The sequence below is a fragment of the Corythoichthys intestinalis genome, chromosome 5 (assembly GCF_030265065.1).
Source record: "Corythoichthys intestinalis isolate RoL2023-P3 chromosome 5, ASM3026506v1, whole genome shotgun sequence".
Classification (NCBI taxonomy): Eukaryota; Metazoa; Chordata; class Actinopteri; order Syngnathiformes; family Syngnathidae; genus Corythoichthys; species Corythoichthys intestinalis.
Window position 1 is genome coordinate 31769100 of NC_080399.1, and position 72089 is coordinate 31841188.

The 72089-nt window shown below is 39.3% G+C and overlaps 1 protein-coding gene and 1 long non-coding RNA gene across 3 annotated transcripts; one reads left to right on the top strand and one right to left on the bottom strand.

The window, feature by feature from the left end:
* Positions 1–6903: 6903 nt before the first annotated feature.
* On the bottom strand, positions 6904–49642 carry LOC130915733 (uncharacterized). Of its 2 annotated transcripts, none has more exons than XR_009063130.1 (3): positions 49460–49642; positions 12027–12137; positions 6904–7854 (listed from the first exon to the last, which is right to left on the bottom strand). It is a non-coding gene; the product is annotated as an uncharacterized LOC130915733 (long non-coding RNA). The 2 variants fall into 2 exon arrangements; XR_009063131.1 differs by lacking the exon at positions 49460–49642 and adding an exon at positions 29944–30021.
* c5h15orf61 (chromosome 5 C15orf61 homolog) lies at positions 49039–50056 on the top strand. The gene is made up of 2 exons (XM_057835743.1): positions 49039–49695; positions 49776–50056. The coding sequence occupies exons 1-2, from the start codon at positions 49353–49355 to the stop codon at positions 49901–49903; spliced, it is 471 nt and encodes a 156-aa protein (XP_057691726.1). The 5' UTR covers positions 49039–49352; the 3' UTR covers positions 49904–50056.
* The last annotated feature ends 22033 nt before the right edge of the window (positions 50057–72089 follow it).

The following is a 72089-nucleotide window of genomic DNA, read 5'->3' on the forward strand; positions in this document are numbered from 1 at the left end:
ATAACTAAATTATTGAACTGTTGAACTATTTGCGCACATACAGTGCCTTGCAAAAGTATTCGGCCCCCTTGAACCTTGCAACCTTTCGCCACATTTCAGGCTTCAAACATAAAGATATAAAATTTTAATTTTTTGTCAAGAATCAACAACAAGTGGGACACAATTGTGAAGTGGAACAAAATTTAGTGGATAATTTAAACTTTTTTAACAAATAAAAAACTGAAAAGTGGGGCGTGCAATATTATTCGGCCCCCTTGCGTTAATACTTTGTAGCGCCACCTTTTGCTCCAATTACAGCTGCAAGTCGCTTGGGGTATGTTTCTATCAGTTTTGCACATCGAGAGACTGACATTCTTGCCCATTCTTCCTTGCAAAACAGCTCGAGCTCAGTGAGGATGGATGGAGAGTGTTTGTGAACAGCAGTCTTCAGCTCTTTCCACAGATTCTCGATTGGATTCAGGTCTGGACTTTGACTTGGCCATAAATCTCCGTCCCAGTCTCAGGTCTTGTGCAGATACCAACAGGTTTTCTTCCAGAATGTTCCTGTATTTGGCTGCATCCATCTTCCCGTCAATTTCAACCATCTTCCCTGTCCCTGCTGAAGAAAAGCAGGCCCAAACCATGATGCTGCCCCCACCATGTTTGACAGTGGGGATGGTGTGTTCAGGGTGATGAGCTGTGTTGCTTTTACGCCAAACATATCGTTTTGCATTGTGGCCAAAAAGTTCAATTTTGGTTTCATCTGACCAGAGCACCTTCTTCCACATGTTTGGTGTGTCTCCCAGGTGGCTTGTGGCAAACTTTAAACGAGACTTTTTATGGATATCTTTGAGAAATGGCTTTCTTCTTGCCACTCTTCCATAAAGGCCAGATTTTTGCAGCGTACTACTGATTGTTGTCCTATGGACAGACTCTCCCACCTCAGCTGTAGATCTCTGCAGTTCATCCAGAGTGATCATGGGCCTCTTGGCTGCATCTCTGATCAGTTTTCTCCTTGTTTGAGAAGAAAGTTTGGAAGGACGGCCGGGTCTTGGTAGATTTGCAGTGGTCTGATGCTCCTTCCATTTCAATATGATGGCTTGCACAGTGCTCCTTGAGATGTTTAAAGCTTGGGAAATCTTTTCGTATCCAAATCCGGCTTTAAACTTCTCCACAACAGTATCTCGGACCTGCCTGGTGTGTTCCTTGGTTTTCATAATGCTCTCTGCACTTTAAACAGAACCCTGAGACTATCACAGAGCAGGTGCATTTATACGGAGACTTGATTACACACAGGTGGATTCTATTTATCATCATCGGTCATTTAGGATAACATTGGATCATTCAGAGATCCTCACTGAACTTCTGGAGTGAGTTTGCTGCACTGAAAGTAAAGGGGCTGAATAATATTGCACGCCCCACTTTTCAGTTTTTTATTTGTTAAAAAAGTTTAAATTATCCAATAAATGTTGTTCCACTTCACGATTGTGTCCCACTTGTTGTTGATTCTTGACAAAAAAAATCAAATTTCATATCTTTATGTTTGAAGCCTGAAATGTGGCGAAAGGTTGCAAGATTCAAGGGGGCCGAATACTTTTGCAAGGCACTGTAACAACGGGGAAGGTTCTCAGATGCTCCCGGTTGAATGAGGTGGCTCCCAGTAGTCTGATGAGTCTGGATCACGATCCGTCTCACTTTTTTCATCATCTTCATTATCTTAATCGTTGGTTTCAAACTCAGGCTAAGGAGTAACGCAACGTGAGCTCCGCAGAACGCGTTATGGCAGTCACCGTCTGTCTCATCAAGATAGATTTTTTTTATCCTTTTTTGACGATGGTTTCGTTTTCTTTTCAAGACACTCCTCCAGTGTCGTTTGCCTTTTTTTCCCCGATCGTTCTCCACATTTTTCTCCAATTCTCACGCGTCTTTACAAGATCCCTCCAACTTCCGTTTCCTGACTATTTTTCTTCACTTCCTTTCTTGGCTCGAGATGAGTTCTTACCAAATGCGCTACTGACCTCCAGTGGCCAGTTTTATTGATTTAAAATGGGTTTTGAGCTTTGTGCATTATATTTTAGATAGATCGGAACCTATAGATGCCTCTTGTCAAAAAAAAACACAAAAGATGTATAAATACGTTTTTGGGACACAAAAGCAATTAAAAATAGAACGTATTTATACGTTTTTGGGAGCAAATGAGTTGAAAAGTAAAAAAAAAGTTCAATGTATTTTTTGTGTGTTTATTTATTTTTCATTGGAAAGCAATACATATAAGACTTTTTTCCCCTTTTCCCCCCTAAAGTATAATTCTTTATCAAATGCTTCATTGAGTGACTCCTATCAAATCAACTCATGCTGCTTAGAACAGCACAAAACACAACACAATGAGTTGCCATAGCGACTAGAGCAGACATGTCCAAAGTCCGGCCTGTGGACAGATGTCATCTGGCCCCCAGCCTCTGTCATAAAATCAATAACGGCTGAAATTATACTCATTTCATTTCACACTGTTCGGTTTTTTTGTTGTTGTTTTCATGTCTACATTCTCATTTTATCGTCACATCCTTGCGTTACATTCCATTTTTATTACGTAAAATGACGCTTTTTTTTTTTTTAATTATCTACGCCAGGGGTCAGCAACCCTGGTCCTCAAGCGCCACTATCCAGCTTGTTTTCCATGTCTCCCTCCTTTAACACACCTGAATCAAATAATCATGATCGTTATCAGGCTCCTGCAGAGGTTGCTGATGAGCTGATCATTTGATTCAGGTGTGTCAAAGGAGGGAGACATGGAAAACAAGCTGAATAGTGGCACTCGAGGACAGGGGTTGCTGACTCCTGATCTACGCAATTCACACTGTCTGTAGGTCTGTTATACTTCCTCATACCATGTGCCAGTCATCCTTCCACTGAGCAAACAAATTTCTCCTCCCATTTAGGTAGAGGGATAGCAGTTGAAAGAATGGAATAAAGGCTTACTCACCGAACCACTTAGGTTCGATCGAACCTCAGTTAAGAACCACTGCCTGTGGCCTCGCAAGCTTGTCATAATGGCTACGCTGTCCATTCCACGGAGGTACGGGCGAAGGAAATGAATGGTATATCCTGTTGTGTGCAAGCGTCGGTGGAGGCTTAGGGCCCAAATACACCAGATGCATGATCGTTGCTGTTCCGGTCCGACTCCGGTAAAAAATAGCGCCGGAGCCAATCCGTTCCCATTATATCCTATTGTTCAATTTATACCGGCCGCGTCAGTACTCCGGATTGACTGCGGACCATCTCCAGCATGCCGCAGCCTGCCGGATGGTATAGGCTATTTTCTATTTTTGCCGGACACGCATCCGATAAAATGGGCGGAGCTGGGCCTGGACATAACAGCCCAGTTGCTTATTCACGGTTTACACCGGCAAACATTTATTATCTTATTTCATTCGTTTATTTCAGGCCATTATTCCTTGTCAAGACAACAAATATATACAGCTCATATAATCAAGTAACAAAAAAGAGCAGCAAATATTGACGAAGAACGTTTAATCATGGAGGTGGAAAGTCACAAAGTGATATACGATGCAGCTGATCGTTATTATAAGGACAGCATTAAAAGCGAAGCAATGATATCAAACACATGACGTGCTGACAACTTTGAGCGAAAAAAAAAAAGCAGCGTATCTGGAAGTGGTCCCACTGCAGAAATTCTCGTGCCCGGCGCACACACAATGTCGGTTTGTATACAGAGTCGAGGGGGAAAAGTACGAAAGAGAATAAAGAGAAACCCACAAGTTTCAACCTGGTGGTCTATTCAAGATGTTTCTCTTTCTTTCCTACATTTTACTTGACTTTTCATAGAAAAACCAACAGTTTGCGCTGGGCACAGGAATCTACAGTGTTGAGACACCAATTCCAAGTACGCTGTTTTTTAGTTCGTGTAGTATATAATTCGCTATCCATTTTACTGTATAAATATTACAGATGATTTAACATTTTGTATTACAGTTCTATGAGATGTTATGTGCCATAAATTTTAAATGTGCACAAAGATATAAACCCACCGACACAACCAAGGGCATAATAGGGCCCCACCCCCCTTCCCCCCACACACGGAGCCCTGATCTCAACATGATGCAGTCAATCTGGAATTATGAGACAGACATAACTAAAATATCAATATGCAAAGAAAAAATGTGCTCTCTCTCTGCTTCTCTGATGAGTATAGACTCTGTGTGTTTTTCGTTGTTTTGAATGGCACGTTATAGCGCGCGATCACGCGAGCGCTCAAGAGGGAACGGAGTTGGCGGACCGCAGCCGTGCGCAGCCGGTATGATTTGCCTGTTTTTGACGTACTGCGTGGCACTCAGTCAACACTGAACCGGACCGGAACCGGAACAATAATGCATCTGTGTATTTGGGCCCTTAGGCGGGTGACCACCATTGGTGGATGAAGTATTCACTTTTTTTTTTTTTTAAATACTTAAATAAAAGTACAGATACAAGGGCGCAAAATACGTAAAAGTACAAGTATCTAAGAAAAAAATTACTCAAGTACAAAAGCACTTGCTTTAGAATTTAGTTTACAAGTAAAAGTACTTTCTCCCGATGCAAAAATGTAATATATAAGATCTGAGCCAATATAAATTCATTGACTGCTCCATTTTATTTCAAACTGTGCAGAAATGGGAAAAAAAGACAAAATTGACTGCACTGTAAGCAGAAGCTTAACAAGCTCAAAATTTAGCTTAATGGCGGATTGCAAGCAACTATCAGATGCATACTAGAGTATTAATCGGGAGTGGATTTTCACTCCCGTTCCTTCCTGCTCCCAGAGAAAAACTAGCATTCCATCGCAATCCCGGGATTGAGTGAAAAAGTAAATCCCATCAAATCCCACACCTGTAAAATTACTCCCTATACCGTCCCGCTCGCTGTCAAAGTTATTACCACTACGATTACAGTGTTTAATAATTTGAAGTCAAATTGAGAACACTCGTCCTCGAATCACTACTACAAGACCAACGCATTTTTTTTACACACCACTTATTTGTAGTGGTACCGTCACGTTTCACTCACAAGAAGTTTTTTAATAACCTGGACATTAACCGATGGGTCATTATTTCCGAGTGTCATGTGTAGTTCTCTCTTCGGGTTCTCACCTCCACATTCGCAATGTTGAGTCCACACAAATATATTAGGCAGAAGTACCTCAAAGCTTTGGAAACTTGGGATATAGAAACGTGTAGTTCTTATAACGTGCCACCGCAAGTCGAGACAGTTTTGGTCCATGAAAATAAAACTACAAAAATGGACGTTTCGGTCCTCCAAGTTTTTGAAATAATTATCTATTTAGTTGTTCTACCCAATTATTATTCCTGTCCCGTGACCCACAGAATTTCCCGAAATGATTAATGCTCTAGTCCACTGCATACCCCCACCTGCTGTACAAGAGTGTGCAGCACCCACCCATCTGAAGGTGCGCTGCTCGCTGTTGGTCACTATCTTGTTCACCTGCCTTATCTTGCTGGTACTTGTGTTGCTGCAATCTAGTTCTCAGTTACGGTACAGTTTCAGAGAGCTTATCGATTGCGCAAGAGGCATGAAAACAAAACTATCAATGAGGAAAAAAAAAAAAACATGTAACACAGGCGAGAATTTGAAAAGTAGTGGCGTAATACTGCAGATATGTGCTGTAAAATGTAGTGAAGTTAAAAGCACCACTTCATATTTGTACCCAAATTAAGTACAGATACACTAAACAGTTACATTCCACCACTGGTGACCATGGCCGGGTGAGGTATGAAGTGGCCGCACGTCGGGTGCATCCAAAACAATGCTAATGGCAGACACAGACCGTGTGCTGCCAGAGAGAACCCGGATGGTGCCCTCAGAACATGTCGTCGAAGTGAATCCAGATGGTGGCCGCAGGGCGTGCATGCCGGAGAAGGCCAGTCGGTCGCCCGCAAGACATATGTCACTCGCACAATATGGACGTCGGGTCTGCATCCTCTGTAGCAGCCTGGAGGGTATGTGCAGCACAGTGAACATCTTGTAGCTGGGGGAACTTGATCAGCTTCCTCCACAAAATTTATTTGACAAGGTAACTTCAAACATTTCTTAGCTATGACCATAAAGTACCTCGGCTCTTCCATGGTGATCTCTCTCATGTGGTGCAGCGCTACAATGAATTGCATGTTGGTGCGCGTACGGACATTCTGCTGCCGTTGCTGCTTAATCCTGCTATTGGGCTAATTGTTGAGGTACTGTTTTGGGCCAAGAGTTTGAAGGAGTTGGGCTGACCAACCTAGAAAAACTATTCATCCGCTGCGTGTTGACATTTTCAACAGGGGTCACCAATGTGGCAGGATTGGAGAAAATTGAAGAAAACACAGTGTTGGGTAGAAGCATGTCTTACTTCTTGACTGCTAATCAGAGAGAATGCCTCAGACCCACAAAATGAAAGAAAACTAATTCAACCCGTTTCCACCTCCCTGGTGAGAGGCCTCCCTATAGTGTTAGTGTTGACCAGAATATTCTACTATTGGTGATATATATGTAAAAACATGATGACGGGTCTCACATAAACATGATAAACTGCATGGTTTACTAAATCCGGACCTTGGTGCCACTTTTCCTGTCGTGTTTTCCATGTCTCCCTTCTCCAACACACCTGAATCAAAATAATCAGGATCATTATCAGGCTTCTGGAGAGGTTGCTGATGACAAAATCATTTGATTGAGGTGTGTTAGGGGAGAGAGACGTGGAAAGCACGACAGGAAAAGTGGCACCGAGGTCCGGATTTAGTGAACCCTGCGATAAAGAATCAAGTCTTTGTTGCTTTTTTGATAAACACTTGGGCCTTCTTACCTAATGTAATTTAATGTTGATCATGATTGTTCATGCAAAGCTAAGTATTCTTTTCTATGTTCTCTAATGCCAGTCACACAAATATCATACCCTTTCTGCTTGTATGAGGATCCTTCTAAATTTCCACAAAAGAGCAAGTTAAGAACTATAAATTTAGGTTAAAGTAATGTGATTCTAGGTTAATGTACTATTCATCTATAGAGGATGTAGAGGTATTGAGAATTGATGTACGTATAGAATAAAGAGCTCCATATTTCTAGGTTATTCACGTTAGAAAGGTTCACATTGATCTCCTTTGTGTTAATATTAATTGCTCATATAACCCATTCCTCAGGGCACTTTACCTTGTGAAACCATGAAGATGGATTGACAATCAGTTTCATTCACTCATATTTATGGCACTCCTTCATTCAGCAGGATAGACTACATGCTGGCGTGAAGAGTGATGGTATCCCTCCACACTCAAAGGTCTCGCTCACAGAGCAATGGTGACACAAAGGTTACTTGGCTGCCCCTGTCACAACAAACATATCTTTGCAAAGGTCAGCCTTCCTTTTAGATATAGTTTATACACTTTCCACAGTGTTTTCATGTTCCGTGAATCCTCACCTAACGTGACGTGACAAGAAGAGGCTGACTGTCGTTGTGATATTGTACAGATGGACGAGTTGGCTGAAGAAAGCAGCAGATTGCAGCACATCAGCATTCTTGTAAAGAAACAGGCGCTTGATTGCTGTGTTATGGGCTGGTGCTCTACAGCTGTCTCAGGGCGGACACCCGTACCTGCTCTCGCATGCCAATAAGACAGCCGTAGCTTCCCCAACTGCTAATCACTGGCTACTTGCCTACTTCCTTCTTCTGAAAGTCAGACTAGCTTTGCAATAGAATGAGCTTTTCTCTTTCACCAACCCCCCCACCTCCCCATTTTCACAGCCCAGTAGGAGACAGATGTGTGCCTTTAAGCGGAGCATCTCTCAGCACCTGGCCTCTTCTTGTGGTCTGTCAAAGAGCTCAGTGGTCTGCAGAGAACAAGGATTGGTAGGTGGGAAATGGACATCAGGCGGCATTAGGAAAATTTGCACAAACTTATGTTTTACAAGTGATGACACTTCAGAATCAAGGTGAGAATAACAGTTGGAGCAGAAGAGGTACATTGACTATATGACTTACTTTGGGGTACTGTAATAATTATAACGTGTCTTTCTTAAATGTCAATCAGGAATATAATCAAACCTCAGAAAGTGTTTAAATGTTGCATGCAAAAGGAATACACCAAAATCAAATATTTTGTATGCAGATTTACTTGTTCAAGATTTAGATGGAACTGGAAAACACAGACAAGACTGAAAAAGCAGTTTGTGATCTTGCAACCCTCTTTAAAATAAACTGCTGTATTTTAAGCCAAAAAAACTGTTGTGTTCGAAAGAACGATATGTCCATATGTTGCCATAGCAGATTCATGGCACATTAAGCCCCCGAACTATTTTTATTTTGTCCGTTTTACCCTCAAAACCCCCGTTTACAGACTTTGCGCAACCGCTTTTGTTTCAACCCAGCCATAAAACGTTGGTAATTAATTATATTTATTATTCAAAATGTCTGTCATTTTTAGCTTAGAATCATTAATTGATGTCTATTATTTCGTTTCCAAAAAAAAAAAAAAAATTATTCACTCTCATATTTTAAACTTTCAAAGAAATGATGTCACAATGAAAAAAATGGTGTCTGTAAAAAAGTCACGGATATCTACCTCATAACTATCACTTAATTGTATTTTTTTTTCATTACTATCGCATTTTCTCCGATATGTTAGATGATAAATAATCGATCCAAACAAAGAAAAATGCAAAAACAACATTTAAAAGGGTAAATATATGAAAAAGAACATCTCGACCACTCCTTGATGTTTGCGATTCCTGCTTCGCGACCCTTGTTATATTACCATGTTTCACCCATAAGATCCCCCCAAAAATCCATCTGTGGCCATTCACAGCTGTGTCTTGACTAGGGATGGGAATCGAAATCCGATTCCAATTCGGAACCGGTTCCGAGTGTTTCGAGGCCTCGACATCACAATGAAAAAGCCTTAACGATCCCTTTAACGATCCCTAAAGACGCATATTGCGTCGTGACATGTCTTGTTGTCCAGACGCATCAAACTAGTGTGGCGCCAAGAACCACTCGCTTCAAAGTTTGGCTACACTTCACCAGGAAAAAGGGTGAAAATGAAAGGTTACGATAGTTTAGCACGAGCATTGCCGCCGTAAACATAACAATGACAGCACGTAGGTTCGAACGCTCGAGAGTGTGTCTTCACTTCACGAGAAGAAATTACAACAAAGCGACTTGCAGTCATTGCGAGATGGAAATAACTGCATCGGGAGGGAATAGACTGCACTGTCCTCACCGAGATGCTAAGGCTCAGTCCAGGATATACAGCTAGCTAAACTCCCATATGACGATGCAGAAGACGTTGGTATAATAATTTGCTGACTTTATTCAACCCTCACTTGAAACGAAAAATAGAAATGAAACAAATCAATTTCGTCCCCAATAACAAACAGGTTTGCATCAACGTAAATCAGCGATGATTAGCTGCTAACACAGTAATAACAAAAAGTTAGCATGCATTCGCTAGCATTAGCACATCGTTGAAACCACTACACAACTGGATTTAAGTGTCCGATCGCGAGTGGAAACACACAACAACAACACAGAAGATGATACATACAGGCGTTGGCTCTGTAGATGTTTTACAAACATTAACAAAGAACGTAGGCTCGTGGCAGTGTTTCCCTTTCTCACTAACTCGCTTGGATGCGGCATTTCTTCTTCGCGTGTAAGCGCGCTCTTCTTCACGTGAGCGCGCTCTTCTTCGCGTGAGGAAGCGCAAGGGCGCCACCACTTGAGCGTGAAAGCGCCATAAAAACTAAAAGGCATGCATTTCAATATACTGGTAAATAAAAACAGGGGTCCCAAAACTACGGCCCGCGGCTCCATATTTGGTCCGGCCCCCTGAACAATTCCAGAGAGCATTTGGAATTTTTTTTTGTTTTTTTCTCCCTCAGTAGTGTTATTTATTTCCTGGCCTTTTTCAGTGAATAACTCAGAGAGGGTTATTTGGTTATTATCTATTTAATTAATAGTGCTATTATTATTTATTATTATTATATTATATTATTATTTTTATTTTATTTACTTTTGTTCCGTGAAGAATCCACAGAGGGTTATTTGATTGTGGCTTTCTGAAAAACAATATTTTTTTTACATTTACGCACTCCTGCAATCGTCACACTTTTTCTGTTACAAACTGACCCCGGCCTCTCATCAGAGAAGGGAAAAGTTATTTGGCCCTCACAGGAAAAAGTTTGGGGACATTGCCAAAGGCAGAACAACGACCTATATGCCAAAATATACCAATGTTTTTTATTTTTATTAGAAAAATGTTTCAGTAAAATGTTACACATTCTTGTGCATTTGCCACTTATTGCCACAGTTAACATTGAGGCTTTGGGCCTCTTTTGACCTCGTTGTGAGTTTGTAAGGTTGTGACTTCTGATTAAACAAACTTGATGCCAATCAAAATGTTTGTTCTTCTTTTCCCCGAAATTAGAATCGATAAGAGAATCGATAAAGAATCGAATCGTTAAGCAATATCGATAATGGAATCGGAATCGTAAAAATCGTATCAATTCCCATCCCTAGTCTTGACACTCAGTGATACATGCTACATGGAGTTTATGGATCGAAACAAGGTAAGTACGCGATAATATCTCGTTAAAGTCATGGCGTCTTTCTGCTCTCACGTGCTCTCACCTCCAGATAGGGTTTCGCTGTTTAATTTTTTTTTTTTTTTTTTTTAATGCCCACCTGTTCAAAAATTTTCTTCCCCCAGAAAATTGAGATTTTAAGCTTCCAATGATGTATCACACATACATATCGGACAATTTTGAAAGTTGGCCAAATTGGGGGTCTCAGAGCGGAACTTCAAGTCACTTGAGTGTTTTCCGCCCTACATTTCGTAATATTTATTGTGCCCAATTTAGGAAAAGCAATTAGTATTTTGTATAAAACTCATCAATGAACATGTCAACTGCATGCAGTAGCTTTATAAAATCAGGAGGGGTGAAAAAAAAAAAAAACCCTGCAGAATCAGGCGTTGTGATATACTGTAGAAATGCAGCTCGTTACTGAAGTTCCAGCCCACTTTCTGGTTGGTACCCAACCACTTAACCCGCCTCTTCCTTCATGTAGAGTCACATTTTCCCAGTCAGTATAGATCTATGTCTTTGCATTCATCATGGTTGAACATATTCAAGAGTACTGACAGTTCATTAATTACCACCTCCAAGTTCATTTAGTTTTAACACTGCTCTGTGTGCTACATGCACAAAACGTATGTTCTCTCTCTTTAAACATTCAACGCCCGTTAATTAAACTTGCTAATCTTTCCCCGGCAGTGGCATCATGTACCTCACTGATTGGATTAATTGTGTAAAGATGTTTCTGCAGTAAACCATCAAATTAATGAAGGTGTTTTCTTTATGCTTGGTTTGCTTGGGTTAGCCCAAAGAGAGATTGGCAATGCGTTTGAGCAATGCAGCAATGTGATGATTTGAGTGTGTGATTACTCTGTGACTTCATGCCCAGCATCTGGCAACCAACTGGAAACATAGCCAGTCTTCCGAGTGAACCATTATCCGCATCCGTTCATTAGGCCGTTTCCTCTTAAATTCACACACGCAGTCACAAACTCTCTATCCAGCAATGTCTTGTCTCTGCGACCATTGACAAAGTCATTCAAATGATTCTCTGCAGGAAGATGACTGTGCCCAGATTAGGGAAATGAAAAGCCATTACATGAAATATTTGCAACTGGCACAAAGGTGTCGTTTTCCTGCTGTGATAATATCTAGTAAAGTAATGACAAAAATGGTATTTTCTTTCAACGCAGCACAAACTATGATCCATTCCTGTTTCAATTGAACCCCTGCACTCACATTTAGACTGTAATCAGGCATGCGTATTGTAAATCATTTTGGGAGCGTGTAAAATTATTGGGCCTAATTACTAGCAGATGGAGTGCTTTATGTGCACTCGGGGTGGCTACAGAGGGTGCTGTGTGAACAAGGATAATTAGAAAGTTGAACCCCATTGTTGTTAATTAGCATGAATCCAATCATTTAATTACCTTGATTCAGTTGAGGATTGTAGCTCAGGCAGAAATCCAGAGTGCGCTCCTGGAGGTGTTGCTGGATGGAGCCAAGCGGTGGCTGGACATGATGCAACAGGTTCTCCCCTGCTGAAATATGAACCCAAATTAATCATCAGACTACACCTCTGTATGATTAGACTTAACGACCCAAACCCCAAGGTCTATTAGTGAACTCGGCGGGGGGTAGTTGTACTGAGATACAAATTCAGAGTAAATGCAATTAGAGAAGATAGGAAACTGTGGTGTTGACATATTTTGTGGCCTTGTTCTGACAGGGACCTCCCAAGAGCCATATGCTTGAGTTTAAGGCAATTTGACATCCTGCGGAACATACCCGTGGATGGATTCTGATAAAACAGGTAGGGGGTGGTCACAGTCATACCTTTACATGCACCCTAATCTTGAAATGTGGAAAATATCAGCCCTCTCTTGACCCATTTTACGCATGAAATAAGATTTTGAGGAACGCACTGTACTGGAGGAAAAACACCCAACCAAGTTGACAAGATGTCAATCATTGCCATGCATCCGCAGGCACATTTTGTCTTTCAAAAATGACCCTATCTGAAATGAGGTTTGAAAAAATTCAGTCGTTCCCTAATAAAATCCCGATTATTTATTTTTTATATATGTATAACAAAACTTAAAATAGCGATAAAATTCTCAGATTTTATGCTAGATCACCAAAAAAAAAAAAAAAACCCAAAAGCAGAGAAAGTCGCCTATATTTTCAGGATCAATAGCAATATTTAAAGAGCATATGACAGGAGAAAAAAAGTCTTAAATAGCATTATTATGTGAATTAGAATCATATTTTGAGACGATTCGACTATATACAACAATTTAGCCAAGCGCAGATGACGAGAAATGAGTCTTTTAATCAGCCGGTTAGCCACGCCTACCATTATTGGGGTTTTTCGTCCCTAACAGCTGGATGACGTCAGCGGGAGACTGGGCTCATCGGTTTTACTATTCAGCCCATTGAGGGGGAATTATTCAGAACGAAGAAAACGCGACAAAGAGAGCCCCAAAATGTCGTTGTTTCATTCTCTCTACTTCAATATTTTTACAGGATATTCTTTTTATCCAACTATTTTTCCCCAATAGCTAAATAAATGGCTTGAGAAGGACCACTCAGCCCGTCGAGGGGGAACTATTCACAACAAGGAAAACTCGACGAAGAGAGCTGCAAAATGTCATTGTTTCTGTCTCCTTACTTCAATATTTTTACAGGATATTGTTTTTACCCAAGTATTTTCCCCAATTGCTAAATAAATGGCATGGTCATGACAAATAACAGTCTTGTGCTAAATGGAATATGAAACAATAAAAATGCACTTATTCAGGACGACATGGCAAAATTACTCCATAATGGTCATAACTGTTGACTTCACCTTTACTGTCGCACCTCCCGAATGATATTTTATGACACCCAAATCGGACATATGTCATTTCCCTTCCCCAGCTTCAGAGAATGTAAACAAACCAAGAGGCGTGACAGCTAGCCGACATGCTAACCCGAACCGAGTGATGTTTTTAAAGTCTTCGAAGCGGAAAATCACACTTAACTAGCCCAGATTATTTGACATGATGACTGGGTTGTCGATTGTCTTCGCCGGAGAGCAATTTACAGCTCGTTCCCCGGAGGAGGGTGGCTGCAGTTGCTGTGCATCTAACGTGCAGCTAATGTGCATGAGGAGAACTTTTTATATGCCTATCAATGATCAAACATAAGTAGTCCTTAATTTAAAGAACATTTGTAGTGTTTACTTTGTAATCGCTGTATTCGCCGCTATTTTAAACTCAAAGTTGCAATTTCTGATCGGTCGGAAAATTTGACAGAACACCGGGCACATGGGTACAATAAGCTGAATATAGTGCTCTCCCGGCGGGTGGATATGCGACAAGCCGCCGGCCCCAGAACACCGGTGTTGTGCCGAAAAATAGCCGCCCCGCATGCATGTCAGCCACAAAATGCAAGCCACCTACATATTAAAATGATCCCAGTATTTGAGATAATACAAAAGACAATGTTTACTCACTTCCTCGTAAGTCCCATGGTCCCACAGTAGTAGGGCTTGTTTTGGCCAATATCCACCGGTGAATGGGAACCTTTTGAAACCCCCAAAACGCCTCTCCCTCGTACAGCAATATTTTTCTGCAGCCGTTTGGCTGGCGTGATGCGAAAAATAAACGTATTAATCCGCAAAATCAGCTGAATCCTTAGTCCTCATACACAACAGTACGGCTGTATAGTGAAGAGGACGCCTTCATCCGTACACGTCACAGCGCCCTCCTCCTAAATGCAAGACCGAAGCCAGAAGTCACTCATTTTCATGGCGCGGGATTAAAAAAACTAAATAAATATAGCAATCGCTTCCACACACATCCAAGCAGTCCATATCAATCAGGAGCATAAAATACCACGTGTATTATGAAATAAACATGCTTTTTTGTGTCACATGCACTTTAACATCGCCAAACTCAGCTGTAAAATGCACACACATCACAGATAAGATGTTCTCACAGTAAAGGATGCTTAAATGTCAGGGTCAAATAAATAAGACATAACATTCTTAGGACATGCCCCTCAGCAAAATCACATTACTGAACTGCCATTGCAACGTTACGTGCTGATTTTACTCTTGAGACAAAAATGGAACCGGTAGACTGGGCACTGAGTTCTATGGATAGAATATTCTCTACGATGCGGCCTACATCGGCCCAACGCCCATGTCCAGCCACCACCTTCACGTCTGGTTATGTGGAGGATGCCTAGGGTAAATGGAGGCCGCTATGCCTAACGTCCCTCCAGATAGAAGACGCCGAGGACCTGTACATCTTCGGCTCGCTGATGGCTCTTGACTTCCTATTGCTACTTGGTGCTCTCTGGGTTCGTCGCTTCTCGATGAGGATGAAGAAGAAACTCCATGAGATACTGGAGGTTGCTCGTCGCAACGGCGACAAATTGGCACTGTTAATGAAGGAGCAAGCAACGCTAAGTGACGCCGCTGCACGACTGGCCACTAAAATCGATGCGGAGCTGCGTGATCATGAGAGACTCGCTTGGTCAAACTGGGCTAGGGATGATGATGACTAATGTCCTAAACCGGGCAAGGGATGATGACGAGAAATCTCCTACAGGGGATACTACACATGCGAGCCTCCAAAGCACCCCAGGCCTTCCCTCCCTTCACCTACTTGGACATGAACTGAAAAAATACACTCAAATTACTATATGCGAAATTTCCATAGCAATCAATGACTTTTGAACGAAATGTGTTAGACTATGACTGGACTGATACATAACATGCAGCTTGTGCGACCCGGGTGGAAGGGGGTCGGGTTTCCGATAAGCTTCTGCTTTTCCCGTCTTCCTTGTCTTGTCTGTCTTCATCTTGTCTTTCCTTCGGGTAAACAAATTCACACTCTGATAATGTCCATACTCTGAAACTGTTAATGATTTCTTGAGGATTTTTTGTTTATGATGATCCTTTTTTGATGATTTCTTTTATGATGATCTGATGATGATGATGATGACAATGACAATAAATTCAACATACAATATAAGCAAATGGCCAGAAATGGAAAAAGAAGATTGGCGCGCTCATGCATGAACAACTTTCGCTTCCAGTTGTAGTCACTTTTGGGACGATTTCATGCTCTCAGACGCTTTCCATTGATTAGACTTGTAGCCTGTTTTGTGTGTTCGCAACTCGCCAGGCTGAAAGAGCCATAACATTGCAGTTAGTCTGGGAAGCTACTCGTGCCTTCCTTGATTTCACTATCCAAACAAGAACATTTCAGCAAATATGTTCGACAGTTTAAGAAAGCTTCCGGTGGAAAACCAAATATTTTATGCTGTTTTGGGCTTTTTGTGGGCGATGTATCTATGGGAGGCCTACCTTGCATATAGACAGGTTGTCTCTGAAACACCTGCGGACCATAACATTCATCCTACTGAAGGCGATGACCTTCCAGATGAAATCCCTCCAAATGTGGCACCAGCTCTTACAGAGGTCTTGAAGGATTCTGCCGAACACTGTCCAGAATTCCAAAAAGATGTTCTTGAAAACAAGATGCTTGCAGTCTTACCGGTCCAGAGCCGAAAGTCAACTATTTGCAACGCACTCAGACAGACAGAGAATGAGACATATAATGAGAAAAGGAATACAAATCAACAGGCACTCCAGATGGAGTCAGCCCACCAGTCCAACAGCTTAAGGGAGGAAGTGAGGAGGTTTTCTCAGTTCTGCTATGACAGCAACTCTATGGCGTCCCCTCAACGGAGCTTGCAAACATCCTCAGCTCTTGGGGGAAAAACACAACAGAAACCGATACGCAACAAGAAAAAGGAATGTAACAAGGCTGAGTCAAGCCTAATAGATTCTTCACAAGGGATGGCCAGAGCAGATTCTAGTGTTGGGGAGATAAAGCTTGGATCTTGTTAGACCATGTCCCATACAGAAGACCAGGAATAAGAACATACTAACAGGCATTTCAAAGCTAAGTCTCAGCCTAAAATCGCATCACGTATTCCCAAAATGGTTAAATCCAGAGTTGGCAGCCATCAAACATTCAGAAACAACGGAGAATTGTAGTCATTTTTTTCTCCTACCTCTGATGATCATTTCATAGGTCAGAACATTTTTGCCTCAAAACCCAACGAGAATGCCTTACCCGCAGAAGAATGCTTAGGAGAAAAAAGGAAATCCGGAAAGAAAAGTCAAGGGAGAACCTTGATTGCCAGTATGATTTCAATGTTGCCACCTCATGACACAGAGAATGTAAGGTCCAACAATGAGGAAACAGCCAATTTTGGACCTGTAGAGTCAGAGGAACCAAGCCCTCCTAATGGTGGAAGTGAACCACAGATGAACCCTAAGATTTCAGCAAAATCTGGAGGACATTCTAAGTCACGGCACAGACGCACATATGTTATCTCTAAGGCTCATGTCAAACAAAATGCAGAACCGTTGTTGAAAGATAAAGATTCCATCCAGGCTGTAGAAGAATCCTCTGATTGTTCTCTAAGAAATGTCATGGCACCACCAAGATCCTACAAGCGTTCTTTGGTAGCCAGCCAGGATCCAGGAAGCCTTCTAGTGGACCTCTATTGTAGTGTTAACCAAGACAACATGCCTACGTTGCAGCAATTTCCGGGTGCAGATGATGAGTGTCAGAAGCCGAAAAAAGCGAGGCAGGAATTCTCAAGCAGATCTAGACAGAGTAAAGCTGAACACTGTAAAATCTCTGGTGTTAATGCTATGGACAAGAAGAACAAACCACTGCATGGCAATGCTGTTTCTCCTGAACATGAAGAGGTTTGCTTTCTGAATCCCACAGACTCCCATTTATGAGATGAGTTTTCATTTTTGAATGATCCTGATGTCCAACACAATGAAGATGGCAAATTTAATTCAAAATCGAGGTTGAATAAAAATTCTAAAAGGTACCCAAAGACGTCCAGTTTGCCTTCAACAGACAATGGCACCAGTAACCTGGAACAGATTTGGGACATTTCCAATTCGTTAACGCAGGCCCAGCCGCAGTGGTTGAACCGCTCGCTTGCTGACACAGAGCCAGGCTGTTTAACCTGTACTCCCAAGTAACGCACTTGGAGGGGCTTACAAGACAAGACTGCTTTGGTCACACCTGCATCCTCTCCAGCAGAAAGAGTCTTAACATCGCTAGACAACACCATTGCCACACTCGATCAAGAGAACCAAGGGAGGAGCAGGAGGCAGAGAGGTGTGGTCAATTACAAGGAGCCATCCCTGATAAGCAAAATACGGCAAGGTGACAAATTCACAGACACAAAGTTCCTGAATCCGCCAGTCTTTAAAGACAACAAGAGAAAGAGGAAGAAGTAGTCTCAAGCGTCCATTTGCTGACTTAATTTGTACTAGGGCTGTCAAAATTATCGCGTTAACGGGCGCTAATTAATTTTTTCAAAGTAATCACGTTAAAATATTGTGTAATTATTGACATCAACAATGGCGAGCTACTAGTTTATTTTTTGACTGAAAATTTTACAAATTTCATTAAAATTAAAACATTAAGAGGGGTTTTAATACAAAATTTCTATAACTTGTACTAACATTAATATTTTAAGAACTACAAGTCTTTCTATCCATGAATCGCTTTAACAGAATGTTAATGTTAATGCCATCTTGTTGATTTATTGTTATAATAAACAAATACAATACCTATGTACAGTATGTTGAATGTATATATCCGTCTTGTGTCACATCTTTCCATTCCAACAATAATTTACAGAAAAATATGACATATTTTATAGTTGGTTTGAATTGAAATGAATTATGATTAATTAATTTTTAAGCTGTGATTAACTCGATTAAAAATTTAAATCGTTTGACAGCCCTAATTTGTACTTTTTTTTTTATGTCGCCGTCTTTAATGCACTTTTACTAAGTTTAATAAACATGTTTTACTAGTTTATGTCACAAAAAATAAATAAGTAAATAACATACAATATAAGTGTTTGCCCGAAATAGCAACTTTTTTTTTTTTAATTTAGGGAAATTTTGACATAAGTTTTCAACAGCTAACAAATCACTCATTTTTTACAACAGAAAATTAATACTTGAGGAAAGCATGTAGATTAATCTTAATTTTACCCAACAAAAGCAAAATTAACATTTTTCTATACACAATCACAACTTATTTAGGGTTGAATTCCGATGTCACTATTGCGTTAGTCTTCCCGACTTTCTAGCCCTTGTTGTATTTAAATTGAAATGTTACAGAAAATAATTTTGATTTATTTATTGAAGGTAATAGTTATCTTTCTCGCAGACACCATATAACTGTCTACATTAGTCTAACACATTCATTATAGTAAAGCATTTAACCATAGTTTGAGGGACGTCAGTCCATCCCCTTTGACACAGTAAAGTGGATCACCTTATCAGCCCTCGCCTGATAAGCGAAGGAAAGGACGTCAACAACTCTTCGATGGGGTCAGAGCGCTCTCGCCCTACCAAGACAACAACTTTTTGCATCACTCCAGCCAAATGGCAGCAGGCTTTTGTAGCTGCACCAGGGAGAGGTGTGTGAGCCTTTTTGGGTTTCAGAAAGTTTCCGTTCACCCCGAGATTGGCCAAGACTAGTGTGCGACAACTGTGGGACCATTGGACTTACGAGGAAGTGAGTAAACGTTGTGTTTTGTATTATGTCAAACAATGGGATCATGGCACACGTTTTAATACGGAGGTGGCTTGCATTTTGTGGCTGACAATGCTCCTTGTCCACTGAGAATGCCACTTGGCCGACGACTGGCAACTTGTCACCCAACCCCCCGGCCGGAGACAGCTGTACTCGGCTTATTGCACTCCTCATGTGCCCGGTGTGCTGTCAAATTTACAACCCCATCAGAAATTGCAAGTTTGTGTCAAAAATGGCCGCGAATACAGCGATTGCACGGTAAACACTACAAACTTTCTTAAAATCAAGGACTATTTTCTTACGTTTGATCATGTAGAAATGTTCTCCTCAGACACATCCTGCCATGTTAGCTGCACAACAACGGCAGCTGCTCTCGTACGACTCTCTCATTGTTTACGTCTTCGCCGTGTGGTAAAGCATTATTTTACGGCATATTCATGTTGACCATGTGGCAGCTACGCACTCCTCCGATGTCGGCCGGTTTGTCCGGCGGTCATTGTCCAGCTGCTTCCCCGCAAACGAGCCCTCTGCCTGCAGCAGGTGAATGACGAGCTCTAACTTGCTCGCCGTCGGGCGGGTTGCCGATCGGCGAAGACAATCGACAACCCTGCCGCTGTGTGATTTGATCCGGGCTAGTTTTGTGTGATTTTTCGCTTTGAAGACTTTGAAATCAAATCAAATCAAATTTATTTATATAGCCCTTTACAAAACCCGAAAGGTCCCCAAAGTGCTTTACAACAAAGACAAACATGGCTCATAGTAATTAAAAGGCAGGAAAGTATTTACAATAACATTAAGAAAAAAAAGAAAAGAAACAAAACAACGCATCATGATAAAAGTCAAACAAAATAAAACAATAAAACAGATATAATCCGGAAACATTAAAAACCCTTAAGAAATAAAACCAGGGTACATTAATCTGGCGGAAAGGCGAGTCTAAAAAAGTGTGTCTTTAACCGGGATTTAAAAAGGCCTAAATGCGTTGTGGTGCGGATTTCAGGGGGAAGACTATCCCACAACCTGGGGGCAGCAACCGCAAAAGATCGGTCTCCCCACTGTTTGAGTTTGGACTTCGAAACGTGCAAATGAAGTCGGCCAGTAGAACGAAGAGTCCTGCCAGAATTACGGATGGTTAAAATTTCAAGGCATCCGGATTTGTGTGTCAAATCTATCATGCGAATTGACTGTTTTGCTGTGACGACTGGCAAAAGGAAAACTAAAAGGAATTGATGGATTCATCATGGGGTTGCATAAGCTTGAAACTTTTAATCAAATAATAGAAGAGTGTTGTATGTATATTCTGCGACAGGTTTCAAAATTAATAATTATGATTTTAAATACTATGTTTATTAAGACAAATGTTCCCACAGTTATTAGATACATCAATGAAACAAATAATACCCGAAGAAGTAAAATTTAAATGTAGTTTTATTTATTTAATTTAAGGTATTGTTGGGTATTTAGAAGCACGGGACAAGAGAAAAATATCATATTATGGTGTACTCTGGACTTTTGTGGTAATTTTATAATTATTTTCAAGTTTTTTTTTTGTTTTGCCTATTTTATTTAGATTTGGTCTCAGCGTGTTGTAGTATCTTGAATGTGAATTATTTAAAATGTGAACAGTGGACTGTAAAATGGCCTTAATTTCTGAAATGAACCATGTATTACAAGGGCATATGTAGGTTTGCATAGGGACGGTAGGGACAAAACACTACCAACTTTTCAGGTTGCTCAAATTGTCCCCACCAACTTTTAAGCAACCTTATTTGTGTTATATAATGACTTCAGTTATATACCGTAGGTCATTTAGACTGTCTTCCCAATATGTTTTAAATGTTGTAATTGACCCCACCATTACTACTTTTTAAAAATTTTGTTCAGACTTACATGTACCTCTTTTCACTTGCCGAATGCGCCGGTCCATTTTTTCCCTCCTAAACGCACATTTGATTGGCTGATTAATTGCGCCACCCCCCAACCACCACGCATTAGATATTAGAGATATTAGAAGTTGTTTTTTTTCCCCAGCCAGCAGCAGCCACTGTAAGAAATGTAAAAATACGTCAATGTTGTGGAAGTGGGGACCACACCAATAATTTTGCTACTGAAAGTCTGACCTGCATCTGCATTAGCAAAACATTAAACTGTGCGAACTTGCTAATCTGCAAAACTCGAGTAGGAAGCTGCTTAGAGAGAAGTGTATGTGTTTTCTACTGTTAACGTTAGATTAACTGTGAGAAATGTAGTGAACCGAGGTTTACCCCCTTCTCCCCAATTATACTTTTTATTTAATTGATGTGGTCTTAAAGCAGCTTACAGAGGAGCTTTCATTTTTGTTGTTGAGTTTGGCTGCGCCTGTGGACAAAAGCAATCGTATTTTACCTGAAGGACAGCTCCATTTGTGTTTATTTTTGTTATTCCCTGACAAAGTTTTTTCAGTTATATTTGATTTCTTTATTTAGACAATGCTGAGGGGTCTTCAGACAAATGTTTATTTTTTTGAATTCCTGGATAGTTAAGAGATGATTAGTAAACTTGTATTTATTGTGTATGTCAGTATAATTTAAGTTATGCTCAAATAATGCAATTTAAATTTGCTCATAAAATCCGGACATGTTTTCTGGAAGTTTTCAAAATGTTTCTTTAATAGTTTTAGAAAACAAAATTTTAATTGAACCGTGTAGGCTGAACCAATACACATAAAAGTTAGTATAAGTCAATACAGATTTATTTTGCACTGATCATTATGAATGTCCCGTCCACAGCAAAAAGTGTACCTGCAGGTTATGCCATATTGCCCCTACCACAATGTTGAGACCAAACCTACGCCCTTGATGTATTATATTTTAAACAGGACCGTACTGCACCTGGCGATGTTCTGAAAATCTGTAGTTTGTGAATTCCCCTGTAGGAGGTGCTCGAGGAGATGGAAACCAAATCAAAGCGCTCCACATGGAATTTTTCCTTTTACTGCTTTTGAAATGAACATGTTTTGTTTTGGGGTAAACACATCAGAGTGATATAGTTTGATTTAATTATGATATGTTTAATGGTTTACATCCCGCTTTCTTTGTTTTGATTAACTCCATTTAACTGCAACAAATTCTAGAAGTTGTGTATTGTTTTTTATGGCCTCAATCTGATAAAACTGCTGCATTAGCATTTTACATCCTGTCTTTCTATGCATTTATGGCACCCATTTGCAATACGGCGGAGTAGTATTCTTCATTTATTTCTATTGATCTACCCGCTGTTTTGTTGTTACACTGCACCAGACGTGTTGCTGAGATGAATCACTGCTACCTATGGCTGCTAGCACAATTCTGCCACTGACAGAAGGGATAATTCCTTGTGGATCAAATAAATACAGATGTGGAGTAATTAGTTGTATTCCCAAGGAGCTCATTGCTAGCACACATTAAAGAAGTGAAGGATAGGATGGGCTTCCCATCGGCAGCTTTTATCAATTCAACCTGCTGGAAAACAAGAGTGGTCAAACGCCTGCTGGCTATTACAATAATAGATCTGTTGTGTGTGTATACAGTGATAAATCAGGTCAAGAAACAACCCTGGCAAAGAAACTTTGTAGCTGCGGTAATCTTTCTTTCCGAACAGGTAAATTAAAAGCCCACATTATTTGAACATGCCACTGACGGTGACGTACACCCAATATATTTGAACTAAAAGGCTTGAAAATGAATACTTTAGTCGTGTTTTGGTGCCATTCTAGGCGATAGACATCCAATTCATTTTGAATGAGAGAGGCAGGCGGCAAATGATTGATTGGGCGTCTATCGTCGTCAACGGTAGGGAATGAGCAAAACGCTTGTTTTAGAGAGAAACAAGAAATAAGATGATAACATGGAAGTTTTTCAAAGCTGCAATCAAAATTAAGCATAAGAAAATACCGGACTATAAAGCACACAAGGTTATAAAGTGACCCATCAATGAACGAGGATATTTTCATACTTCAGGCGCACCTGACCATTGCATTACTGCATTTGTCATTTGTTCTTTCTTGTTTAACATTATTATTATTGTTTTATGCATTATGGTAGTTTGTTTATTATTATTATTATTATTTTTTTTTTTTATTCATATGATGAATGAACAATGAATGTGTGTCCGTAGCATATCCATGAAGTAGTATAATACAGTATTCTCCTACAAAAGAGGTTCAAAGTCAATTTTGGGTAAGAAATTAAAAATTTTAAGTGTGCCGTATATACTGAAAAATACAGTATAAGGCAAGTTTCAGATCCATGCATTTGTGCCTAAATGAATGATTTTAAGTATGACATTGTTTTATAGAAGACACACAAATGAATGAATGAATGAAGCTTTTTTATTTTGAGCATGCACAAGGAAACAGAAATACAGTATAACTCACAATAATTATTTGCGCTCGAAAGGGAGTAGGAAGAAAAAAAACTTATTTAACCCCACCCTCATCTCATCGTCCAGCATATTTCGTGGGTTACTCTTGTCCTTCGACTTTAAATTCACACAAGGAAGAGATTGAGAGAAACTAAAAACAAGAAAACAAACAAAAAACTAAACCAATACACAACCAACTAGACCAACAAATAGTTGGCTCATTAATAATAATTTTCATTATACACACACACCAATTCTGCAAGAACAGCAACACAAATTTTCAGTAAATGTCATTCTATTGTGACAAGACCATATCTTTAAACAACAATTGAATTTTTGGGGATATTTTGACAGTACTTGTCAAATTTTAATCCACAGTTTCAATCCACATACAGAGACAAAAATAGTAGATTAGATGGCAGTAATTCATTACGATATATGCTATAAACAACATTATAGATATATATATAATATTTGACAATATCTTCCATTTTAAATAGTTTGGAGTGAGCAAATAGATGATGAGTGTGATCAAGAAATCCAACTTTATATATAATCCGAACCGCTCGTTTCTGCAATGTGACTAATGGATTCATGCCAGATTTATAACTGTTTCCCCATACTTCAATACAATTTGTAAGATATGGGAGCATCAGCAGGGGTGAAAGTGGTTAGAATTTCTTGCCGGAACTCACCGACGTGAAGGTCGCCACGGAGCCAGAAATTGTATGTATGTATGTATGTATGTATTTATTTTAGGGCTGTCAAACGATTAAAATTTTTAATCGAGTTAATTACAGCTTAAAAATTAATTAATCGTTATTAATCGCAATTAATCGCAATTCAAACCATCTATAAAATATGCCATTTTTCTGTAAATTATATATATATTCTGTAAAATAAATTGTTGGAATGGAAAGATAAGACACAAGATGGATATATACAGTGGGGAGAACAAGTACACTGTACATTCAACATACGGTACATAAGGACTGTAGTGGGCATTTCACTCTACTGTCATTTAAATCTGTTTATGCTGTCCTCACTCCGAAGTGTCTACTTTTTCCAAAGCTAGACAGCTAGTGAACGACGCCTTAATAATCAGACTTCTTCCTTTTTCATCTGATTTATTAATAAAATAGCCTCAAACCATTGTCCTCTTTAGACCGTCATAAAACTACAAAAATAAAAGTACACAAGCATTGCATTAGCAACAACGTTAGCTTAGCACGCTATACAGGTTCACTAAACATAAACAAAAAGCGTCTCATACAAAAAATAGAACATTTCGCTTACTAACATAATATGTACATTCTTTACAACAACCATACTTACGGACAAATCTTGTCCAAGGATCATATAAGCGCAACATTACAACGTAGGCGTCAGCCCGAGACGTCATGCAGCCATACTGAACTGGCAAGAAAAAAATAAACCATGTCGCAAAGCGACCACAAGAGTTCGCTGTTAGACAGCACAAAAAGCCTTGCTGTAAACTTACCAAAAGGCAGAACACTGTCTGAGCGGGACATGTGCGTTAATTGCGTCAAATATTTTAACGTTATTAATTTAAAAAATGAATTACCGCGTGTTAACGCGATAATTTTGACAGCCCTCATTTATTTATTTATTTTGGGGTAGAGCTACTGAAATGCAAAGAAAACTCTTTTTGGTCAGTTATTTCTATAACATATACAAAAACTGATTTTCATTCAAAATTATATTTTTTCAATGATTTGCAAAATAAAAGTTAACGAAAACAACTATAACCCCAGCCTCCATCTCCTAATTTTTATATTCCCTCATTTCCTCACATACTAAATGCCAAATCTCAATTTGAACTACTTAAGAACATAAGATGTATATTAAAATTGAAGATAATGTAAACATTTAATTTTGTTGTGTTTTTTTAATAATAAAGATATAAGTAACATACATTCAGAAAAATAAGTACAAATGACTATGGAATATATTTTGAAGATCGCGCAAAAATGGACTTTTTTAAATCAAAAGGAAAGGAATAAGTAGCCTAACATAAATGAACGAATATAAGTCCAAAGCGCATATTAACAGATTTGATCCATTTTCTGTTGCATTGGCCTTTTTTTTTTTTTTTTTTTGCTGTTTCAGAAAACATGCACATTTGAACCAATCAGAGCTAACTATCTCTGGTGATTACATGTTAGTATGTCAGCCAATTGAACCGATAAATGTGTGCAGGCGTTTTGCTTTGCTGCATGCATTCGCACATTAACGTGACTCGTCATCGTCAAACTCAGATAACTGCAGCAGCTGGGGAAGCCTCCATGCCGTCCATGGAATAAAATAGATTATAAATATCGGTGGAAACGGTTTGCGCTACACAAGCACTTTATTATGCTTGTTGTTAACACTTGTGTATATAAATGTGATTGCTGTAGATTATTTTCTTCTTGGAGAGGAAATGCATTTGTAGCAGCTATGTATTTTTTAATTTTTTTTTTTACATTTTGACAATTGCTTTCATATTTTCGGAATCAAAACCCCATATACTGGAACAACTTTCCGGCCCTGAATCTTATACCGGAACTGCGTTCCAGCCCTGAATCTTATACCGGAACTGCGTTCCTGACCGTTCCCGCCCACTTTCACACCTGAGCACCAGGGAATAGTATAAAGTGCGGCATGCACTATCATCAAGGTGTAATTTAACTTTATTTTTTAGTGAGAGGCTTTTTGAGATTTTGGTTTTAATGAATAACAGTGTAGTGCATTTTTTTTACCCCTGCATCAATGAGGGTTGAGCTACTTAAAGTTAACATATTAGCAAGTAGATAAACAGCATATGACATTACGAGAACAGCTGGATATTGAAATGCCGGTGGTACTCATTGTCAGGATTAGGGAGCTCAAAAGTATACTGGATTTACTTTGGCTGTTAAATGCAACAGAGTAGGTTGCAATAGAGTTCGAAGGGCATTACAATTCTTTTGCTTGTAGGTCTACTCGTCAGTAATAATTTGCATGGCTATGTTAGCGCATGGAGGTCTAAAACTTTATTGTAATTGTAGAAAAAAAACAAAAACATTACGATTTGTTTTCCATAGCAAGTTAAACACAAAGCCAGTCCAAACAAATAAAGCGTGTTTAATGATTTCTAAACTATTCATTCACTACAGTTGTAAGCTGTGCAGAAGCCGCTGGCTCTTATGTCTCATATGCTTACAAATAGCCTTTGATTTTCTGTCACGTGTTAATTACCGCCTTTTGCCATTTAACGGGGAGCTTTGTGTAAACTATTTACAGCCTAATGACTGTGAGCTTGAAGCGCAACCATTTGACTTTTTTTTTTATTCCTTTTGAAAGGAGGAGCATTCATCTCCAAATTCTTGTTCTCAGATTTTGTTCCTAATAGCTCGTCTCCTCATTCATGGCGTATGTGCGGCACGGGGATGTAATTGTTGTGGCATCGGAGTTGTTAATTATGGTAGAGAGAGGCCGAGCCGCCGCCAAGGTACATAATGGCGGCAGAGGCATTGCGGCGGCGTAAATGGGGTTTGTTTCACCAGCTGGGGTCCCATGGAGAGGGAAGAGTGCCGAGGCCCCCCAAGTGTAGGCCCACAGCCTCGGGGCCTTGGGGCCATATGGACACAACACTTAAACTGGCCTTTATTCTAAACCTCGCTCTTTTAATCAAAGCAAAGCCCACATCCTGCGTTCCGCATTGCCTGAATCTTTTTTATCACGGTGACATTGTTTTCCCATAAAATACATTAATCGCTTTAATGCTTTACGATGGCCTTCTGCTCTTCTGCCAGTTAATATTCTGGATCGCAATTTGGTATGAGTGGGAAGATTATAAAGGTTCAAACAAACAAGCATGAATATTTGATCTGTTCACAGTATAAAGTGTAGATGAATGTGTTGCTGTTTATTTTGAGATACAACTCTCATTAGCTGGGCACTCAGCCCAAACAGACATAATAACACAGATTCTGAACATATTCATTATTAGGGAAAGACAATTATTAGTCTCATAAAATAATAGTGATACATTTTTCATGAAAAACAAATGATTTCAAATGAATATTTAAAATTCGAAATTTGGATTTTTCCAAAATATTGTTCATTAAAAAGAGATAATTAAATTGCATATTAAACAAATACATTCCGTGAGAAGGCAAATTTCTTTAGGGGGAACATTATTTGCATAAGCTTACAGAGACACATTAGTTTACATGTTACTTATTGAAGCAAAGCATGAGGAAGCTGACTCTTGCTAAGAAAATGTAAGCTTTTAGAATAAACCAAAAAATCCTTTCCCCTGTAGCTCTGCACAACAACGCCTATAAAGGTGCAACCAAGAGGAAGAGGAGGGAAAAGGATGAAGAGGTACAGCAGGAGGGGGGGTGCCCCACAGCCTCGGGCTTGATGTTTGAGCCTTCCGAAAAGCCCCGGGGCCTGTTTGAGCTTTTACACACACAAAGAGGTTAAAGACATGTAGATCTGCAGCCATGCAATGCCTGAAGGGGGCCATACACTCTTAAGCACTCTCACAGCTTGCATATGGATCATTAGGCACAAGAGGGTAAAAATTACACCTAATAGCATCAACAGATGGAGGCCTTCTTTTTTTGTCACAAACAAATCTTAAACAATACCTTATTTTGGTTAGGCTTGTAATTTGAAAAGCATTGCCACTATAAAAAGGAAAAGTCAAAAAGAGGTTGTCTAAGTCTATCAAAGACGTTATTTTTTTAATCACTTCAAGTGAAACATTTTGGATCTTGCTCACTTTTGGAACACATCCAAATAAAGTCTACACACCACAGCTAAAACACCAGGTTTTTATCATTACATTTCAAGAGTAAGCATTTCAAAACCTATTCTAACAGTGACCTAACCCCTTCTTGCCAAATGTATCACATTTGATACACTTAGAATTTCATGATTTTGAGACTAATTCAGAATTTTGAAATGTCTTTTCTCAAAAAGACATAATGGATGCAAGTCAACTCATGCTTCTGCAGGTTTCATGAGGGAAAAAAAAAAAAACAGGATTTAGCAAGGGTTATAGATATTAGAGCGCTTATTAGACATATGATTTTTTTTTCTTTTTTACCAATTTTAAAAAAAGGTTTCAGTCAGACCTTATTTTTCAAATTTTGTGATCGACAATTGCTTCATATTGCAGGCATTAAAGAAAAAAACAAAATATTTTTTTGCAGATTCTTAATACATTATGAAAGATGAGATACAGAATGGAAGTGAAGATTGTCATCGAGTGGAGAAAATATAGCACACAAATGACTAGCATAATTGAACACCACTCCAAAATTTATGAAAAGACAGTTTAGTACAAAATCTAGAGTTGACCTCTTCCGAATACACGTGAGAAAATGTCTTTCAGCCCATTTAAACCAATTTTGAACTTTTTAGCCATAATTCGAAAAGCAATGTTTGGCACAAACTGCACGGAAAAGCATGGTTGTGGCAACATCTGCTAAGGAGATTGCCCCCCGCCCCTTTCACCTGGAACTGGACTCTTGTGAAATGCGAAGGGTTCCAGCTACCCATCAATGCTGCAACCAAACCTTCAAACTGCTGCTGAAGTGAAAGCAAAACTATCTCAGACAAAAGCAAAACTTAAATTTGTAGTAAATTAGAGGCATCACATTATTCCAGTTTATTTTTAGTTCTTAAAAGATAAACGTTACTATGAGTTAAAATAATTTGATATTGAAACCCCTCTTGATGTTTTCGTTTTTATAAAATTTGTAAAATTATTAACTAGTAAGTTGACGTTTTTGTTGACGTTGCAGGGTGGTTACGATGCTGGGCTTCCAGAGTATGACTCTAGCGACATAAACATGTCATCTGTTCAACCCTTTCAATTTGAACCCGAGAGGAACATTAATAAACATGACAGCACTGTCGATATTTCACAAAACGAGCAGCAAAACAAAATGAACATGAAAGACAGGATGAGATGAGATGAAAGTAGGAAAAAAAAAAAAAACTGGTGTTCTGCTAAAATTTGCTACAAAGGCGAAACATCCACAAGAGGCGAATTTGACACCCAAAGTACTACCGTGCGCTTTCAGCTTTTGTTTGGACGCATACAGAAAGAATATACTAAAAATGCTTTAAGAAAATACTTAAAAGGAGTAATATCAAATAAGGATGGCTTAAATATGCTACGTGACTAATGTGGTCAACAATCTGCTTTAAACTACGACAAGAAAACACAATGCTTAAAAGTATGAGAAGGGAAACACATGCAAAAAGTATTTCGGGGCAATGAAAAGGTAACACATGACTCAATAAAAACACAAATAGTAAGTACTCGCTGCTTTGAACTGATGTGCCGATGTGTTGAACATCTCGTCACATAGAAGGAATTGGAGTTACCCGTTAGTGTTCATGTCGTGACCGTGACAATCTACGTCATCACCCCGAGCCTCCATTGCGAGCATAAAAAATGGCGCCATCCATAGGTCAAAACATGTATTAATTGTTAGCGATTTTTAAACCAATGCCAATATTTTATGTGTTTGTAATAACATATATTGATAAAAAAGAACAAGTGTAGCTTAATAGATCCTATTGGTCTTTAAGTCTGAGGTTTCCTTTAAAAAAAAAAAAAAAAGAAAAAAAGAAAAGTAATCCATGCTTTTGATCTGACAGTGAAAATATCCATCGTTTTATGTTTTATTTCATTTTGAAAAAAATATGAATTTTGTTATTTTTCACTTATCATTTTGACATTTTACCCAATTTCCCAATGCAAATTCCCAATGCATTATATACCAAATTAGCGAAATTCAATTGGGTACATATTTAAATAAAAATTCTAATTCATTTTCTTCTCTTTTCCAATAACGTCTATCTTAAAATAATGGGTGTGTCTTCAATTTTTGCCCCAAATCTGCTAAAATATTCTATATTATGTACAGTCCTGGCAAAAGTCCAGACCATGATTTGGCCACCACCAAACTTCACTGTTTTCTGAGTAAATCTCGGATCCATGCGGGCTCCAGTAGGTCTCCTGCAATATTTGCGGCAACTGTGGTGTAATTCAATGGAAGATTCATCTGAAAAATCCACCTTTTGCCACAAAACAGTGAAGTTTGGTGGTGGCAAAATCATGGTCTGGGGTTACATCCAGTATGGGGGTGTGCGAGAGATCTGCAGGGTGGATGAATAAATAGTCTGAAATATCAACATATCTTAGCTGCCTCTATATTCCTAACCATAAAAAGGGACAAACTCTGCAGCAGGATGGTGCTCCATCGCATACTTCGATCTCTACCTCAGAGTTCCTCAAGGCAAAGAAGATCAAGATCCTCAAGGACTGGCCAGTCCAGTCACCAGACATGAACAGGATGAAAGAGGAAGCATGGAAGACGACACCCAAGAATGTTGATGAACTCTGGGAGGTATGCAAGACTGCTGTCTTTGATGTTCCTGATGAAGTGTATGAATCCTTGCCGAACCGCATGGATGCAGTCCTTCAAGCCCATGGAAGTCATACCAAATATTAAATTTGGATCTCACAGCACCACTACTTCATTCGCTTTTGTTATGCAACATATTTTTGTATTTGAAGTACATTTTTTGTTCAATTTTCACACTACTTTGTGTTTGCCTGGTACACCAGACTTACCGCTGTTCCAGCTATTGAGTCTGGCCACCATTCAGCGAATACAATTTCCAGGGCAGAGCAAGCCACAGCAAACAGACAGCGGAGTGGACCAATCAGCGACGGGCAGACGTGACGTTAGTAAAACGATGAGGGCAGGACAAGGGACTTGCGCGCGGAAGTAAACATACGAAGAGAGCGGAGTTTATTCAACATGGCTAGCGCGAGACAGACTGTTGTCAATGACTCGTGTTGATGTGTTTTTGGTAATTTAAAACTGATTTTACCGTGGATTGGAACATATTCTCGGCTCTCCTGTTCACCATTTGTGTTGTTGTGGAGACGATTTCCGACGCGCAAGAGTGACGTTGCTCGTTAAGAACACGGCATGCAAATAAACGAATCTGATTTGTCGATTGACTTTGTACCTGCTCGAGAGGCCGACAATGGGCTGGTTCCCAGACTTTTCTCTCAGTGTTTGAAAAATACAGGGAGAACAGTCTGGCCGTGCCAGGCAAACTTTCTGTAGGCGACAAAATTTTTGTCTTGCCAAAATTTGACCTTTATGTCTTCATTAAATGATGAATCTTTTTTCAGTGAAACAAATATATTTTTGTACATTCAACATCATTTGGGAGGGTCTTAGCTTTCATATGAGCCATTTCTGAAACCAATTGAATTATTAAAAGTTAGGTTATTAGCAATTGTTTCTACAAAATGGATAAGCGACAAGACTTTTGTCAGGGACTGTACTTGACATGCATCACATCACGAGAGCGTACAATAAATTAAAATAAATAAACAAAACAAACTAAACCCAGCACTACTTTTAAGACTTGCGCTATTTCTCCAGCACTGTTGTTCCACGGTGCGATCGAGAAACTGAGTGGCAATCAAGAAAGAAGGGAAACATCTGTTTTATTTATAGCCAGATTGCGGGGCGCTTTGTGGAAACCAAGCAAAGTCGGAATCCCATCAGCGGCTACTCTACGCAGTTTAAGACTGCAGAATTTATTGCAAAAGCATCTCGCTCACTCTCTTTTTGTCTTTTGGCCTGCTGTTTGGCCCAACTGCATAGGCAAACTCCTGGGGTGAGCTTGCTCTACCGTAGCAAATGACAACAGTTCCCTTACACTTTTTGCCGCACCATTGTGTGCTTTATGGTTTGTACAGGGGGAATCACTGTGCAGCATTTGACCTCTTCTCTTACAGTACTTGAATATGATGATGGCTCTTACATGACTGGAATATCAACAGCATTATCTCCTGTGAAGCCAGACAGAAACCACTCAAAACACAAATAACACTTGGGTTGGATCAATGAAAGGCTCGCGGTGAATAATCATGTTTCAGTGCCACTGACGGCGACAGACGCCCAATCTGTTTTGACTGCGAGATCATTCGCTGCAAACCTCTCCCAGTCGAAATGTACTGGACATCTATCGACGACATTGCACTAAAACGCAATGACGTGCTGTGAGGTTCATGACAAGTGAGGCACTGACTTCCAGTCAGATTTACAAACACAAATTCAACTAGGCCTGCAAGTAGGACTGAACAGACCCTCGCAGTTTGGCGAAACTCGGACGTCACCCAATTCGGACGGCACGCAGGTCCAGGTGGTGGCAGATCGTCCCCCTCCAATCATCTCATAAGGACCTAACATGCTTGAAAGTCACCTCTTTTTGGGGGGGATAAGAAATACATTCCCACACTTAGGAGAAAAAAAACACTTATTGAAGAGGGTCCTACAAAAAAGTAGGCGCTACTGAGCTGTGCAGCCACGCCCTTATTCAAAACCAAAATGAATCCTCTAATTGGGCCAATTTGACCAAGTGTGCCAAATTTCATGGCTTTATAAGCTGCCTAAGTCCATGAAAAAATCTTTCTTTTAATGGCGAATAAAGGGTCGTCATGGTTGAAAAACCTTATAGGCGAGGCCTTTTTGAAAAATTCAAGGGGTCGCCACTGAGCCATTTTGATACATTTTTTTCCGCAACATTGCAAAATTATCGAAATTTACGCAAAGCAAATTTTGGTGGGTTTTTGGGCATGTTCAGGCCTCCAAATTGGCCATTTTCATTTGCCATGAAGAAATAATAATAATAATCCTTTGCATTAATCAATAGGGGCCTCGTGCCAGGGTGTGCTCGGGCCCTGAATATACGGTATATATAATTCTGATTTAACTTATTTCAAGCCAAAATAAATAACTTTATGGTGTTACCTTTACCTTTTAGCTACATGAAATCCATGCGACGATCCTTCTGAACACAGTAAATGTCTATGACTTTTTTGAAGAGGTCCACCTTGTTGTCCTTCAGTTTTAAAAGTCTGTCTCAATCATCATTGCTTGGGATGAAAGCCACCCTTGACTAGCTCCTCTTCCAACTGGATGTTTTTATTTATTTTTTATTTATTTATTTATTTATTTTATAATGCTGAAAAAGACTAAGTTTTCAGTGCTGACTTTTAATGTGAGTGGCTGATTATTCCTGCTTATATAGGCTTCTAAGCAAATTCTTCATATCGCAATATCCAATTTTGTCTCCAGACACTGCCACCCGTTGAAAACAAGAGAGGGGAAGCATAAAAGTCAGGTTGTTTTTCGTGTGTACCGCTTGAAAAGAGCGAGTGACGTTTTTTTTCCCCATTAGTTTTAAAGCACACCTCGCAGCCCCGGTTTTAGCCTTCCTTTATTAAAAACCTCTTGCTTTGATTGAAAATCCAGATTTGCGAATATATTCAAATCGGGAATGTGATCTTCCATTTTGAACGATTGTCAATAAAATGCAAAAAAGTTCAAGAACGAAGAGGACAGCGCATTAGTTCACAGTTTCAAATGGAAAACTGTTTATGAATACATACCAAATTACAAAAAAATCAAATGTTCAATATATTGTAATTACATTTTTATATTTTTTCATGACTGACTGGTGAGGCTCTGCGTCCCCTTGAATGCAGATCCCTGCTAAAACCCGATCATTCACTTCCAACCCTCTCAGTGCAAATGCAATCATCTTTCCCTTTGTCAGTTCCTCTTGTAACAGCATTTCTCAGCTCAGTCGCTATTTCTAATTAAATGAAATGTCTTACCAACTAACAAAAGCTGGCCGACCATTTAGCCGTGAGTTCGCCCATTGTCAAATCAAAGCGTGCTCTTGTGCTCCCAAACTGTTTAAGAGACACCTAAAACCAAAGTTAAAAATTGACAACATAATTAAGTGGCAAAACCATTATGGCACCTCCTAGTTACAGAAACAAGAGTGCTATCGATCCCAGTCGCGGTCCTGATTGATCCCCGGATAGATGGGCTTAGCTTCAGTATTCATCAGCCGCCCAGCGCAGATAGCATTGTTATTGAGGGCAGGTGCTGTCTCTGTGCTTGTGACTTTAAAGCCATTACACTCCGGAGGCCTTCTGATAATAGGCTGTCACTCACAGACTGACCCCTCCCACTTGGTCCATCAGGCATCCCACGCAGAAATTGAAACCGCCACCAAAGGTCTCAAGGATAACGAGAAGTTACCCAAGTCATCCGGATAGCACAAGGACATTTGCACTTGAAGAGTGATCATAAAACAGAACTTTATATTTTGTTCCAATGAATAAAAATTGAAGGGACAGACAACACCGATGTCATGTGCATTCCAAGTGGAATCTTGTTTAATAAATTGAAAAAACACAAAATTTCATTTTTTGGAATCTGGAATAGTGGAGAAAACTGTCAATACAAGCCAGCATGCGGCTACTTGTCTTTGGAGCAGACCGTTCCACGTAATTAGTGTGGCACGTATCGGTATTGATAACTGCACTAAAATGGTGTCAGGGATTAGAAAGAATTAACGTGCCGATGCTGCGCAATACATACTCTTCAAGATCTAGTTTCCAACTGCTAGTTGATTTACCGAAGATGGCCGTCAGAAAAGGATGATTTGTCGCCTTTCCCAAGACTGATTGATGTTCAATCGTATGGTGTCCAATCATCCCTCAGTTGTGAATTTCAATGAGTTTATCACTAGTAGACGTCCAATCCATTTGAAGCGGGAGAGTGGCAGCAATGGCGTCCCGCAATCAACATGTCACTATTGCTCCTTAATATTTATGAGGTTGTGAGAGAATTTTATTCATGCTTATAACACAACCATTATACATCATATTTTGTATGCTTTTGTTATGCTTGCATGAGAACATTGTAGCATAGAGCATCATTGTTATATTAACCTTTTTGAGTGTGCCTTCCCATAGCCCTTGTAGACTGTATCACAATATGCCCAAATATGGACTGTTATGTTCCTGTGTTTTCCAATATGCCCTGAATGAATACAATGGGTGTCTGTGGACCCCCTTATCAGATCTGACTCACTCTCTACCAGCCAGGACCAGTGCTCAAGGTCTCAGCTCAAAGATGTTTTTGTGTGGAAAAATACCCAGGTTTGTAAGATGATGAGTTTCGTTTCTTAGTAAGTTTCGTTTCACGGTGGGCTTCGGCACCGCCCTTTCAAGAGTATAAATGTCCAGCCTCTATTGTACTTCTTTGTACTTATGGGTGATCACAGCTCCTGGCTGAGTCACATCATTTTGTACCCGAGAGCTCTTGTTCCTTGTTTTGCCTTCGAAGCAAAGCAATCCATGGTTGGGGTCGTATTCATTTCTCTAATCGCTATCGAGGTAACACTTGTCTTGGAGTTCAAACTTGAGCTTCCCTGACAGAAGTTAGCATTGCGGCCAAGTGGATCAACCTCCCGTTTGTCCCCAATAGTAAAAGCATGGAAATAGTGTACGTATGAGATGTTTACTGAGCTAAATCTACCAATTCTGTCCAAAAACGATGTCCCTGGTGCCAAATTCACTGGTAAAGATGTGGAAGAACTAGAAGAAGTACTAATGTTCTGTTAAATAGATGGTTTGAGTGTCGAGGGCTGAAAAAGAGACGAGCTGATCCCGAGTTAGCTTTTTTATCATCACCTTTTTCTTGTGTGCATTGCTATACGCCACTGATATTGACATTCTCCTGTTTCAACAATCTATCCTTTACCACCATATGCTGTGTCTTTCTTTTATATTACATCTTCTGGTTGTCTTACGTCTCTGACCGTTCTGGGGGATAATTTACATTGCTATTTTTGTGTAGCGATCGCAAATGCTACTCATTGTCTGACAACGAACACTTTTAATTTTTTCATTATTTTTCAGTAAATTATATACACTTCCCCTTTACTAAGGTTGTTTCTTTACAACAGAAAAGGTAAAGCTTGCTAAAACAGGGCTAATTTATTTGAATATCCGTATTTTAGAAAAATAGGCCTACATGACTGTTGTGATATGTAAATGTTAGTCAAAGCAGTAGTACCGCCTACAAGTAACTCGGTAGGAGGCCATATAATTTTATGTCTCCCTACCTTCGCAATCCCCTTTGTATTAACTGTCCTCCCCGTTCACTTCACTCTTCCTGTATCCTCCACCTTGCCGTCCCCTGTGTCCGTCTCTCCACCTTCGGTTCCAGAGCTTTTAGTCACTTGGGGATTGCTTTCTGTAGGTCCATGCCCCCCAACAAAATGTTTACTGCATATGAAGGTGAATGATTTCACCTTGCTGGCGTTAAACTGGTCTGTTGGACATACGCACAAGTTGACCCATTCTTCATATTTTTTTCCTCAGAGTTTCTGGTTTCGGGAAACATATAAAGAAAACATCCTTCATATGTCGTAATGTCTAGAGTCGTTTCTACAAGTTCCTTAGTCGCAATGTTCGATCGAAATGTTATTTTTTGAAAGATTACCATAGAAAACAAGCAGAAATAACATTGATTGTATGCGAGGATGTGTCAATAATGTCCCACTTCCGCGTTACGAGGGCGATGTCACGGTCTACAAATAGTCCACTTCAGATGGATTGGACATCTAGCGCCATCACTGGCTGCCAATGACGTAAGCAGTGTCTGACCAAGCCATGTTATTATGCTATATTGTTATTTTACATTCAAGTGAGTATACTGAACGATACGATTAAGCACGACACCAAAGAAAAGATTTGCATTAAGACACTCAGTACATACCGGTATACTGTAAAATGGGTCAGAAGATGACTGCGTACAAGGAGGTTGCTGTGATGGATGCGGTTTAGAGCGTTGCAACATGTGGTGTCAAATTGCTCCATTTGACTATATTGTGAAAGCAGATCAATGTTTAAGCAAGATCAGGGATGCATTTGAGCAGATAGGGGCCTCTCTTACAGCCCCCTCGGGAAGTGGAGAGGAGGCAAGGCAAACAGTGGGCACAGGGAGCAAATGTGTCACATCACCCTCTAATAAACTGTCAGGTTTTATTGTGTCGATACACTGATTCTACCATTTAAGGCGTGCCCTTTAACCTTAAAATGGTGAGATGTTTAGAGCCCCCCCATCTTTTAGACTATAGGTCATTTTTAAGTGATGCACTCCAGTATCTGCTGTCATTGGTTAACCCTTGACTGGTTATTTGCTGTGGCCGACTGCAAATTGTTTTGCCACAGAAACCTGATCTCATTTATCAGGATGACGTTTGCTGGTAGCTGCTTGATTTATGATGCTGGAAATGTGCTGGTTTATGATGGTTTAACCTATGCTCCCAGTGTATGGATGTGCTGTCTATTGATCTGTCAGTTGTTAAATGAAATACTTTGTATATATTGTCTGACCATTAAGGCTCTAAACCTCCTTAATAGAAAAGTGTACAGTACACATTGGGAAAAATGCTTTGGGTATTGTAATTTATATTTAGTCAAAAGCAACTATTTTTACTTGAAAATACAGCGCTACTTTGCAGTTGGTATTATTACCATGGGTGAAAGTGGCTAGAATTTCTTGCCAGAACTCCAAGACATAAACGTCACCACGAAGTCCTTTTCTTTTTTTTTGTGTGTGTCATACTTCCTCAAACCACCAAAATGCTAAGAAAACTTCTTTTGGCGGCACAGTTATACCGAAAACACAGTGTACACAAAGTACAAATGACTTACATTATGACATGAATATAATAATGAACTATATTTTGAAGATAACGCAATCATTTACTTTTTGAAATTATAAGGAAATAAATAAGTAGCCTACCGTAAATTAACAAAAATAAGTCCAAACGTGCACATTATTCCTTTCAGACATAAGCATGCTTGTGATGGATAAGATGCATTCCCCATTTCTAAACCAATAAATACACTACTTTAGTTGCTAATGCCACTTCTGGGAGATGATTGGATGAAACTTTACCCATCGAAATTAAAACATGAGGCTTTGCACGCCCTCTTTGCTATTTTTGGCACTTTGAAAATGGCTGACCAAACGCAACTTTAAAAAGGTTAACGTAAAGTGCTAATTTCTCATTAAAAACATAATAACATTAACATTAAAAATAACCAATGAAAGCATGAAATATGGCACACTTTTTTTTTGCCCAGAAGAAAAAAAGCGGGCCTGAAGGGGTCAAGGTGTAAGAAGTTCTGAACCTCCCCATCACAGCAAATAAAATAAGCCTATACAGCCTTCGTTTCCTCTTAAAGATCTGCTCAACCTTACACTGCATTGCCCTTTTTTATCACATTAATTCAACAATTTTTAAAAAATTGTTCCAGAAAACATGGACATTTGAACAAATCAGAGCTAACTATCCATGCTGATCATATGTCAGTATGTCAGCCAATTGAACGGACAACTGAGTCCAGGGTGGTTTGCTGCGCGCATGCGCGCATCCACGCAACTCTTCAGACTCCAATTGAGAGACAGAGGCGCTGGGCACAGCACCGTTGAATACATAAATAATAAATATTGGTGGAAACCAATGACGCTACAGAAACACTTAATTGTGTTGTTGTTAACAGTTGTGTGTGTAAGGGGCAGTTTACATAGTGACTCTCCGAGAAGACAAAAAAATTAAAATTTGCATTTATATGGTTCCGTCTCCATTCGAACAATGTCGCAATTTCGCTTGAAAATGATGTAATATTCATGCCAGGCCCTAGGGGGCAGTGCAGATTTACAAGGCGACAGCGAATGATGCCCTTTGACCTCCTCAACCCAGAAGACAACATGCCCGCCCACTCCATGCAATGGCATTTTCTTTTGTCCAAAAAAGCACAAAAATGGAAACAGTCAACATATTTAAATTTAAAAATATTATTAAAACAGTCAATTAAAGCCGACGTTCCACCATTTGCTGTTTTTAATGTTTAATAGCACTGCTGCGCACACCCAATGTGACGTGTTCGAGTTCTGACGTTATCGGCGCGGATCCCGCGCAGCAGGAGCTTTTGATATGCATGCGGAGCCAGCCCCCGCGATTGAATTCTTCCACTTTGGAGGCAGGATTCAGAATTTTTCGCCTTCGCCTTCCGTCCTCGCCGACACCATATGCAAACGAGGCAAGTCCGCTACTCAGTCATTGCGTCTTCGTGTCGCAGAGTCACCATGTAAACTGCCCCTACATCTGCCGTTAGTAGATTGTTTTTTTCTTAGAGATGCATGTGTGGGAGCCCAGCAGGTTTTTTTTTAACATGGGGTTTTAACAGTTATGGTCATATTTTCGGGATCAAAGCACCGTTCCGCACTGTTCCAGCCCCGAATCTTTGACCGGAATGGTGTACTGGACCGTTCCAGCCCACTTTTACCCCTGATTATTACCCATTACTTATAATTACAATTACATTTATTTTAATAATTCTCAGTATATTGTTACAATGGGTTTTAAGTACAATCTAATTCCAAGACTGGTGATTGTGCAAAGCCGGAGCATTTTTCAGTCATTTCAAGGGTATAGAGATATTTGCTCCCATATGTTTGTTCTTTGTACATGATACATTTATTTTTATATCATTTTGTACTGGATAAGATTCACAGCTCTCAGCATCTTCTCAGGTTCTCTAATTCAGCTTAGTGTTTTTCCATGAAGAGGATGGTTTTAGCCTCCCTCCTGGTATAACGACAAAATTAACTGTATGATCTCGAAGGTTTGGGGCAGATCTACTTGAGGGCACCTGTGTGGGGCTCTCGGGACGTTTGCCCTGGCAGGCCAGCTTTAAATTATTTTTTTTCCCTTAACAAATGTATTTATCATAGGCGATCATTGCTTTCTTTTTGTTCCTGAATTGTAAGTCGTCTTCTCATGTTCGTTAAGAAAATAAAAGTATCTGTAAAAGAGAAAATCAATTTTTTTCGTCTTCAAAGACAATCCAAATCAAGAGTTGTATCACTTATTGAAATGTCAAAATCTTACAATGTAACATTTCTTGTTCAATTTCTCGCATGCAGTTCGTGCTTACGTGTAACTCAGTACAGGTAAAGTGAATGCGTGCCACAAGAGGATAGCATCTAATTGAATAGATGATGACACACCAAGTGGTTAAAACAATGATTAGATAAAGTACATTAAACAATGATTGAAAAAAAAAAGTTTCTACATTCCTTCGCTACATGACCTGTTTTCTGCCTTACATGACCTGTTTTCTGCTTTTAAAATAAGGGTAGTCAATAAAAGCTGAGCACTTCCGAGCAACACATACTAATGAAATCCGATGGAAAAGGAGCTCCATGAAAAATGCTTTCATGAGGGTAACCATGCCCAATTTTATATTTGAAGGTAGAATTTATTAGATACCATTTTTGTAGTAGAATTAGTAATTTATTATTTCCAACCTTTACTGAGCTAAGATATTTTTCACTGGGAAAATCTCACAACACATCACCAATTTGAAAGGACTCTAAGAATGATAGCATCAAAACACACCATACCAATTGATTTTCAAACCCGATGAATTATTGGAGGGACTCAGCACCCACTGCACAGGCTCTGGGCACAGCCTTGCCAGGCAGCTCCTTCAGGTCCAGCGTCAGCAATTCATTTGGATCTTAATATGAAGGAGCATTCCTTTTGCGGGCAACAATGACCAAATTTCTGTGAAATGTGCCATGTATGTCTGACTATACCAGGTTTATTCAGAGTAGGAGTACTGTATTGTGGCATCAACTATTGTCGACCTATAATAATGTCCTCACATTGGTAAACATACAGTGGGGCAAATAAGTATTTAGTCAACTACTAATTGTGCAAGTTCTCCCACTTGAAAATATTAGAGAGGCCTGTAATTGTCAACATGGGTAAACCTCAACCACGAGAGACAGAATGTGAAAAAAAAACAGAAAATCACATTGTTTGATTTTTAAAGAATTTATTTGCATATCATGGTGTAAAATAAGTATTTGGTCAATACCAAAAGTTCATCTCAATACTTTGTTATGTACCCTTTGTTAGCAATAACGGAGGCCAAATGTTTTCTGTAACTCTTCACAAGCTTTTCACACACTGTTGCTGGTATTTTGGCCCATTCCTCCATGCAGATTTCCTCTAGAGCAGTGATGTTTTGGGGCTGTCGTTGGGCAACACGGACTTTCAACTTCCTCCACAGATTTTCTATGGGGTTGAGATCTGGAGACTGGCAAGGCCACTCCGGGACCTTGAAATGCTTCTTACGAAGCCACTCCTTTCTTGCCTTGGCTGTGTGTTTGGGATCATTGTCATGCTGAAAGACCCAGCCACGTCTCATCTTCAATGCCCTTCCTGATGGAAGGAGATTTTCACTCAAAATTTCTCGATACATGGTCCCATTCTTTCTTTCCTTTACACAGATCAGTCGTCCTGGTCCCTTTGCAGAAAAACAGCCCCAAAGCATGAGGTTTCCACCCCCATGCTCCACAGGGGGTATGGTGTTCTTCGGATGCAATTTAGTATTCTTTCTCCTCCAAACACGAGAACCTGTGTTTCTACCAAAAAGTTGTATTTTGGTTTCATCTGATCATATCACATTCTCCCAGTCCTCTTCTGGATCATCCAAATGCTCTCTAGCGAGCCGCAGACGGGCCAGGACTCTGTGTACTGGCTTCAGCAGGGGACACGTCTGGCAGTGCAGGATTTGAGTCCCTGGCGGTGCATTGTGTTATTGATAGTAGCCTTTGTTACTGTGGTCCCAGCTCTCTGTAGGTCAGTTAGTTGTTCCCCCGTGTGGTTCTGGAACCGTTCTTGTTATCATTTTGATGCCACAGGGTGAGATCTTGCATGGAACCCCAGATCGAGGGAGATTATCAATGGTCTTGTATGTCTTCCATTTTCTAATAATTGCTCCCACAGTTGAGTTCTTTACATCAAGCGTTTTACCTATTGCAGATTCAGTCTTTCCAGCCTGGTGCAGGTCTACAATTTTGTCTCTGGTGTCTTTCAACAGCTCTTTGGTCTTGACCATAGTGGAGTTTGGAGTGTGACTGACTGAGAGTTGTGGACAGGTGTCTTTTATACCGATAATGAGTTAAAACAGGTGCCATTAATACAGGTAAAGAGTGGAGCCTCGTTAGAAGAAATTAGACCTCTTTGACAGCCAGAAATCTTGCTTGTTTGTAGGTCACCAAATACTTATTTTCCACTCTAACTTGGAAATAAATCCTTTAAAAATCTAGCAACGCGATTTTCTGTTTTTTTTCTCCAAATTCTGTCTCTCATGGTTGAGGTTTACCCATGTTGACAATTACAGGCCTGTCTAATCTTTTCAAGTAGGAGAACTTGCACAATTGGTGGTTGACTAAATACTTATTCGCCCCACTGTATATATTGCCACAGCACCCACACGCTATTTAAAACACCCACTGTGGCATGAATAGAAGGAATTCACACCTTATTGGTACAGAAGAAGCCATGTGGATTGGATTCTACGAACAAGAACAATCCGGTTGTCGAGTCAATCTTTGGTGATTACAATGAACTGACTGTAAATCTCCACAAACACCTTTGGAAAATGTTTGCTTACACACAAAACTGATCTAATTGAAACCATAATTTAACCTGTTGGTAATAAAAAGGCAGCAATTGATACACAATACACATTTATGTTGCACTGTACCTTCTACCATCTATGCAATTTACCGTTCCGTCCTTTCTCTGGATGTAATCCAACGGCACGGCAATGAACATAATGTAACTATTGAAATCAAACTTCAATTTTAGTGTTCAGTATTAGAATAGGATTTACTGAGAGCATAATTAAGAGGCAGGCCATGAACAGTACATGACACATTGGAGGCAGCTGTATTAAAGACACATCTTTGTGAATTGGGCACGAAGCCACATGGGCAAACCTGTCTGGGTTTAAACATCAATTTAGATTCAAACCTGTTGCTGAAAGCTGCATACTTTATTTGATGGGAAGAAGCAGGTCACATATGTTTGCCCTTGCACAGTCATTCTTCACATTGTGGAGCGAGGGAGCCTCAGCTGGAGCATCAGGCTTTTTAATGAAAATCCAAGGCAATAGAACACAGGTACAATCCAGACTTATAATTCCCACGGCTTTGTGCAGAGCAACAATAGGACATTAGAAGTAGATTTTTAGTGAGTGGAGTGACCGTGCACTGTAGAGTTCTGCTGTCTCTCGGGTATCAGATTAATGTATTGAAACAGTGGTCAACGGTTAAGTGTGCTGAAAGTCTGAAATCATTTCCACTTACGTTCTGTATACGCAGCCATCAATTACATGACCAAAAATATTAGGGCTATTAAATCACTATAAAAATAAACAATAGGAAACTTAAATGAAGATCAGTAAGTGCTGCCTCCAGCTGATATATCCATCATCATTTGACCGCATAACGATTATACCAAGTAGAACATATTGGAGAATTATACATGGTCAGGCCATCATGTAATGGTGAAGATGAAGTGGCCGGAACCAAGAGACTTTGGAGTTCTGACAGGCAGCCATTTGCATTTTCTGGCAGGAATGTTTACTTTGATAAATAGGAACAGCAAAAGGAGGCAGCTGACTGCCATTTAGTTATTAACAACTCCTTCAGTGGTGATTTATTTGCCGCGTTTAGAGGGAGGCCATAGCTATTAGGATATTATTGGTAAAACTAGCCCTGTTTAAGTAGGAGACTATGACCATATCTGACCCCTTAATATGCCTCTAATGATGCCATTAACCATACAAGCATACATATGAATGGGAACTTCACATCAGACATGAGACTGGAAAAACTAGCTCATGGCAAAATATCTCCACAATCACATATACATACAGTGAAGGAGGTTGTCATTCCACAAGAATAACCCATATCTGTCGAGCCTTCATCTGCTTAATTTGGATGACTTTGGAAGGACTTAAAGAGGTGATTTTTTAGAGCTGACAGTTAATGATAATTTTTCAGTGCCATTGATGGCGATAACGTCCAATCCATTTGAACTGGGAGAGGCCGTCAATGACTGACTTAACCTTAAGAATAAAATTGTTATAACTTACTGAAAAAAAGCAAATACGTGACACTAGTTTTTTTCGCATCTGTCCTAATTATGTTCTCCTAAATACTTTGAGGTACGTTGATATGAATGTTATAAATATTGTCATTTTCAATTTAGTTCACCAAACTATGTACGGTAATTTTTTCTTCTTTTTAACACAAGGGTAAAAAACGTGTTTCATATGAGTATATAGTGCCTACCATAAGCAGCCCTTTTCAAGTCCAGCCACGAATTCTTTATAGGAATCAGAGGTGGGTAGTAACGCGTTACATTTATTCGAGTAACTTTTTGGGAAAAATGCATACCTATCAACCCGAAGCCAATGGCAATCTTACAAATAGTGGCGTATGCCCTTACAAATGGTGACTAATCTTACGTTTTATATAGCGTGCAATATGAAACAAAAATAAAACTCAATTTTTAAAATAATATGAATTTATCGGTAATATTGTCAAATATAACCTGGTGAAATCAAAGAACAATCAATATCTTCAGCTACATCATGATTACTAAAATTTAACAGTGACTTTTGCTATAATTGTATGTAGCACTTTTGGCAATTTCAATCATGTCTTTTGCTGGCTGCACTTCGCGGCACTTCAGCCTGCAATTCAGTTAGACTTGAAGGTAGTTTGTTAGTGTGTCCATTTATAAATTAAAAAGGTCACTTGATAAAATTAACTTACCGATGCAATCTTTAAGTCAGGGAACATTTCTTTTGCTAATTCTGAGAAGTGATCAGCAATAGTTAAGGGCAAATTGTGTTCGGCAACAAATTGGCAGAATGAAATCTCCGCTTTCGTCACTTTTCATTCTGCAGACTCCATCTTTATGACCAGTGTTGTTAATCTTACTTTTAAGAAAGTAATTAATTACAGTTACAAAAGTAATTGAATTAGTAACTCAGTTTACTGAATGTAAAAGTAATTAGTTACTTGGCAAAGTAACTGGTGTTACCTTTCATGTTCAAAAAACAGTAACCTTTGCTATGTTGGAAAGTCATTTAATGTAGTGAATCAACCGTTAAAGTTGTTAAAATTGCTCCCGTTTTTGCATTACTTCCCTTCTGTCTACTTTTGACATGTGAAAGTTTTAAAACTGTTTCATCATTTAAAGGTAGATTCAAGTCAAGATTTTGCTGATTTAGGAGTATTTTAGATAAAAGGTTACTTAGGTTCGCTAGGAAGGTTCACTACAACAGAGCCTGGTAAAGTATAAAATCAAGGCGCTAACTTTGATTTAAAAATACATAATGTGTTGCATATCCCACCTCAAAATGTAATAAACTAGTGAACAATTACAGGCTGAGACTTTGGAGAATAACAAACTAATAAGTGCCACAGTAATCACAAAGATAGATCAGTGTTTTGCTTTCTATTTTCGTTAACTACAAGTAAATACTGTAATTACGCAAAGAGCTCAATTGGTGTTTAGGTGCTGACTTCATTATCATTTTGATAGATGAGTCTAAATAATCAACACATTAATAATTCATACTAGTTTCATTATGCATGCTTATGCATGCCTGAACACCTCATCAACCTGGTGCCAGGCCTTTAAACAATAGATGTCTTTTATTAGCAGTATGCCCGAGTTTATGCTTGTTAATCTGCTAGTTATATTATTTTATCAAACATTCATTTAGTTGGTGGCCTGGTGCCTCAGACCAGCAGTTGAGCCACCACCGTGGTTAATGGCTTTAACGGTAGCCATCATTAGGGGCCTGCATATTACAAACACAATTAAGTCCCTGTTGGACACTTTTATTGTTGTGTGGTTGACAAGAGGAGCCACACATGCAGCATGGCGAGTTATTGGCTTCTATCTCCTGTGCTTACCCAGGCTTAGGCCTACTCTTTTTGTCTACCAGATGTGCTTGAGAACCTGGAACACGTTTGTCCTCTTGAGCCTTCAGTTTTAAGTAATCAGTCTATTCATTTATGTCGCTGCACATTCAGCTCTGCTTTTTGGAAAATGTCAACCTGAATGCAAACCCTAGCTGAACTACTTAGCTACTCTCTTTGATTGGCGTCATACAAATAAACCCATTTGGCATCTTTGAAACATTAATTGTTCCTCCCAGCTTTTAATTAAGAAAGGGCCAACAATTTACCACATGTGGCCCGACACTCATCATGTTCACTAATCATACACTCTCTTCAAACTCAGCAATGACCCTGAGGACATATCTGTGGAGTACAACCACCTATGTCTTATTTACTAATTCACACATGAGAAATGTGATCCTTTGCGCAAATCAGATACGTGTGTGGATATCTCACTATCGAGTAACTTGTTTCATTCCAATTTCAGTTTACTTTGGGGTCTTCATTTGTTTGCCATTAAAAGTAATCAAACTAAAAAGGATCAGAGTGGAGAAATATACTTTTGTAGATTACGATATTATTTGTGGTTGCTTAACCCATTTGATTTGTCTTTTGTTTGTATGCTGCATATAGTTTTGTAAATAAACTGCTCACCTGCATTCGTCACAAGATGGAATATGCATGCAAACTTTCATTTAACTGCATATCTCAAATAAAGATGCTTAGTTTTTCTAAAATAACGACATGGAAATAATTAGTAAACCTTATTTCTATTTATTATTTACTTATTTGTACTATAAGAGAAGTGTCTCAGTTGATCTCAAGGGAGCCCTGATGACCTTTGCCCGCTATCTGTCATCTGTCATTCATCAGGAATATCATCTTCGAAAATGAAGGGAGAAACCAATTTTAAGATTTCTTGTAAATGGCCTAACGACCTTCACATTTATGTACTCCATGGAAGTTTCACATTCTGGGAGACAAGCAGTGGGAATGACTGCCAAAATTAAAACTATATACTATGTATATTAAAGTGATTTATAATCCAACCTGGATTTTTCCTTCAGAAGGAGCTCAGATTTTGCCATGTACCTGTACTTATTACGAATTTTTTTGTTGTTGTTGTCTTTGTTTTTATAATGGATGGAGATTAATTTTGTTAAACATACCCATTTAAATAATTGTAAATCTGGGCCTTTAATTTTGTTTGTGTGTGTGTGTGTGTGTGTGTGTGTGTGTGTGAGGGGGGGGGGTGGTACAGTGGGGCAAATAAGCATTTAGTCAACCACTAATTGTGCAAGTTCTCCCACTTGAAAATATTACAGAGGCCTGTAATTGTCAACATGGGTAAACCTCAAACATGAGAGACAGAATGTGGAAAAAAAAACAGAAAATCACATTGTTTGATTTTTAAAGAATTTATTTGCAAATCATGGTGGAAAATAAGTATTTGGTCAATACCAAAAGTTCATCTCAATACTTTGTTATGTACCCTTTGTTGGCAATAACGGAGGCCAAACATTTTCTGTAACTCTTCACAAGCTTTTCACACACTGTTGCTGTTATTTTGGCCCATTCCTCTATGCAGATCTCCTCTAGAGCAGTGATGTTTTGGGGCTGTCGTTGGGCAACACGGACTTTCAACTCCCTCCACAGATTTTCTACGGGGTTGAGATCTGGAGACTGGCTAGGCCACTCCAGGACCTTGAAATGCTTCTTACAAAGCCACTCCTTTGTTGCCCTGGCTGTGTGTTTGGGATCATTGTCATGCTGAAAGACCCAGCCACGTCTCATCTTCAATGCCCTTCCTGATGGAAGGAGATTTTCACTCAAAATCTCTCGATACATGGCCCCATTCATTCTTTCCTTTACACAGATCAGTCGTCCTGATCCCTTTGCAGAAAAACAGCCCCAAAGCATGATGTTTCCACCTCCATGCTTCACAGTGGGTATGGTGTTCTTCGGATGCAATTTAGTATTCTTTCTCCTCCAAACACGAGAACCTGTGTTTCTACCAAAAAGTTCTATTTTGGTTTCATATGACCATAGCACATTCTCCCCTTCCTCTTCTGGATCATCCAAATGCTCTCTAGCGAGCCGCAGACGGGCCAGGACTCTGTGTACTGGCTTCAGCAGGGGGACGCGTCTGGCAGTGCAGGATTTGAGTCCTTCGGATGCAATTCAGTATTCTTTCTCCTCTCCATATTTGAGTTTTACCCATGTTGACAATTACAGGCCTCTCTAATCTTTTCAAGTAGGAGAACTTGCACAATTGGTGGTAGACTAAATACTTATTTGCCCCACTGTATATAAAAATGCATTGCAATTAATTTGAATATTGTAAAAAGGTTTCGGAATAATTCAATTTAAAAATTTGAAAGCCATTTCTCCATATAAAAAATTGAAATGTTAAAAGTTTCAGGATTATAGAAGGATAATTGTTTCCGAATTTCTATGTTTAGAATTATTATTATTATTATTTATATTTTTGCATGTAAGCTTTATTCACCAAAAAACAGTTTTACAAATAATAAAATAAAATAAACAGATTTACTCAGTTTTTGCATTTATAGATATTTTATATTATATTTCATTCATTTTAATGTTGCTATGTTCCACAGTGGGAGTTTCCGCCTCATTTGTTTCCAGCCGGTCAACTTTATTGAAAGCACCTACTCACCGGTATGTAACCGATAATTCAGGTCAGCTGTAATGTTTGTTGCATTTCATTGAAAAACGTGTATTATATATTAGTACGGTTGCCTAATTCAAGCTGATGCCTCTGTAGATGGAATGTTTTTCAAAGGTGCTTGCGTCCTTTTTTGTCAGTGACAAAAGGATCATGTTTGCTAACGTTAGCTGAGCTAACTAGCGTCCTTTAGTTTTTAAAGAGGCAGTAGCCCATTTAACCCGCTAGTCATGAACATCATCTTCAGGTTCCTTTGGTAAGATTTAAAGTATCACATGAGTACGAGTTATGAAGGAGCTCTTGAGAAAAGTGCACCACGTCTTGGTAAAAATCGCGTTTTTCCCGAGCACTTTGGGCAAATCTGTGACTCTTCCCGCCGCCTCGGAGGTGCTCACCTGTCATCTAGTTCAGCGAAAACTTCCACCGTGGACCTCTTACTGCGTCCGATACTCTGCAGTCCACAATGATCAGTTTGGACTTTCCAACTTCAACTGGAGTGTTCAGGGTTCCAACTACCACATTCTAAGAACAGGCTGCTTCCCTTTTATAAAGTACCATTGCACCAAAGCGCCCCCGCAGAACCTGGACTTCGAAGACAGGTTTTTCACCATGCTCAAAGTTATCAATCTAGGTCTGTATGTAAAATTATTACTCAATAATTCATGTCAATTTTCCTTTTCAAATACTACATCAGTAAGCTATGTCTTGCAGGTATTCCCTGTTTAGCCTACGGAATTGGTTGCTGGATGGTTGTGGGTGCTGCCGAAACGGTCAAGACGAGCGTTGGTCCTGTCAAAGTCTATTTTGCCTACAAAGAAGAAGAAGGTGCTCAATATTGAACCAAAGAACAAACAGTATTTCAATGCAAGACAATAGTATTATTCATATTTACTAATGGGAGGCTCCAGTGGGCATATAGGAGTGGAATTCTGTATCTCAAGTGGACATTTTCTGTTGACTTATTAAAGATTTCAAGTTGGAAAGGAAGAGTCGTTTTTGCACATTATTACCTGACAGACAACACTATTTTATTTAGAGGGCACGTTTATCAATAAAAATGTCTGACAAGTTTAGCCCAAAAATGATTATTTAAAGGGAACCTCAGACTTAAAGCCTTGTAGGCTCTAATAAGCCACAATTGTTGTCTTTTTGATAATCTACAATATTTTGTACATGCTTTGACCTACGGAGGGCGCCATGTTTTATCCGCGCAATGGACGCTCGGGGTGATGACGTAGTTTGTCATTCACTAGACCAGGGGTCTGCGACCCTGGTCCTTGAGAGCTGCTATCCAGCTTGTTTTTCATTTCTCCCTCCTTTCACACATGATTTAAAGTGCGTATGACAGGAGAAAAAAAGTCTTAAATAGCATTATTATGTGAATTAAAAATCATATTTTGAGACGATTCGACTATATACAACAATTTAGCAAAGCGCAGATGACTAGAAATTAGTCTTTTAATCTGCCACGCCTACCATTATAGGGCTCTAGCGTCCCCAACAGGTGGATGATGTCAGCGGAGTCACAATTTCATCTGATTTAGTATGCAGCCCATTGAGGGGTAAATATTCGCAACGAGGAAAACGCGACGAAGAGAGCCGCAAAATGTCACTGTTTCAGTCTCTCTACTACAATATTTTTACAGGATATTCTTTTTATCCAAGTATTTTTCCACAATAGCTAAATAAATGGCTTCAGAAGGACCAGTCAGCCCGTTGAGGGGGAATTATTCAGAACGAGGAAAACGTGACGAAGAGAGCCGCAAAATGTCATTGTTTCAGTCTCTCTACTCCAAAATTTTTACAGGATATTATTTTTAAGTATTTTTACCCAATAGCTAAATAAATGGCACGGTCATGACAAATTAGTCTTATGCTAAATGGAATATGAAATAATAAAAATGCATTTATTCAAGACGACATGGCAAAATTACTCCATAATGGTCAAAACTGACGACTTCGCCTTTACTGTGACTGTAATTTTTCTGTTAGTAAAAGGAAAACACAGGAAGAACAGTTCAAGTAGACCTAAACAATATAGAAGACTGCTATCTGAAGAAGCCATCAATCTGTTTAAAGATGATTTGTGCAACCAGACTTGGGATACAATATATGAAAATAATGATGTTAACATTGCTTATGAATCCTTTATCAATATAGTTTGTAAATTATATGAGAAACATTGCCCAACTATAGAATGGAAAGGCTTAAGGAAACAGGACAGCAATGATCCTTGGATTACAAATGGGATTGTAAATGCTTGTAAAAAGAAAAACAGTCTTTACAAAGCATTTTTGAGAGAACGAAAGAAGCAGAAAATAAATATAAAAAATATAAGAATAAACTAACTCATATTATCAGGACAAATAAAAAGGATTATTATAGGAAAATAATTAATGATAATAAAAATAATGTTAAAGGAATATGGAATACATTAAATAATATCTTAAGAAAAGGAAACCCATCAAGAAATTATCCCCAGCACTTTATTTATGATGGTAAGGAGAACCACAATACACAAGATGTTGTTAATGGGTTTAATCGTTTTTTTGTTGTTAATGTGGGTCCTGATCTTGCGAGAGAAATTCCAGATCCAGGGGAAATGGGGGAAAAAAATGGAGGGTTTGCTAAAGAGAAATCCTAACTCAATGTTTTTAACTGATGTACAAGAAAGTGAAATCCTGAACATGGTAAATAGTTGTAAGAGAAAGTTGTCCACTGATTTCAACAATGTTGATATGGCAATAATAAAAAGTGTTATTTCATCTATCTCTAAACCATTAACTTACCTAACTTATCATTTCAGACAGGTATTTTTCCTGATAAAATGAAAATAGCTAAAGTTATACCTTTGTTCAAGAGTGGGAGCAGACATCACTTCACAAATTACAGGCCTGTATCTTTATTGTCACAAATCTCTAAAATACTTGAAAAGTCTTTAATAAAAGGTTGGATGCATTCCTTGATAAAAACAATATTCTTGCTGAATGTCAATATGGTTTTCGTTCAAATAGATCAATGACAATGGCACTGATAGAAACAACAGAAGAAATCACAAAATCCATAGATGAGAAACAACATGCTATAGGAATATTTATTGACTTTAAAAAAGCATTTGATACCATTAATCATCACTTATTAATCAGCAAATTAGATAAATATGGTATTAGGGGAATAGTATTAGATTGGGTTAGGAGCTATTTATCTAATAGGAGACAATTTGTTAAACTAGGGGATTTTTGTTCTTCTAACCTGGATATTGTGTGTGGGGTACCTCAAGGGTCGGTGTTGGGGCCCAAATTGTTTATTTTGTATATTAATGACATTTGCAATGTGTGTAAGTTATTGAAATTGGTTCTTTTTGCAGATGACACAAATATTTTTTGTTCAGGAGAGAATTTAAAGAAATTACAGAGAGATATTATGAATGAAATGGTTAAATTGAAAATTTGGTTTGATTATAATAAATTATCATTAAACTTAGGACAAACAAAATTCATGTTGTTTGGTAATAATAAAAGTAATTCACAGGCATTTATTTCTATTGAAGGTGTGGACATTGAGAGAGTTTCTGAAATCAAATTTCTTGGCGTCGTCATTGACGAAAAACTCAATTGGAAATCACATATTAAATATTTGCAAAATAAAATATCAAGGAGTATTTCAGTAATAAATAAAGCAAAATTGTTTTTAGATTTTGATTCTCTCTATATTTTGTACTGTTCTTTAGTTCTTCCTTATTTAACTTACTGTGTGGAAGTCTGGGGAATTACTTACAAAACCTCACTGCAATCTCTAACTATTCTTCAAAAAAGAGCAATACGTGTTATTCATAAGAAAGGATATGTGGACCATACTCATTCACTTTTTTTTTTATTCTAAGATTTTAAAATTTGCTGATTTGGTTGATTACTGAACTGTACAAATTATGTTCAAGGCAAAAAGTAATAAATTGCCTGGTAATATTCAACAATTGTTTAATTTAGAAGCCGCGCATTATAATCTAAGGAGGACATTTAATTTTAAAAGGATTAAGAACAGAACAACAATGAGAGGTTTCAGCATATCAGTTTGTGGAGTAAGGCTATGGAATGCTCTGAATGTAGAGTTAAACGAATGTCAAAATATTTATCAATTCAAGAGAATGTTTAAACAGGCAATATTTCAGTGTTACATGTGTGAACCTGTGCAATGATGGTTTTGAAGTTTGTATTTATCTTTTTGTGTTTATTTACTTATTGATTATTTTGTTATATTGATATGCATGTACAGTTTTGAATTATATGGAGGTACGTCTTATGTATAAAATTCATTTGTATTTTGAATGTGTAGGGGTGGGGACCTTATAAGCTATGCTTCTTCTAATAATAATAATAATAATAATAATACTTCAAACTTGTATAGCGCTTTTTTGGACACTCAAAGACGCTTTACATAACATGACACATAGACAGAATTAAGAGGTGGGAAAAGCTTGTTTGAACAGGTGGGTTTTTAGGAGTGATTTGAAGTTTTGTAATGAGTCCAAGTTCCTGATGGGTTTTGGGAGTGAGTTCCAGAGTGAGGGAGCAGCAGCGGCGAAGTCTCGGTCCCCCAAGGTTCGGAGCTTAGTGCGTGTGATGGGTGTGAGGAGGAGTCGGCAGAACGGAAGCGGCGGGAGGGACAGTGCTGTTGTAGAAGGTCAGTGAGGTAGGAAGGGGCCAGGTTATGGAGGGACTTGTAGGTGAGGAGGATGAGTTTGTATTGAATCAAAAATCTTCTCACTCCTTTTCAGATGTTTTTGTTATTTCAAATAATAATTTTTGTGTGGATTATTTTGTCTTAACACCTGAAATAAACAATCAATCAATCAATCTAACTGTCGCACCTCCCGAACGATATTTTATGCCACCTAAATCGGACTTATGCCATTTCCCTTCCCCGGCTTCGGAGAATGTAAATAAACCAAGAGACGTGGCAGCTAGCCAACATGCTAACCCGAACCGAGTGATGTTTCAAAGTCTTTCAAGCGGAAAATCACACTTAACTAGCCCGGATCATTTCACATGACGACTGGGATGTCGATTGTCTTCGCCGATGGCCAACCCTAACCGCCCGGTGGAGAACAATTTACAGCTCATTCCCCTGCTACTACGGACAGGACAGCTCGCCAGGGAAGCAGCTGGACAATGATCGCTGAACAAACCGGCTGACGTCGGAGGAGCGTGTAACAGCCAAATGGTCAGCACGAATATGGCAAAATAATGCTTTACTACACGGCGAACTCGTAAACAGAGAGACTCAGTGGAGGAGGGCGGCTGCAGTTGTTGCGCTGCTAACATGTGCAGCTGATGTGTATGAGGAGAGCTTTTTACATCCCCATCCATGATCAAACGTAAGTCGTCCTTTATTTAAATAAAAGTTTGTAGTGTTTACTTTGTAATCGCTGTATTCGTGGCTATTTTTAACTTGCAATTTCTGATTGGTCGGAAAATTTGACAGAACACAGGGCACATGAGGACAATAAGCCGAGTATAGTGCTCTCCCGGCAGGGGGATGTGCGACAAGCCGCCGGTGTTGTGCCGAAAAATATTCGCCCCGCGTGCATGTCAGCCACCAAATGCAAGCCACTTACATATTAAAATGATCCCAGTATTTGACATAATACAAAACACGATTTTTACTCACTTCCTCGTAAGTCCCATGGTCCCACAGGTGTAGGGCTTGTTTTGGCCAATATCCACTGGTGAATGGGAACCTTTTGAAACCCCAAAAACGCCTCTCCCTCGTACAGCAAGATTTTTCTGCAGCCTTTTGGCTAGCGTGATGTGAAAGATAATAATCCGCAAAATCAGCTGAATCCATAGTCCTTCTCATACAACAGTACGGCTGTATAGTGAAGAGGACTCCTTCCTCCGTACACGTCACAGCGCCCTCTTTCTCAACTCGAGACTGTTGCCGGAAGTCACTCATTTTCATGGCGCGGGATCCAAAAAACTAAATGAATATAGCGATCGCTTCCACACAAATCCAAGCGGTCCATTTCATTCTGGAGCATAAAATACCGCGTGTATTATGAAAACATGCTTTTTCGTGTCACAGGCACTTTAACTGATCAGCTCTGCAGAAGCCTGATGAGGATCCTGATTATTTGATTCAGGTGTGTTAAAGGTGGGAGACATGGAAAACAAGCTGGATAGCGGCTCTCGAGGACCAGCGTTGCAGACCCCTGCACTAGACGAACACTAAGGTTCTTCTGCAATTCCTTCTGCGCTGCGAGACATCAAACACATGCGCACATCGGTTAAAAGTAGCGAGTACTTGCTATTTGTGTTTTTATTGAGTCTTATTAGCTTTTCAGCTTTTCAAAATACTTTTTGCATGTTTCCCTCTCAAACCTCTGAGCATTGTGTTTTCTTGTGGTAGCTTCAAAGCAGATTGTTGATCTGTTGACCACATTAGTCACCTAGTGTACTGTATTTAAACCACGCTTATTTGATATTACTACGTTTAAGCATTTTCTTAAGACATCTTTCGTATCTTCTGTCTGTATACATCTAAGCAAAGCGAGCTGTAAGCACATGGTAATACTTTGGGTGTCAAATTCGCCTCTTGTAGATGTTTTGTTGATGTAGCACATTTTGGCAGAACACCATTTTTTTCATACTCTTGACTCGTCTCATCCCGTCTTTCTTGTTCATTTTGCGTTTGCTGCTCGTTGTTGTTTTTTTTTTTTTTTAATATTGACAGTGCTGTTTGATTGATTGATTGAATTTATTTCGAAAACATGCATCCCTTTATGGATATACAAGAATACAAACAAAACATAAGATTCGAAAAGGAGTAGGAAGAACTAATGCTGTCAGGCTCATTAAAGTTTTTCTCGGGTTCAAATTGAAAGGATTGAACAGATGACATGTTTATGTCGCTAGAGTCACACTCTGGAAGCCCAGCATCATAACCAAGTGACGTCACTGCCCTGCGACATCAACAACAATAGCGACCTACTAGTTAAACTAATTTTACAAGTTGTATAAAAACGAAAACATCAAAAGGAGTTGTGATATCAAATTATTTTATTTATCTTTAAAGAAGTACAAGTCTTTCTATCCGTGGATACCTTTAAAGTGCTCATGCGCTTTTTTATTTCAACACACACGGTGTCCTCAGACCTTTAAAGTGACTATGAAGTGTAAATTAATATCACTGAAATATGGTAGAAATGTGGTCAGTCAAAATGTGTTCAATTTCATATTTTTCACAAATCAATACTCTTTGTCAGTGTCTGTGCTGGTGTGTATACTTAACAAATTAAGAACGTATTTTAAGTGCTATGTCTTTGACAAGGCAATGTTAGTGGTTCAACAAACATGATAATTTAAGGGTTTCTTTTCCTGTAAGTTGATGATTTCAGAGACCCAAATTTACCACCTGACACCAATGACTTGTTTCTTGAATTTTAGAGTGTATCTTCAAACCTGTCAAATTGAATTAATGAGGGGGGGGGGAATAGAATGCATGAAATGAATCTTCAAAATGGTGAAAACGGAATAGTGTTCTTTTCAATCAAACAATGAGCTTGACCATGGTGCCGCAAATGGCAAAAGGTGCTAAGATGAATCATTTTATGTATTTTGGGGGTCAAATTGGTCTTTTAAAAGCTTGTTATTATAGCATGTAGTGTTTTTAATAACACACTGTTGTTACCATTTACTTCATTTTGCACAGCCAATACAGTCTAAATGACCCCTGTTCATTTAATTTAAGGTAAATTAGTGATCACCCTCCATGCAGCAGCTAGCCAATTGGGTTACTGTGTCAAGACAGGTCTGATGAAATAGGTTTTAATCACCAAAGTGCGGCCTGTGTACGCAGATATATGCATGTCTTCCTGCAGGCCTTCAGCCTTTGATTTCTGTTAATGTGCTTTGCTGACGGGGCAGCCGCATAGCTTCTGCTGCACAGTCGTGCTCCTTAGGAGAGGAAGCGTGACAAACTGCCATATTGATTTCTTCACCCCTCCGCATCTCTTCCTAATAGCATTTATCAGCGACCTCAATTTTCTGGCTTTGGCCTCTTCATTTTCAGTCACAATGAGGAAGAAGGAATAATTTCTTGTCGTACATGTTAATCAATGTCTCCTTTTGACCCTTTATTTGCACCGGAAGGCTACAAAATTGCTGACATGCCTCTTTGAGTGTGATAGTTGCTTGTCTGTGAAGCATGGCCATTCTACTGGGTCATTGATTTAAAAACAAAAACGTTTTGATTATTATTTGTTGGATTGGATTGGCTCAATTTTGTGATGGACCTCTATTCATACTGTGGAAATTTAGAAACGGCAATGGCAGCGAAACATGATCTCTCGATGCCAACCACCCAAGTTGAAATGGATTTGATGTCTACTATCAATGGCAGTGAATTAGTTAACATACAGTGAATAAAGATTTTGAGTAGTTCTCATTTCAAATTGTTGTTAAACCTCAAAAACTTCTGGGAATCGCCTGCTTGCATCTTCAGAAGTTATGTGGAGCTTTTGAATGCATTATCTACTTTGTTGTTTCAAGCGTCATAGCTTTCGTTGTGCTCATCAAATATCAAAACCTCATGCATCATTCATATGTAAAATCCCCCTTAACAGTGCAGTGACACCACACTATCTTAATCATTCTAATTGCCTTGAACGAGGAACATTTACTGAAATGTGATCGGTGGTATCAGGATACTTTAAAATCCCCCCTCCTTTCATTCGCAACCTTTCATCAGGACTCAAAGTGTGCATAGGGAATGCTCAGGCAAGCATGTCTTAATTACTCATTGACCCTTTGACCCCTAAGTCGCATTGATACGGCAGTATGGCCAGACGCAAACGTGTGGGGTTGCAGCCGATTGCAGCTTTTTCGGGTCGCTGAAATCCAAACTGCGGCGTATGTGAGTGAGCTGTATTTGTTTACAAGGCTTCACCTTTTGAGTCGCCCTCAACTACAGCGGAGAGCGCAAATGAAGTGTATTTGTCTGCATTTGCAACAAGATGGATGCCTTTTAATAGCCACGCTAGTCTAATACTGTTATGAAGTGGCTGAATTACCCAACACGCTTGACTCAAGTGCTAATGAACAAAGAATTAAAGCATCCATGCCAAGTTTAATTGCGTGCAGATGCTGGTAATACATTTTGTCAAGGTGAAATCTTTAAGTACTTGTACTGTTTAGGATTTGGGTAAGTAAAGGAAAACAAGTGTTGAAATTGTGTGCTGCGGCGATGTGTTTAACAATTTAATTGCAAAGTCTTAATTAGTGACATTTTGTAGCCTGAAAAGAAAAATCATCTGCCTAAAGTAGCTCCTGCTTTTAAAATGAATTATTTAACAGGGAAAGTCGTGCTACTCACCCACATTTCCGCTCCTCTTGTCATATAGATATATGGCTTGGAAAAAACAATTATTGTGCCAACAACCCCTGCAGCTCTAACACTTCTATGGTTATCATTGGGAAGCTTCGGGATGGACCATCTCCACGCTTGCTGTATTAACAGCAGGGGTACCAGAGCCATCAATCGCGTCACTTTAAGGATCGCATTGGAATTACATGTGAATACAGAGGTGTCATCACATGTTGTCACAATGTTCATAGAGCAATGGCGTTTTCCCAATCATAGTATGACAACTGGAACATGAAACTCATTTCATTTCAACTACAAACATCTACACCACTAGACAGGCATATGGTGTTTGTGTGTAGTGTGTAACAATGCAATTTGGTTCAGTCAGTGTTTTGATTACTGTTTTGGTTGTTCATTTTGTTGGGCAAGACTCCAGCAGACAGCAGTCATGGTGTATTTCTTAATGGTTCACAAGGTTTTTTTTTTCCGGAAATCATCTAGAGATTTGCAGTGGTGTGGGCGAAAATACCATGTTGATGCCAAAGGTCAGTGGAGAATGACCAGACTGGATCTAAAGCTGAAAGAAAGACAACAGAAACTCAAATAAGCACTCAATACTGTACAACCGAGGTATGCAGAAGAGCATATCTGAACACACAAAATCAAACCTTACGGGAGCTAAGCTACAGCAGCAAAAGACTGCATGTGGTTCAAATCCTGTCAGGGAAGAACAAGAAACGCGGCCTCTTCAAAATTGGAAAAACATTGCCTTGTCTGATGAGTCTCAATTTCTGCTGCCACATTCAGATGTTTATGGTCAGAATTTGGTGTGCGACAGCATGCATGCAAAGATCAATTGAATCTACGATCCAGGCTGGTAGTGATGTTGTAGTGCTGCAGGAGATACTTTCTTAGCACACTTTGGGCCCCTTTAGTCGCAACTTAGCACCGCTGCAATGCCACTTCCTACCTAAGTACTGTTGCTGATTATGTACATCCCTTTTTTGGTCACAATGTACCCATCTTCAAATGGCTACTTCCAGCAGGATAACGCACCGTGTCATAAAGCTCGAACCTTCTCAAACTGGTTTGTTGAACACGCTATTGAGTTCTCTGTACTCAAATGACTTCCACAGTCATCGGATCTCAAATCAACAGAGCACCTTTGGGGTTTCATATCATGAATGTGCAGCAACAAATCTGCAGTAACTGTGTGATGCTATCATGTCATGTCATGTTTAGGAATATTTCCAGTACATTGTTGAATCTACGCCAAAAGGATTAAGGCAGTTCTGAAGGCAAAAGGGGGTCCAACCCAGTCCTAGCAAGGTGCACCTGATACACTGGCTTTTATCAATGTATATTAGCAATAAGCCTGAGTTATGCTCCCGCGTTGCGGTGACGGCACAGCGACTACGGCAACATTCGACGGTTCTCCGGCCAGGTGACTCGTTGCTCTGTAATTCACCGCCAAGCCACTAGAGGGGTGTTGTGTTATGTTTGTACGGTTTTGAGGCATGCTTGTTGACTTCCTCTTGTCTAGTTTAACGGAGAAAAAATAAACAATGCAAGATGGAACGCTTGAATGTGGATCTTCAGCTCATCAAATTTGAATAAATGTTGATCATATAAATATTGAGGCGCAGGCGGCGCAGAAGACTGTTTCGAGGCGGTCTGTCCAACTTTTGATGCCACATAGATTTCTTCTAGCTCCGGGTGAAAACCAGATAGCTGTGGCGGTTAGCTTCAAACTGGTGTCGAGCACTACGTGCAGCGTTTTGTCCGAGGTCTGCAAAGCCCTCCAGCCCGATTTGTTTGCCGTGTCCTACAACCAGCCAGTGGGAGGCCATAGCAGATTTCTGGTGTCTGTGGAACTTCCCAAACTGCGTTGGAAGCCTTGATGTTAACATTATCATAAAAAGTACCGAGGCACTCTCAATCATTGATGATGTATCTTGTGTGAACTGTCTGCTATTGAAAATTAAAGATCAAAACAACTGTTTTGACACCAAACCTGTGCTTTATTCTTCATATACTTGAAGTGTGACACGCAAATAAGTCACAGACTCACAGCAAACATATGTACACAATAAATGATGAAGTGCATCAACCAAAGATATGACATAAAGTGATAAAAAGCTGGCAGTTTTTGGCCGACTGGGTCACCGCTTCGTGTGGCCACTCGATTCCAAACCCACACATCTCGGTGGTTCTTCCATTTTTTTATTCAATCGCTGACCTTGCCATTTGACAAACTTTATGATGTCTTGACGAGACTTGCTCTTCGATGATACTCCCGTCGGCTTGGTCCATTTTTGTGTCTAGAAAAAAATTGTTTTACAATGGCGGTGATTTCGCGCTGAACCGGAAACAACAGTCTGAGCGAACAAATCACAGTCCATTTCCGCCACCTCATATGCGTTGACGTGACGCTAGGGTTTGAAAAATCAATAGGACCGCGTCAGGCTACTGCGCAGGTTCGTAAATCGGGTCTTCCTTGACGGTGTAGGTCTGACGCGGAAGTATAACTCTGGCTTTAGGGTGAGCGGGTGTTAGAAAAAAAAAAAAAAAAAGTATTTTAGTGCACAATATATGTAATTTTTTTTCATTCATGTTTAGCTTTACAGTTTACCTACAGTTTACCTCACCTGGAGTTGAATAAACTGCCTGAAAACCATCAACATTGGACTCGTTTTGAGAAACTAAATATGCATATGCTTGACTTAAATTTGACTGATCACCGAGACGGATCTAAAAAAAAAAAATTTTTCATTTCGATCTTAAAATCGCCCAGCCCAAGTACACAGTCTAATCAACAGAACTTTTTTTTTTTTTTTTTTCAAAGATTTTGATTAAAAATACAAATCAATGCATTGGATGTATTGTGGTTGTCATTTGGAGTTGTGCAGTGCAGAGATCCACTGTGTCATACTGAGGCACTATCTTACTGAAGACTATGATTACAAATGTTAAACAGTATTTCAGAATTCAAATGTTTTCCCCTCCCAAGTAAAGTTGATGATTTTGTCTTGTCTTTTGCTTATGATGTTATGTTAGCTTCAGTCCCTACTTAATGCTTACTCTGTTGACATTAAGGGCGTAATGAACTTTAATAGTTTTTCTACGACTTATTCGTGAGAGGTAAATGAACTATCCATTTTTGTTATGTATTATGCAGTAGTTAAAGTTTCAGCTCATTTAAAAACAGACACCCTCCATAACCCACCCCCCAGGCTGTCTTTTACCCCCCACTAGCATGCAGTCAGGCTCCTCTCGCCACAGGCTCCACTTGATCTGTTTTTCCTCCACTTAAAATTGAAGTCGCCTGAAATATTTATTTGTTTTTGCCTTTTGTTTTGACAAAAAAGAAAAGGCTACAATGTAGAGGGGAAAAAAAGCTTATGTTTTTGGTTAATGGAATTTCAAATGTAGTACCTTGTAGTATGTTGACCATTGCCAGTTAGGTCAACTATAAAGTGGTGGTTACAGATGAAAAACATGTATGCACAGTATGCTAAGTTTTGCCTCTTGTGCCTTTTCAAAGCTCCGCTTTTTACTTGCACTATAAGCAGCAACCCTTGAAACTCAATTCTGGACCGGGATTTACATTAAATACACTGTTACAGATGCTGCATGCAAACATGGCAATGGAATAAATCAATTTGGTTCCCAGAAATGCTCCAAATGATACAGCATGATCTCCAATCTCTCTGCAAATGAGCTGTGGTCCCTTGTAATGGTTTCTGCTCCTCGTGGGAGGCGGCCGTCTCGGAAAAGCTGCTGATTGAGGGAGAAATGTAATACAGGTGTAAAGCACACTTGATAGGGGTCTTACACGGGGGTTATGCATTTTAACAGTGATATACATACTCTTACATATTTGTCAATGAATATTGAATTTGCTGGGTCGACTCTTTTGGCCCTGCAGAGATTTGCAAGTTACTGCTAGAGTGTCGTTAATTCTGGCAGCCAGCGTAGCTATTATGTTGAATTAATAGGAATTAAGGGTTTAAATTGGTTAAGTAAGCACTTCATTAATCGTGAGTGGATTGCTGTGTGAATCGGCTTTCTAGGTGGCCCCTTGATGTCCAGAATAAAGAGCTAGTTCTTTCACATTAGATGGACTGTAGATAACTGCTGATACCAATGACCTTCCCTGTGTTATGTATAGATATTAAATAATAATATGTGGTTATTAAATGTCCGTTATCCATTAGCGACCTTTGTTTTCTTTTCTTTCTTTTTTTTTTTTTTTAAACTTTGGCCAAAAGACTGTCTGCTTCCCAGTCAATCCAACGGCACAGAAAAGTCATGATGAGTTAGGCTTACTTGACAGAGAGATCCTAAAACAAAGTTGTCGTTACTGGCAATTAACCCCTCCTTCAACTTCATAATTTAGGAACTGGTTAGATATTTACTTCTAACTCATCTTCCCAACAAAGAAACTAACAAAATGTAATGAAATCTTAATATGTTAAATGAATGTGAGAAAATATGACCGGTTTGTTATACTGACAACATGTTGTATGTTATATAACATGCCATGAGTCATGATAATTAAGAATTAGGTAGATAAACCTCAAATTCCTAAATTCAGTTAAACGTATTTTGAGTATTACCAGTCAGTTTATCAAGTTAATTTTGTGAATTTGATTAAATGAGTTGAATTTACTTGCATGATCAAGTACAATACTTCAATTAAATAAACTTGAAATGATACGTTCTGTTAACTTAGCCCTTGCCCTTTTAAATCCAAAGACAAAAAGAGTGCTCTGCCAATTGGGCAAACAGCCAGGGTTTTTACTCAGTTGTCTTATGCTCAGCTGCCAGTGGAAGGCTGAGTCCTATCCCCACTTGGAGTAAATTATTACATATTTACTTCAACTGAAGTCCTGAGTTCAATTTACCTTAAAGTGCCTGTGAGTGGATAAAAAAAAAAAAAAAAAGTCTTAAATAGCATTATGATGTGAATTAAAATCATAATTTGAAACAATTCGATTATATACAACAATTTGGCAAAACGCAAATGACAAGAATTTTTTTTTTTTTTCCTGCGGTTTAGCCCCGCCTGTTATTATAGTGCTCTAGCGTCCCCAGCTGCATGATGACGTCGGCAGCGTCACGATTTCAGCTGATTTAGAATTCAGCTCATTGAAGGGGAAGATTCAGAACGAGGAAAATTGCGACAGAGCAGCAAAATGTCATAGTTTCAATCTCTCTACTCCAGAATTTTTACAGGCTATTCTTTTTATCCAAGTATTTTCCCCAATTGCTAAATAAATGGTACGGTCATGACAAATAACAGTCTTGTGCTAAATGGAATACGAAGTATTAAACATGCGTTTATTCAGAACGACAGAGCAATATAACTGCATAATGGTCAAAACTGTCGACTTCACGCACCTCCCGAATGGTATTTTATGCCACTAGAGTTAGGCAGGCTTTTGTCATTTCCCTGCCCCGGCTTCGGAGACTGAGGAAAAAGCGTAACCAAACAGGAGGCATGACAGCTAGCTGACTTGCTAACCCTAATTGAGCGGCGTTTCCAAGTCTTTTTCTCACCTTTCAAAAACAAAAATAACACACAAAACTACCCCAACTCATGTCATACACGGCAGCGGGGTGATTGTCTTCACCAGCCCACGGTGGCGAGCAAGTTACGGCCCCAGTATTTGACATACTATAAAACACGAAGCTTCCTCACTTCCTTGTCCGTCCAATGGTTCCTCGGTTGTCGGACTTGTTTTGACCATCGCAGTGAACAAGGATCTTTTGGAAATCCAAAAAGCCTCACACCACTCTCCCTGGTGTAGCAACAAAAGCCTGCAGCACAGTGGGCTGGCATGACGCAAAAATATACAAATTAATCCGCAAAATCAAATGAATCCGCAGTCCTTCTGCATGCTATTTGGTAATGGCTGTCTTGTGAAGATAATCTCTACCGCTGACGTCACATTTGCCTTCTTCCTCAACCCGAGAAATTGAATAAATATATCGATCGCTTCCACACACATCCAAGCTGTACATTTCATTCAGGAGCATAAAATACCACGTTTAATATAAAATAAACATGCTTTTTTGTGTCACAGGCACTTTAAAGGTAATGACGATTAAAAGAGCCGTGATACAAGGTCCAAGTTAGTTTATGTCACCATGACCGAAGTGAGGAAAGGGCTACTTATCTCAATGTATAAGCACATTCGCAAAAAATATTTAACTTGCTAACGCACTCACAACGTCCACAAAGACTATTTAATTGCTCCATCCATTTTAATTTCCATCACGGAGTAAATTTAAACACGCATAAAGGCTTTATCTTTGCCCCACATGTTACACAATGTAGCACTGACCAAACACCGGTCAATGGACCCACATGCTAAATAATGTAGCAGAACAGTGCCAAATGAACACATATCTTTTTTTTTTGCTTCTCTTGTTGTCTTGAATCTTTTGAGATTCGTAACAACGTTTTTTGTTGTTGTTGCTTTTTTGCTTGTGTTGAGCTTGCTTGAGTGGTAGACATACAGTGCCCTGCAAAAGTATTCGGCCCCCTTGAATCTTGCAACCTTTCTCCACATTTCAGGCGTCAAACATAAAGATATGAAATTTAATTTTTTTGTCAAGAATCAACAACAAGTGGGACACAATCGTGAAGTGGAACAACGTTTATTGGATAATTTAAACTTTTTTAACAAATAAAAAACTGAAAAGTGGGGCGTGCAATATTATTCGGCCCCTTTACTTTCAGTGCAGCAAACTCACTCCAGAAGTTCAGTGAAGATCTCTGAATGATCTAATGTTGTCCTAAATGACCGATGATGATAAATAGAATCCACCTGTGTGTAATCAAGTCTCCGTATAAATGCACCTGCTCTGTGATAGTCTCAGGGTTCTGTTTAAAGTGTAGAGAGCATTATGAAAACCAAGGAACACACCAGGCAGGTCCGAGATACTGTTGTGGAGAAGTTTAAAGCCGGATTTGGATACAAAAAGATTTCCCAAGCTTTAAACATCTCAAGCAGCACTGTGCAAGCCATCATATTGAAATGGAAGGAGCATCAGACCACTGCAAATCTACCAAGACCCGGCCGTCCTTCCAAACTTTCTTCTCAAACAAGGAGAAAACTGATCAGAGATGCAGCCAAGAGGCCCATGATCACTCTGGATGAACTGCAGAGATCTACAGCTGAGGTGGGAGAGTCTGTCCATAGGACAACAATCAGTCGTACACTGCACAAATCTGGCCTTTATGGAAGAGTGGCAAGAAGAAAGCCATTCCTCAAAGATATCCATAAAAAGTCTCAATTAAAGTTTGCCACAAGCCACCTGGGAGACACACCAAACATGTGGAAGAAGGTGCTCTGGTCAGATGAAACCAAAATTGAACTTTTTGGCCACAATGCAAAACGATATGTTTGGCTTAAAAGCAACACAGCTCATCACCCTGAACACACCATCCCCACTGTCAAACATGGTGGTGGCAGCATCATGGTTTGGGCCTGCTTTTCTTTAGCAGGGACAGGGAAGATGGTTAAAATTGACGGGAAGATGGATGCAGCCAAATACAGGAACATTCTGGAAGAAAACCTGTTGGTATCTGCACAAGACCTGAGACTGGGACGGAGATTTATCTTCCAACAGGACAATGATCCAAAACATAAAGCCAAATCTACAATGGAATGGTTAAAAAATAAACGTATCCAGGTGTTAGAATGGCCAAGTCAAAGTCCAGACCTGAATCCAATCGAGAATCTGTGGAAAGAGCTGAAGACTGCTGTTCACAAACACTCTCCATCCAACCTCACTGAGCTCGAGCTGTTTTGCAAGGAAGAATGGGCAAGAATGTCAGTCTCCCGATGTGCAAAACTGATAGAAACATACCCCAAGCGACTTGCAGCTGTAATTGGAGCAAAAGGTGGCGCTACAAAGTATTAACGCAAGGGGGCCGAATAATATTGCACGCCCCACTTTTCAGTTTTTTATTTGTTAAAAAAGTTTAAATTATCCAATAAATTTTGTTCCACTTCACGATTGTGTCCCACTTGTTGTTGATTCTTGACAAAAAATTAAAATTTTATATCTTTATGTTTGAAGCCTGAAATGTGGCGAAAGGTTGCAAGGTTCAAGGGGGCCGAATACTTTTGAAAGGCACTGTAATTTACACTGTCAAAGTTGGTGTAGCCTTTGTTTATCGGGCGTGCAGAGCTGTGGCAACACGGACGAAGACTGGAAACTGGTCTCGTCATTGGCTGATGATAAACACTGAAGCAAAACAGAAACAAATTTGCAATGTGTAAATTGTCTTTTAAAATGGGAAAATCTCTGCTTAACCATTGAGATCCATTTAGGAAGTATTTCCAAAAAAACTTGTTTCTTTCATTTCTATTGAAGTTTTATGGCCATTTCATGAATACCGTATTGGCCCGAATATAAGACGATGTTTTTTGCATTGAAATAAGATGGAAAAAGAGGGGGTCGTCTTATATTCGCGGTCTTAGACATTATACCCATTGACGACGCTAGATGACGCCAGATATCATTGAAGCCATGTTCTGTCATGACAGATCTCAGCTACTCTGAAGTTTAACCAGTTTGCATTATTTTATTGCAATGTTTTTCCTTATTCAGATTTGTTTCAAGACTACAATTACAGTTAGACTTCACTTTGATGGTTAATGCAGTTATTGCAATTTTGTTGTTTTATCACAATAGATTGGTTTATTTACATTTCAAAAACCAGAAGCCATTCATTTACGAATGTGATTACACTTTAGTTTACATATTTAAATGTTCAGATATTAAGATTTGAATGAGGCAAAATAACATGCTTTTTCTCTCAAATATACTGTTATAATCATTTGTTTCGTATGTACTGTAATTATTTTCTGTATAGAAATTAATTTGGTGTTCAAAAAGTCTTGAAAAAGAGGGAGTCGTCTTATAATCAGGACCGTCTTATATTCGGGCCAATACGTTAAATGAAGTGCAAATCTTACATTGTGCACCTTTTAACTGAAGTCCTTAGAGCAGACATGTCCAAAGTCCGGCCCGGGGGCCAAATGCGGCCCGTGGTCAAATTTCATCCGGCCCCCAGCCTCTGTCATGAAATTCAATAACATCTGGCCCGCACATAGACTTAATGAATTGGTCAGCAGCACTATTACCAGCATATGAAGTAGCTTACACACTAAATGCTGCTCCTCATTTAACCACTAAAAGGCAGCAGCACTCTAAGCAACATTACTCCATCCGACCCTTTACTTACAATTTTCTAAAATGGCAATAATCAACAACAACAACAAAAAAAAGAAAATTGACTGCGTTGGCCAACGCTTCAAGGATAGGTGGAAATTTGACTATTTCTTCACTAAAATACACAACAACTGTGTCTGCCTCATTGGCAGAGAAACAGTTGCCGTTTTTAAACACTTCAATGTGAGGCAATATTACCAAACAAGACACACTGACATGTACAATAAGATTACAGGGAAGATACGCAGCGAGAAATTGAAGCAACTTGAAGTTAGCTCGCAAGAGCCCGAGAGTCGAAAGAGAGCGCCACACAGGCTAGTTGCGAGATTGTTGAAATTATTTTTAAAAGAATAATAATAAAGCAAATGTGACACACAAAATGGCTTGCTAAAATTTGCCTAAATATATTGTTCTATGTAAAGGATGTCAGCCAAGGTCGGCCCCCCACATTTTTACCACACCAAATCTGGCCCCCTTTGCAAAAAGTTTGGACACCCCTGCCTTAGAGTGTTTACTTTACTTAGAATGTTGAGCTTACAGCATTAACTCCCCCATCAAGAATTCTATCAAAACTTGAACATTCAGATGAAAATGGTTGACTTCCAATTTCAAGTTCACCTTTTTTTAAACACAGTGTAACAGCATTCATCTGGTATCAAACTCATTAACTGATATTGACAGTGATAGGCATCCATTCCATTTGAACTGTGAGACATCAATGGCAGTAAACGAGTGTATGCCAAAAAAGGAAAGAAAAAAAACTCGGGTACCTGTCATAACTGGGCTGAAAGTCTTTGCTTGTCATCAGCGTGAATGGGGTGGAGCTGTAGTATGATTTTCAAGGACATTTCTACATTTAAATGGGGTCATACTTGACAAAACATGTTTCCGCGGGTTGTTTAGAAGCGCAGCTTTTCCCACATTCAGTACAATATGAAGCATTGTCACCGGACAGCAATGACATGCTCCATACTCATCCGTCAGTGAAAGTGACGACAATGTGGCTCAGAGGAAAATGGCAGCCTGAGTTAATTCGCCTTCCTCATCAGAGGTGGACTAATTGCAGTGTGTTTTTTATCCTAGCCTACTAATGATGATGAGGGTGTAGGAGAAGTAGTGTCCCCTAAGGCTGAAGAATAGTATGACTTCTCCAACCTTCTGTACTTATTGTCCAACAAAGGGGGAATTCACTTACTGCAGTGCTTCAGAAACGTGGATAAGTGTGCTTGCAATCGATAAACTAACAGAGCAGAAAATGAACAAGTGTGCCTTGTGCGGGTATTTGGGGAAAATTGCAAGTAGCCAGGTTTTTGTTGATTTTAGGATTGTTGGTTGTTGAGCGGTATGCGCACTTATTTCAGCTTTTACGGGTTGGCTTTTGTGCTGTTTTTCCTCAATATTTGTATGTTTGAGTAAGTATTGTATGGTGGCGTCTGCATCCTTGTTCGGATGAGCCACATTGTTCATGTGCGTGACATCGCTTGAGGGCAGAAAAGTATAGAACCTTAGAGGGTTGACAGTGATAAATAGCCCTTTTAATAACATCTGCCCCACTTGGCCGTCTAGTCAAAGTGAGTGTCCTCTGTGTATTTATGCCCATGTTTATTTATGCATCCATAGCATGCAAGAAATCACTACCGCAGGGAAACAATCATTCTTTATTTTTTATTTTGTGATAGGGCAGTATATCAGTTGAACATGTAAGCTTGTGTTAAACTCAGTGTTTAAACCTGCCAATGCTCAAGTATACAGAGTTGCAACTGAGAAGATCAAAATGTTTGTTGCTCCAAAAAAGAAATGAAAAGGATTCAAGAGCCAATGAGAGGAATTGGTTAGTCTTCAATTTGCATGAATTTAAAATTACTGGACTGCTATTCTACGACTGAAGTGGAAGACCTTTTGTCTGTAAAAATATGACCTCAGGCCTGCATCCTTGAATATGTAACAGGGAGGCTGTAGATCAGAGATGTCACAGCCTCTACCCAGAGGGCAATACCCAGTCTGTTCTGACCCCAACCGGTTCCTTCCCTTTAATTGGTTCAATTAGTTAAGTATCCATATACATTATGATGTATGCATTTTGCATGACTCCTCGTAACGCTCTGTTTCAACAGAACAACTTCCGGCTATGATTTGCCATTTGGATGAATGTCAAGGAGGCTAAATGATAGCGCTAATTGAGTAATTAAAAGCAGATGTTAGAACAAGAGCCAACAGCATACACTTTAAACACTTTGCCCTCCAGAAATCCTACAGTTTTTGACACCCCTGTTATGTATGGTTATCCCAGAGGTGCCTCTATTATAACTACAGTTTCACCCTTGTGATTATTCAGTTGAAGTCTTCTCTATTGAACCAAAAATGCTGTTTTATGCTATTTTGACCAAGGGAAATGGTCTGGAAAAGAAAAGCCCATCATGCAGCCTAACGGCCAGACTGGAGTTGGAGGGAAGGCACGAATCCACCTATCATTTTGAACCCCCCGCTGTCCTCCAGTGGGACACTAGCCGTCTCCACAAGACTCTTTGGAGGGAGATGATGGTATATTGAAGGTAATTAACATTGGAATTGAGCCAGTAATGGGAATCAGTGTGGCATCAAATCACAAAGGCGCACAGTACACTTCCATGGTTTTGACAGCCGTAGCGATTGGAGTATTGCTGGAAGGCTTTACAAAGTGTCGATCAATAAATAACAATTTTCCTATTAAAGAAAAATGACTTGGACGTTACTATTAGATTGAGATTCCTTGTGGCTCTTTAAATGCCGACCAGTGATGAGGAGATAATTTGAAGCAAAAGGCTTTGCGTAATTAAGTCTTTTGCTGTAGGATTATGTTGGTGAGCTACATTTTATCCATTTTAACGGCCGCCTTTAGGAAGGCTGGGTACCAACCATGAAATGGACAAGTATTTGAATTGTGCTAGGTCACATTGACAGTTCATTTTGCTCTCTTTTGCATTTCAAAAAACCTTTGCATACAATCGACAAGCCATATAGATGTCAACGTAAAATCAGGTCAGTGGTCACAGATTCAGTTTGATCTATGGTATAATTTGCATGAAAGAGTTAAATTTGGAGTTTGATTGCATGAGACTTCTAGAATTTGATTTTGTCTTAGACACTCCTACACACTTGTTCTTTTGTGAGACAAAGTGTTATGAGAAAGCACATTGATACTGTATAAGCACATTTCTTCTCAGATCCCTCAAGCAGGAATGGAACTACCCTTTAAACTTGGCATTTTAGATATTTAAGATAACACCTATCCATCAATTAATGCAAGAATCACATATAAAGATGACAATGGGGGGTAAGTGAGGGGAGTTAATGACAAATCTGACTGTAATACATATCTGGACCACTAGCGTGGCTAATGAACTTAGTAATTACTCATCAGTGGTTGGAAGGGTTTTCACCGGGGCGATGAGAGCAGTGGCTGCTGGGAGCCACAGGAATGAAACAACAGGCAACAATCAACACAGTGTCTGCACAACAATCAATCACTCCTGTCAGGCCCTTAACACTCACAATAATTTGTTGTTGTTTTCCACAAATGACTACACTTGTAAAATGCAGCTAACACATTCCAAAAGCAGCACATGGCCGGTATCATATGATTTACTTTTTTTCTGAGAAACTCAAGCTACGTTTATCTACTCTTTAGAAAAAACATTTGAAAGTCTTTTGTGTATTCATGCTTTGTGTCCATCAGTGTAGTCATCTTTATATTTATATTAATGTTTAGGTTTGGTCAGGGGTCCCCAAACTATTCCACATCGGGCTGCAGTGGCTGCAGGATTTCTGTCCAACAAAACAGGACAACACCTTTGCACCAATCTGGTGTCCTACAAGTGTACCCTAATTTTCGGACTATAAACCGCTACTTTTTTCCTTATCTTTTTAATCCCACGTTTTATAGTCCAGTGCAGTTTATTTGTTGATTTATTTGAGTTAGTAGTTAACACATAAGACCGTCATAAATATGACATGACATTATCATGGGCATTGATAAATGCTTATGACAGATATCATTAAGTGTCATCCGACAAGTTATGTCACTAACTCCATTTATGTCCAGCTCGGATCTTTTACATCCATTCAAAATGGAGATAATTTGCCGGATGACACAAAACGACATCTTTATCTGTCATAAGCATTCATTAATGCTCATGGCAGTATCATGTCTTAATTATGATGGTCTTATGACAGTCTTGTGGCGCCACTGTCAAAGTGTTACCAAATTCCATAACTAGCAGTTAATGAAACTAGAACAGTAACTAAAGAAATAATTGGCACAGAACATGAATTTTGATTTGTTATTCACATTCGCTGCAATGCATGCTAGGAGGCTGGACGACAACAGTGTTGACTGCAGTTGGCAGCAGAGGTTGACTGTCACCCCCAAGAGAA

What these genes read in the sequence shown, in the direction of transcription:
- c5h15orf61 (XM_057835743.1), top strand. Translation starts at nt 49,353, where the DNA reads ATGAAGGAGCTCTTGAGAAAAGTGCACCACGTCTTGGTAAAAATCGCG. An exon ending in GCTCAAAGTTATCAATCTAG is followed by an intron (nt 49,696 to 49,775) that starts GTCTGTATGTAA and finishes TATGTCTTGCAG; the next exon opens with GTATTCCCTGTTTAGCCTAC.